General features: G+C 39.3%; 2 protein-coding genes and 2 pseudogenes across 2 annotated transcripts; all 4 read right to left on the minus strand.

Moving 5' to 3' along the window:
* Window positions 1-12,406: 12,406 nt before the first annotated feature.
* LOC138085604 (olfactory receptor 7A17-like) lies at window positions 12,407-13,384 on the minus strand. Its single transcript, XM_068980075.1, has one exon. It carries the CDS (start codon window positions 13,373-13,375, stop codon window positions 12,407-12,409), a length of 969 nt encoding a protein of 322 aa, XP_068836176.1. The 5' UTR covers window positions 13,376-13,384.
* A 14,872-nt stretch (window positions 13,385-28,256) lies between these two features.
* Window positions 28,257-28,969, minus strand: LOC138085605 (olfactory receptor 7A17-like; annotated as a pseudogene).
* Window positions 28,970-42,277: 13,308 nt separating this feature from the next.
* Window positions 42,278-43,246, minus strand: LOC138085607 (olfactory receptor 7A17-like; annotated as a pseudogene).
* Window positions 43,247-49,350: 6,104 nt separating this feature from the next.
* LOC138085953 (olfactory receptor 7A5-like) lies at window positions 49,351-54,061 on the minus strand. Its single transcript, XM_068980609.1, has 2 exons — window positions 53,160-54,061; window positions 49,351-49,384 (listed from the first exon to the last, which is right to left on the minus strand). The coding sequence occupies exons 1-2, from the start codon at window positions 54,059-54,061 to the stop codon at window positions 49,351-49,353; spliced, it is 936 nt and encodes a 311-aa protein (XP_068836710.1).
* Between the last annotated feature and the right edge of the window lie 18,028 nt (window positions 54,062-72,089).

Genomic DNA, 72,089 nt, shown 5'->3' on the forward strand with positions numbered 1-72,089 from the left:
AATATTTTACTCACTGCAGAAGCCCTAATAAATTCTGTATTCAATTCTATAAGGGCTCTTGAATGACATCAAATAATATATATCAGAAAAAGACTCTGAGTAGACAAGATAAAGATCTCAAAAAGATGTCTACATCCTAATCTTAAGAACTTTTGAATATGTTAGCTGACATAAAGGGGGATAAAGCTAGAAGATAAAATAAATTTGCTAAACATTGTCCTTAAGATGAGAAGATTACCATGGATTATCCAGGTTGGTATAAATAATGGCAGTGGTCCCCTAAATGTGGTGGAGAGAGAAGTATTGGAGTCAGAGAGATGCTACTGCCTTTAAGATGAGGAATGACCATGAGACAAGCCATACAGGTAACCCCCAGGAAGTGATCTAGGAAGGCAATGCATTTCTTCCCTGGAGTGTCCTGATGGATCACTTTTACAGCCATCTTATATTTAGCCCAAAGAGATGACTTTTGACTTCTGATCTCTACATTAGTTTTTTTAAGCCACTAATATGCATGCTCAGTGCTCAGTTGTGTCCCACACTTTGTGACCCTATGGACTGCTGGGCTCCTCTGTCCATGGGATTTTCCAGGCAAGAATACTGGGGTGGACCTGGGCTTTTGTTTGCTGGAAGATTTCTGATTACAGTTTCAGTGTCTGTGCTTGTGATGGGTCTGTTAAGATTTTTTATTTTTTCCTGGTTCAGTTTTGGAAAGTTGTACTTTTCTAAGAATTTGTCCATTTCTTCCATGTTGTCCATTTTGTTGGCATATAATTGCTGATAGTAGTCTCTTATGATCCTTTGTATTTCTGTGTTGTCTGTTGTGATCTCTCCATTTTCATTTCTAATTTTATTGATTTGATTTTTCTCTCTTTGTTTCTTAATTAGTCTGGCTAATGGTTTGTCAATTTTATTTATCCTTTCAAAGAACCAGCTTTTGGCTTTGTTGATTTTTGCTATGGTCTCTTTTGTTTCTTTTGCATTTATTTCTGCCCTACTTTTTAAGATTTCTTTCCTTCTACTAACTCTGGGGCTCTCCATTTCTTCCTTTTCTAGTTGTTTTAGGTGTAGAGTTAGGTTATTTATTTGACTTTTTTCTTGTTTCTTGAGGTATGCCTGTATTGCTATGAACTTTCCCCTTAGCACTGCTTTTATAGTGTCCCACAGGTTTTGGGTTGTTGTGTTTTCATTCTCATTTGTTTCTATGCATATTTTGATTTCTTTTTTGATTTCTTCTGTGATTTGTTGGTTATTCAGAAGCGTGTTGTTCAGCCTCCATATGTTGGAATTTTTAATAGTTTTTCTCCTGTAATTGAGATCTAATCTTAATGCATTATGGTCAGAAAAGATGCTTGGAGTGATTTTGATTTTTTAAAATTTATCAAGGTTAGATTTATGCCCCAGGATGTGATCTATCCTGGAGAAGGTTCTGTGAGCACTTGAGAAAAAGGTGAAATTCATTGTTTTGGGGTGAAATGTCCTATAGATATCAATTAGGTCTAACTGGTCTATTGTATCATTTAAAGTGCATTTCTTTGTTAATTTTCTGTTTAGTTGATCTGTCCATAGGTGTGAGTGGGGTATTAAAGTCTCCCGCTATTATTGTGTTATTGTTAATTTCCCCTTTCATACTTGTTAGCATTTATCTTACATATTGTGGTGCTTCTATACTGGGTGCATATATATTTATAATTGTTATATCTTCTTCTTGGATTAGCTGAATTCTACAAAAATTTCGAGAAGAGCTAACACCTATCCTACTCAAACTCGTCCAGAAAATTGCAGAGGAAGGTAAACTTCCAAACTCATTCTATGAGGCCACCATCACCATAATACCAAAACCTGACAAAGATGCCACAAAAAACGAAAACTATAGGCCAATATCACTGATGAACATAGATGCAAAAATCCTCAACAAAATTCCAGCAATCAGAATCCAACAACACATTAAAAAGATCATACACCATGACCAAGTGGGCTTTATCCCAGGGATGCAAGGATTCTTCAATATCCGCAAATCAATCAATGTAATTCACCACATTAACACATTGAAAAATAAAAGCCATATGATGATCTCAATAGATGCAGAGAAGACCTTTGACAAAATTCAACATCCATTTATGATAAAAACTCTCCAGAAAGCAGGAATAGAAGGAACATACCTCAACATAATAAAAGCTATATACGACAAACCCACAGCAAACATTATCCTCAATGGTGAAAAATTGAAAGCATTTCCCCTAAAGTCAGGAACAAGACAAGGGTGCCCACTTTCACCACTACTTTTCAACATAGTTCTGGAAGTTTAGGCCACAGCAATCAGAGCAGAAAAAGAAATAAAAGGAATCCAAATAGGAAAAGAAAAACTAAAACTCTCACTGTTTGCAGATGACATGATCCTCTACAGGGAAAAACCCTAAAGACTTCACCAGAAAATTACTAGAGCTAATCATTGAATATAGTAAAGTTGCAGGATATAAAATCAACACACAGAAATCCCTTGCATTCCTATACACTAATAATGAGAAAGTAGAAAAAGAAATTAACGAAACAATTCCATTCACCATTGCAACGAAAAGAATAAAATACTTAGGAATATTTCTACCTAAAGAAACTAAAGACCTATATATAGAAAACTATAAAACACTGGTGAAAGAAATCAAAGAGGACACTAACAGATGGAGAAATATATCATGTTCATGGATCGGAAGAATCAATACAGTGAAAATGAGTATACTACCCAAAGCAATATACAGATTTAATGCAATCCCTATCAAGCTACCAGCGATATTTTTCACAGAACTAGAACAAATAATTTCACAATTTGTATGGAAATGCAAAAAACCTCGAATAACCAAAGCAATCTTGAGATAGAAGAATGGAACTGGAGGAATCAACTTGCCTGACTTCAGGCTCTACTACAAAGCCACAGTCATCAAGACAGTATGGTATTGGCACAAAGACAGAAATATAGATCAATGGAACAAAATAGAAAGCCCAGAGGTAAATCCACACACATATGGACACCTTATCTTTGACAAAGGAGGCAAGAATATACAATGGAGTAAAGATAATCTCTTTAACAAGTGGTGCTGGGAAAACTGGTTAACCACTTGTAAAAGAATGAAACTAGATCACTTTCTAACACCACACACAAAAATAAAGTCAAAATGGATTAAAGATCTAAACATTAGACCAGAAACTATAAAACTCCTAGAGGAGAACATAGGCAAAACGCTCTCCGACATAAATCACAGCAGGATCCTCTATGATCCACCCCCCAGAATTCTGGAAATAAAAGCCAAAATAAACAAATGTGATCTAATTAAAATTAAAAGCTTCTGCACAACAAAGGAAAATATAAGCAAGGTGAAAAGACAGCCTTCAGGATGGGAGAAAATAAGAGCAAATGAAGCAACTGACAAACAACTAATCTCAAAAATATACAAGCAACTTATGCAGCTCAATTCCAGAAAAATAAACGACCCAATCAAAAAATGGGCCAAAGAACTAAACACACATTTCTCCAAAGAAGACATACAGATGGCTAACAAACACATGAAAAGATGCTCAACATCACTCATTATTAGAGAAATGCAAATCAAAACCACAATGAGGTACCACTTCACACGAGTCCGAATGGCTGCGATCCAAAAATCTGCAAACAATAAATGCTGGAGAGGGTGTGGAGAAAAGGGAACCCTCCTACACTGTTGGTGGGAATGCAAACTAGTACAGCCACTATGGAGAACAGTGTGGAGATTCCTTTAAAAAGTGCAAATTGAACTGCCTTATGACCCAGCAATCCTACTGCTGGGCATACACACTGAGGAAACCAGAATTGAAAGAGACACATGTACCCCAATGTTCATCACAGCACTGTTTGTAATAGCCAGGACATGGAAACAACCTAGATGTCCATCAGCAGATGAATGGATAAGAAAGCTGTGGTACATATACACAATGGAGTATTACTCAGCCGCTAAAAAGAATACATTTGAATCAGTTCTAATGAGGTGGATGAAACTGGAGCCTATTATACAGAGTGAAGTAAGCCAGAAAGAAAAACACCAATACAGTATATTAACACATATATATGGAATTTACAAAGATGGCAATGATGACCCTGTATGCAAGACAGCAAAAGAGACACAGATGTGTAGAGCGGACTTTTGGACTCAGAGGGAGAGGGAGAGGGTGGGATGATTTGGGAGAATGGCATTGAAACATGTATACTATCATGTAAGAAACGAAATGCCAGTCTATGTCCGATGCAGGATACAGCATGCTTGGGGCTGGTGCATGGGGATGACCCAGAGAGATGTTGTGGGGAGGGAGGTGGGAGGGGGGTTCATGTTTTGGAATGCATGTACACCCGTGGTGGATTCATGTCAATGTACGGCAAAACCAATACAGTATTGTAAAGTAAAATAAAGTAAAAAAAAAAAAAAAAAAAAGAATACTGGGGTGGGTTGCCATTTCCTACTCCATGTAGGAAATGTTTACTCCAATTGTAAACAAGTTGGGCATCTTCCCAACATAGAGATTGAATATTTGTCTCCTATGTTGGCAAGAAGACTCTTTACCCCTGTGCCACCTGGAAAGCCACAAGCCACTAATATAGTAATTTGTTAATGCAGCATAGGAATGTAATGCCCACATTTCATCCAATAAAATATGGTTCACAAGAACTGATTTTAACTTTCTCAATATAGTCATTTAATTTCCCCTGGATTCAGTTCAGTTCAGTTGCTCAGTCATGCCCGACTCTTTGAGACCCCATGGATCGCAGCACGCCAGGCCTCCCTGTCCATCACCAACTCCTGGAGTTTGCTCAGACTCATGTCCATTGAGTCGGTGATGCCATCCAAACATCTCATCCTCTGTCATCCCCTTCTCGTCCTACTTTCTATCTTTCCCAGCATCAGGGTCTTTTCAAATGAGTCAGCTCTTCACATCAGGTGGCCAAAGTATTGGAGTTTCAGCTTCAACATCAGTCCTTCCAATGAATATTCAGAACTGATCTCCTTTAGGATGGACTGGTTGGATCTCCTTGCAGTCCAAGGGACTCTCAAGAGTCTTCTCCAACACCACAGTTCAAAAGCATCAATTCTTTGGCATTCAGCTTTCTTTATAGTCCAACTCTCACATCCATACATGACCACTCGCAAAACCACAGCCTTGACTAGATGGACTTTTGTTGGCAAAGTAATGTTTCTGTTTTTGAATATGCTGTCTAGGTTGGTCATAACTTTTCTTCCAAGAAATAAGCGTCTTTTAATTTCATGGCTGCAATCACCATATGAAGTGATTTTGGAGCCCCCCCACCAAAATAAAGTCTGCCACTATTTCCACTGTTTCTCCACCCATTTACCATGAAGTGATGGGACCAGATGCCATGATCTTCGTTTTCTGAGTGTTGAGCTTTAAGCCAATTTTTTCACTCTCCTCTTTCACTTTCATCAAGAGGCTTTTTAGTTCCTTTTCACTTTCTGCCATAAGGGTGGTGTCATCTGCATATCTGAGGTTATTGATATTTCTCCTGGCAATCTTGATTCCAGCTTGTGCTTCATCCAGCCCAGTATTTCTCATGATGTACTCTGCATATAAGTTAAATAAGCAGGGTGACAATATACAGCCTTGACATACTCCTTTTCCTATTTGGAACCATTCTGTTGTTCCATGTCCAATTCTAACTGTTGCCTCCTGACCTGCATATACGTTTCTCAAGAGGCAGGTCAGGTGGTCCGGTATTTCCATCTCTTTAAGAATTTTCCACAGTCTGTGGTGATCCACACAGCCAAAGGCTTTGGCATAGTCAATAAAGCAAAATATTTTATTTATTTGATGTTTTCTGGAACTCTCTTGCATTTTCAATGATCCAACAGATTTTGGCAATTTTATCTCTGGTTACTTTGCCTTTTCTAAATTCAGCTTGAACATCTGGCAATTCACAGTTCACGTATTGTTGAAGCCTGGCTTGGAGAATTTTGAGCATTACTCTACTAGTGTGTGAGATGAGTGCAATTATGTGGTAGTTTGAGCATTCTTTGGCATTGCCTCTCTTTGGGATTGAAATGAAAACTGACCTTTTCCAGTCCCGTGGCCATGGCTGAGTTTTCCAAATTTGCTGCCATATTGAGTGCAGCACTTTCACAGCATCATCTTTTAGGATTTGAAATAGCTCTACTGGAATTCTATCACCTCCAGCAGCTGTGTTTATTGTTGAAACCTCACATTAGTAGAAGAAGAAAATTAGTCAGTTTGGAGATGTTTTCCCCATTATCTAATGCAATGAATTCCCCATTCCATAAATATAGAATATAGGTGTGGTTCTGACTTTGAGGCATTAAGATAGAAATATTAATTTCTATTCAAAGTAATATGACACATTCATGACTTTTATGTCTTTTTGTATTAAGTTCTACAATCCTTGAATTTCATTGTAATTCAAACATTCAATATTTTCATTTACTTACCCTCCAAATTTCTGTAGTGGTTTCTTTAACATAATAGGTAGAATTATAAATGAAGCTGTTTGTATTTACATATATGTGTATGAGTGTGTTTATTTGAGAGAAATATGTAAACAAGCAATGCACAGACATAAATATTCCTTGCCCTTGACTGTGTTCTTTGGACTGCACAAGTACTTTTACAGATTTCATTTTTTCTCTCAACATCTCTCAGAAGTTATGTTTGTTATTCCATATTATCTCCATAATTAAGGAGAAAAAGGCCAGGGGGATTAAATTTTTAGTAAGTACATAACACAGCAGTGAAAACTTAATTATATAAAACTTATTATATACCTTCTTTAACTGTGTATATAGAAGCAGGTAGTCGGTGATGCCATCCAGCCATCTCACCCTCGGTCGTCCCCTTCTCCTCCTGCCCCCAATCCCTCCCAAAATCAGAGTCTTTTCCAGTGAGTCAACTCTTCGCACGAGGTGGCCAAAGTACTGGAGCTTCAGCTTTAGCATCATTCCTTCCAAAGAAATCCCAGAGCTGATCTCCTTAAGAATGGACTGGTTGGATCTCCTTGCAGTCCAAGGGACTCTCAAGAGTCTTCTCCAACACCACAGTTCAAAAGCATCAATTCTTTGGTGCTCAGCCTTCTTCACAGTCCAACTCTCACATCCATACATGACCACACTAAAAACCATAGCCTTGACTAGATGGACCTTAGTTGGCAAAGTAATGTCTGTGCTTTTGAATATAGTATCTAGGTTGGTCATAACTTTTCTTCCAAGGAGTAAGCGTCTTTTAATTTCATGGCTGCAGTCACCATCTGCAGTGATTTTGGAGCCCCCCAAAATAAAGTCTGACACTGTTTCCACTGTTTCCCCATCTATTTTTCATGAAGTGATGGGACCGGATGCCATGATCTTCGTTTTCTGAATGTTGAGCTTTAAGCCAACTTTTTCACTCTCCTCTTTCACTTTCATCAAGAAGTAGGTAGTATATAGTCTTAATTAGCAAATGACATTTAAATTTCTTCAATTTGTACACATTAAGTGAGTACAGAATATGGCATGTAGTTATACTTTAATAAATTTATCATGATTAAAGATTTCTAGTATGCATTCCAGGGTCAAGTCTGGAGCATAGTCACGTTTGACAGAGACAAGAGACATCTTTTCTAACTGGAAAAAAGAAAGTTTCATATGTGGATATTAAAGTAGTGAATTAAGTTAAGGCAGTTCATGTTTTATCTCTTGGATTTAAAAACTTTCTTTTTCTTTTATTTATTAAAAAAATTTTATTGGAGTATAGTTGATTTATAATGTTATGTTAGTGTCTACTCTAAAGCAAACATGTTTCCCCTCCTTTTTGGATTTCCTTCTCATTTAGGTCACCACAAAGCATTGAGTAGAGTTCTCTGTACTATACAGTAGATCCTTATTAATTATCTATTTTATGGATAGTATGTATGTCAATCCCAGTCTCCCAATTTATCCCTCTCATTCATTTCCCCCTTGGTAACCATAGGTTTGTTCTGTGACTCTATTTGTGTTTTGCAAATAGATTCATTTGTCCCCCCCCTTTTTTTTTGTTAGCATTCCACATATACATGATATTGACAATCTCTAGTTCATCCATGTCACTGCAAATGGCATTTTATGGCTGAGTAATATTCCATTGTATACATGTACCACATCTTCTTTATCCATTCTTCCTTTGATGGACATTTAGGTTGCTGCCATGTCCTAGTTATTGTAAATAGTGCTGCAATGAGCACTGGGATGCATGCATATTTTCAAATGATATATATATATATATTAAAAAAATGAATGGATACAAATTTCAATACAGTAGGTTAACATAATACATGAGCTCAACCTGGTTACATATCATTTCATCATCTATAAATGTTTCAGGGAGGTGTTTTTATTTTTTATTAATTATTTATTTACTTATCCATTTTCAAGTATTTAGGTAAAAACTTTATTGTTATTATTATTATTTTTAATTAGAATATGGTTGCTTCCCAGTGTTGTGCTAGTTTCTGCTGTAGAACAGAGTAAATCAGCTGTATGTAGACATATATTCCCTCCCTCTTGGACCTCCTTCCCATTCCACCCCCTAGGTCATCATGGAGCACCAAGCTGAGCCCCATGTTATACAGCAGGTTCCTGTTAGCTATCTATGTCACACATGGTAGTGTGTATAGGCAATCCCAATTCACCCCACACTCCCTCCCCTGCCCTGCATTCACATGTTTGTTCTCTATGTCTGCATCTCTATTCCTGCACAGCAAATAGGTTCATCTGTACCATTTTCCTAGATTCCACAAACATGCATTAATGTAACACTCGTTTTTCTCTTTCTGACTTAATTCACTCTGTCTGAAGCATTTTTAAAGACAGTGTGAGAAGAAACTCACAGGATGTGTGATCAGCTTGTGCAAAATTATCATGATTGGTTGTTGGTGAGGTAACAGGGTGATCTTTTTGGGAACCTCAGTCATCAATCTTTTGGTTCCAACAGATCTGAAGTCTATGTGCTGAAGTCTATGTGGTCAGCATGTAGTTAATATTTTCCCACCGAGTGGGAATTTCAGTGTCTGCAAAACAACGCAAGGATATCATTTAGTATATGAGCTATAGACCTAGAGGAGGAACTAAATGTCCTTGACTTTGTCTTATGGTTAAACTGTAATTTTTTCCGTTTGACTGTTCTCTGTTTCTAAATGTTCTCACTTCTCTGATTAAATTTGCTGCTTGGAACTTGGGGAAAATCTAAGAAACTAAAGGTTTTCTATGAACAAGACGTATGGACACACGGTGTGTGTGTCTGCCCCTGGGAAACCCCACAAGGTTCCATTCAGTTTCACAATAACTGAAACAATAATTGCTTGGGAAATCCTATACATGGGCTTCTCTGATGGCACAGTGGTAAAGATTCTGCTTGCCAACGCAGGAGACCTGGGTTCGATTCCTGGGTAGGGAAAATCCCCTGGAGAAGGAAATGGCTATCCACCCCAGTATTCTGGCCTGGGAAATCCCATGGACAGAGGAGCCTGGCAGGCTACAGTCCGTGAGGTCACAAAGAGTCAGACATGACTTAGTGACTGAGATGAGCATACATGAAACAATATTCAAATCAGACAGAACTGAGGGCATTTGTAGTAATCTGATTCTGTTTGTTCCAGACATTATTTCTCCTGGAATTTGAAGATAACATTCATGATTCTCTGTTGTTCAAGTTTACTTCATACAAATATACAAAAAAGTGACTCCATTGGTGTCCCTTTGAGGTCACATGGAGGAGATGGAAGGGCATGGATGTTTGCACAACATCTTTGCTCATGAATCACATACCTGAACAGGAATCCAAGCTTTCTAATGAGTCATGCTTTGATTATGAAGATGATACACAGTGAATGATATTGATATTGATCATTATGATCCTGTTAACGGTTGTGACAATTTTAAAGAGTGGGCACATTTCATTTAGAGAAATAGAAGAAATCATATTTTGTGGAAGCAATTTCAATTTTTAAACAGAGACAATAAAATGATTTAACAGAAAACCAAAATATGATTCCAGTCCTTCAGCTCAATGAGTAGACCTTACAAATGATACTGATAGTGCATATTTCAATTAATCAATGAACTGTCTGAAAAAATATTTGCATAGTAATAAATGTAGTAAATGGACCATAAGGAAGGGCTGAGCACCAAAGAACTGATGCTTTTGAAATGTGATGCTGGAGAAGACTCTTTACAGTCCCTTGGACTGCAAGGAGATCAAACCAGTCAATCATAAAGGAGATCAGTCCTGAATATTCATTGGAGGGACTGATGCTGAGGCTGAAGCTCCAATACTTTGGCCACCTGATGCAAAGAACTGACTCATTGGAAGAGACCTTGATGCTGGGAAAGATTGAAGTCAGGAGGAGAAGGGGATGACAGAGGATAAGATGGTGGGATGACATCATCAACTCAATGGACATGAGTTTGTGCAAGCTACAGCAGATGGTGAAGGACAGGGAAACCTGGCATGCTGCAGTCCATGGGGTTGCAAAGAGTTGGACACAACCAAGCGACTGAACAACAACAACAACAAAATGAATGACTTAGTATTTTGCTTCATTTTATTTAAAGTCAAATCTATTCTAAGGTCATATTATATCAATCTATTTTTCATACTTGTCTTTCTGTATAGATTCTACTTGGAGACACGTATTTTAGTATCACTTTTGTCAATGAGTATGATAGATGCAGTGTGATTCTACTCAGCCTGCGATGGCTTGAAGTGGGTCTTGGGCTCTTAGGCAGGGATCAAGCCCAGGTTGCAGTGGTGAGAGCAATGAATCCTAGCCACTAGACCAGTAGTTGAGACAAGGGCCCTGGCCCTTCAGTTATGCAGTAAAAAAAATTTTAAAAAGAAAATTAAGAGGGGGAAAAAAGCACTTTTTAAGGAGGAAAAGTATTTTTTAAGAATATTTTTATTTATTAAGAGAGAGAAAAAGAGAGTACAATACCTGTGGATAGACACATGTTTAGACTCAGAGAGTCTCTGAGTTGCACCCTTGTGGTAATTTGAATGTCTTTTATGAAGCATTTCTTCCTGGTTTTCTTTGGCCAATCATTTTGATTTACCTGGTTCACAGTCCATATATGGTATATCCCAGAATCTTCCCATGTGTGCACATGCATTTCTTAGCCAAGATGGATTCTACCAAAGAGGCCTGTGGGTAGACATCACTCCCCTTTGACCTCCAAGGAGCCTTTCTACACGTGTGTGATTGGGGACATCTCTTCACTTCAGGAATCAGAAATATGTGGTCTGAACAAGGTCCAGCCTCCTCTCTTGTTTTCTGTTATTCTCGCCTTAGAGTTTTGGTGTACAGGGGATTAATCTCCAATTGCTTTACCCTGGGTGGGGGATGGACATTTACCTCCTGCCTCAAGTGGACACAAGCTATGTAGTAGAATAAGATCCTAATGAATAGAAAAGTAACCTTCATCAGTGATACAAATCCATGTGTTAAGGTTTGGATAATCAAGAAGACCAATTAAGGCAGTGATGTGCAAAGAATGCTGTTAACAAAAGTGAAAAAGAGTGGTCTCAGATTTTCCTCTGTTATAAATTTATAAATAGCTGTTTATAGAGAAGTTTTCTGGTTCATAGGATTTTTACAGCTCATGTCTACTCTTTTAGACAAACCATAAGCAAAAATACTCGGTATGATATATTTCATTTGAGAAGAAATTATTCTTAAGAAATCCCTTGCAGTAAATGGGAATTTTCAAATATTTCACCTCCAAGGTTGGGAATACAATTGAGTACAAAAATAAAAAAGGGAAAACTCTTGGATATCAGAGATACCATAAATATTAAAAGTGAGCCGATTATACAGAGTGAAGTAAGCCAGAAAGAAAAACACCAATACAGTATACTAACACATATATATGGAATTTAGAAAGATGGCAATGATGACCCTGTATGTAAGACAGCAAAAAAGACACAGATGTGTATAGTGGACTTTTGGACTCAGAGGGAGGGGAGAGGGTGGGATGATTTGGGAGAATGGCATTGAAACATGTATACTATCATGTAAGAATCGAATTGCCAGTCTATGTCCGATGCAGGATACAGCATGCTTGGGGCTGGTGCACGGGGATGACCCAGAGAGATGTTATGGGGTGGGAGGTGGGAGGGGGGTTCATGTTTGGGAACACATGTACACCCGTGGTGGATTCATGTCAATGTACAGCAAAACCAATACAATATTGTAAAGTAAAATAAAGTAAAAATAAAAATTAAAAAAAGTGAGTTAAATAAATTGTATAGAGAAGTTGAAATATAAACTCCAATAAAAACAGAAGAGGCATGTTCTACTTTCATAATCTGATCAAAGACTGGCAATATTTGGCTCAGGTTTTGAGCTCTGCTATCACAGGCACTTCTCAAGCCCTAGGACAATAGACACTTTCATATTTTCCTTTCCAAAGAGCATTTTCAGACCCCTCTTTAAGTCTTTATTTCTCAGACTATAGATGAAGGGGTTCAGCATAGGTGTGACCACAGTGTACATCACTGAGGCTGTTACACTTGAGTGTGAGCTGTGGGTAGCAGCAGAGCTAAGGTACACTCCTAAACCTGTACAATAAAATAAGGAGACAACTGAGAGGTGAGATGCACAGATGGAAAATGCTTTATACTTCCCCTGAGCTGATGAGATTTCATGTATGCAGAACACTATCTTAGAATATGAATAAATGATACCAAAGAGGGAACCACCAGCCAGGAACACAGCTACAAAATACATGACCATGTTATTGAGAAAAGTGTCAGAATTGGCAAGTTGGATCATTTGATTGAGTTCACAGAAAAAGTGAGGGATTTCTAAGATTGTACAGAAAGACAGCTGCAGCACCATTAAACTTTCTAACAAGGAATGCAGGAGACTGATGACCCAGGACATCAGCACCAGCAGTGCACAAAGCCGGGGGTTCATGATGACTGTGTAGAGCAGGGGGTGACAGATGGCCACGAAGCGGTCATAGGCCATCACAGTCAGGAGGAAGATGTCCAATCCTATAAAGAGTGTGAAAAAATGCATCTGGAAGATGCAGGCTTCATAGGTGATAACTTGGCTCTGGGTGTGGATGTTCCATAGCATCTTTGGGATGGTGGTGGAGGTGAAACCGATATCTACAAAGGATAAGTTGGAGAGGAAGAAGTACATGGGGGTGTGGAGGTGGGAGTCAGAGATGGTGGCCAGGATGATGAGCAGGTTTCCAAAGACCGTGATCAGGTACATAGAGAGAAAAAGCCAAAATATGAGAGGCTGCAGTTCTGGTTCCTCTGAAAATCCCAGGAGAAGAAATTCTGAAACTTTTGTTTGATTCCCTTGTGCCATGTGGTGGAGGTGACTAACAGAAAAGGGGAAAATAGCACGACTAATTTTCACACACATGTACATTAGTCACATTGCAAGTGCTTCCATTTCAAGTTTCCCATTAGGAAATTAATTTCAATATTTGTTCATGGATTTGGTCCACTTTAGAGAAACTCCTGTGTCGTCTCTAAGCAAACTTGTGCTTTTCTTTTTTTTTCAAAGATGTCACACATTCGCAGTTTTAGTGAGAAATTCTTTCATGCATTTGAAAAATATAAATTGGTTTGGGACAATGTCCCAGGTAATATCTGTGGAGGGAGTGTAGGGTGTCAAAAAACAGAAGCTCGCAAAAGCCTGTTATGGAGGCCATATGTAAGCAAATGAAAATCATATAGCTTGCCAGATGGTGAGAAGTGTTATAAAGAAAACAAAAGCATGTATAAGGGAGAGAGTTTAAAGGGAGTGCTACATTTTAATGCATGTTTAAGCAAGACCTGAAAAAAAGGCGATATTTGAACAGAGACATCAAGGAAGAAAGAGACAGTGGATGAGCATACCTGGCAAGTGTGTGCCTGGCAAGGGGAAATCAAAGTGAAGGCCGAGGAGGGTGCTTATTTAAGATGTTCCAGTCTAAAAAGAAGCCAGGGGGTGAGAGGGATGAGCAGGAGGAAGAGTGAGGAGAGACGGTGTCAGAAAATATTGAGGAGCAATGTGGTCTCCCTGCTGCTGCTGAAACTTCAAGTCTCAAGGGGTCCTTTGTTTCTTCAGCACTTTATGAAATTAAATATTAAAAACACCTATACAAAAGACAGTTGAAGGAAAAATCAAAACTAAAATTCTAAAAGAGAGGGTGTGGAGAAAAGGGAACCCTCCTACACTGTTGGTGGGAATGCAAACTAGTACAGCCACTATGGAGAACAGTGTGGAGATTCCTTTAAAAAGTGCAAATTGAACTGCCTTATGACCCAGCAATCCCACTGCTGGGCATACACACTGAGTAAACCAGAATTGAAAGAGACACATGTACCCCAATGTTCATCGCAGCACTGTTTATAATATCCAGGACATGGAAACAACCTAGATGTCCATCAGCAGATGAATGGATAAGAAAGCTGTGGTACATATACACAATGGAGTATTACTCAGCCGTTAAAAAGAATTCATTTGAATCAGTTCTGATGAGATGGATGAAACTGGAGCCGATTATACAGAGTGAAGTAAGCCAGAAAGAAAAACACCAATACAGTATACTAACACATATATATGGAATTTAGAAAGATGGCAATGACGACCCTGTATGCAAGATAGCAAAAAAGACACAGCTGTGTATAACGGACTTTTGGACTCAGAGGGAGAGGGAGAGGGTGGGATGATTTTGGAGAATGGCATTCTATCATGTATACTATCATGTAAGAATTGAATCGCCAGTCTATGTCTGACGCAGGATACAGCATGCTTGGGGTTGGTGCATGGGGATGACCCACTGAGATGTTATGGGGAGGGAGGTGGGAGGAGGGTTCATGTTTGGGAACACATGTAAGAATTAAAGATTTTAAAATTTAAAAAAAAAGAAAAGAAAATATAATACAGTACTTATAACTTAATAATGACTTCAATTTTGGATTACAAAGATATGGTAATAAAATAATTTAACAGTTTTTTAAATATGAGATGGGAGCACTATCTGTGTATAATTTCCTTTTAGATAGACATATATGTATTCAATTCTGCATATGGAAGAAAATTGGCAAAGGTAAAGAGGAACCCCAACATGATGCAACTTTTAGAGATAGTTCTAAATTTAAAAGATTGAAATAAGAATAAGGAATAAAGATGAGGAGAGTAGTTGAAAGCATGCATAAAGTGTGGCTTATTAGCATCGAGTATGAAGAGGAACATTCATTTTCATTTTTGATTAAGGTAAAGATTTGCAAGTGAAGAATATTTAGGTCAACACTAATTGCTTCAGTTAAAAAAAAATCAATAATGGAGAGAACATAAAATTGACACAGATTTTACCACAGAAGTGTACAAACTTTCACATTTTCTGCAAGAATAATTGTATTTGCACATAAAGTATCTAAATGGGCTTCCCAGATGGTGCTACAGGTAAAGTCCCTGCCAGCAGATGCAGGAGACCTAAGAGACTTGGGTTTGATCCCTGAGTGGGGAAGCTCCCCTGGAGGAGGGCATGGCAACCCACTCCAGTATCCTTTCCTGGAGAATCCCATGGACAGAAGAGCCTGGCCTGTCAGTCCATGGAGTTGCACAGAGTCAGACACTACTGAAGCAACTTAGCAGGCAGGCACATAAAATATCTAAATGGGAAACAGCAAATTGACAATAAAATTTCAATTCTTAGTTTGAAAGAATACACTTAAAAAAAAAAAAAAGAAACAAAAAACCAGGAATAAAAAACATGCTGGGTCACATGGCAGTTCTATGTTTAGTTTTGTTTTTTTTTTTTAAAGAAAACTCCATATTGTTTTCCTTGGTGGCCGCATCAATTTAGATTCCCACCAACAATGCAAGAGGGTTCCCATTCCTTCCCACCCTCTCCAGCATTTATGGTTTGTAGATTTTCAGTGAAGGCCAATTCCTCATTGTAGTTTTGATTTGCATTTCTCTAGTAATTAGTGATGGTGAGCATCTTTTCATAAGCTGCTCTGTGGTGACCTAAATGGGAAGGAAATCTAAAAAAGAGGGGATATATGTATGCATATAACTGATTTACTTTGCTGTACAGCAGAAACTAACACAACATTGTGAAACAAGTATATTTCAACGAAAATTAAAAATGAAACAAAAACAACTTCCCAAACATGCTGAAATTCACTATACAGAACAAAGGACCTGAACAGGCAACTTTCCTTTACTTTTCGTATGATCACATTTATATGAAATGTCCAGAATAAGCTAATCTATAGAGAAGGTAGATTAGTGGTTGCTGGGGGCCAGGAAGAAAAAGAGACAGAGGGTGTGAATCTAATGATGTGAGGTTCCTTTGGGAAGTGATAAAAATGTTGTAGAGTTAGACAGCAGTGATCAATATGCAACTTTGTAAATGTTAAAAGCCCCTTAAACATACACATTAAAATAGTGAGTTATGTAATGTCATATCTGACTCTTTGTGACCCCATGGACTGCCAGGTTCCTCTCTCCTTGGAATTCTTGGAATACTGGGTAGTCATTCCCTTCTCCAGGGGATCTCCAGGGGATCCCTGACTCAGGGATCAAACTCGGGTCTCCTGCATTGCAGGCAGATTCTTTACTATCTGAGTCACCAGGGAAGCTCCCATTATGTAAACTATGTTCCAGCAAAGCTGTTATTGAAAAAAAAAGAAGACAAAGTTTTAAAAATAATTTTTATCTGAAATTTACCCCCAATATTAACATTTTTGGTGGAGCAGATGAAGTAAAGTTGTGTTAAACTTCTTATATATTCATATTTCCCTATGATTTTGACATTTGGAAGAATATAGAAAGCTTTGGTAAAACATAATGACAAAAAGATTAAAGTAAAAAGAAAAAAAAGATAACAAGACAGTATAGAAAAGTTCTTCCAAAAGCATAACAAAAATTAAATTAAAAAAGGGCAAAACAAATATGCCAGGGATCTCAGTATATTAAAATCAGTTCAATTTCCTTACTAAAGACAAAAATTATCAAGTTGGGCCAAGTCAAAACCCAACTAACTATTGTTCATCATTAAAGAGGCCTAATATTCAAGTAGAAATGAAGTGAATTTAATGAAGAGCAGGGGATTTTATTTGCTTATTTTTTTAGTCACCAATATTTTATTTTTTCACTCAGGAATTCAATTCAGTTTTACTGGGGACACACTTTATACCTTAACAACACCTTGGTGCTCAGTTGTGTCTGACTCTTTGCGACCCCATGGATAGATAGTAGCCCACGAGGCTCCTCTGTCCATGAGATTTCCCAGGGAAGAGTACTGGAGTGCATTGCCATTTCCTTCTCCAGGGGATTTTCCCCACCCGCAAATTAAACCCACATCTCATTGCAAGTGGGTTCTTTACCACTAGTGCCACCTGGGAAGCCCCTAACAACATCTCAACATCTTGAAAGTGAATGTGAAAGTTAGTCACTCTGTCGTGTCCAACTCTTTGCAACCCCATGGACTGTAGCCTGCCAGGCTCCTCTGTCTGTGGAATTCTCCAGGCAAGTGTACTGAGTGGGTTGCCATCTCCTTCCCCAGGGGATCTTCCCGATCTAGGGATTGAGCCTGGGTCTCATGCATTGCAGGCAAATTCTTTACCATGTGAGCCACCAGGAAAGCCCTAACAACATCTTAACCACATATAACCTAATGTCTTTAGAGCCTTTTATCTTGCCCTGAATAAAGCTCAGTATTGCAAAAGAACACAGGGCACCCAAAGCCGGTGCTCTGGGACAACCCAGAGGGATAGAGTGGGGCCGAAGGTAGGGGCTGCTCAGGATGGGGTACAGATAAACACCTGTGGCTGATTCATGCTGATGTATGGCAAACTCCATCACAATATTGTAGAGCAGTTATCCACAAATTAAATTAATTTAAAAAAGTAAACACACACACACAGACACAAACACCTGTTTTTGGATGTGGACCATTTTGAAAGTCATTTATTGAATTTGTTACAGTATTGCTTCTGTTTTATGTTTTGCGTTTTTGGCCACAAGGCATGTGGGATCCTAGCTCCCTGATCAGGGATCAAACTCACACCCAGGCATTGGAAGGCAAAGTCTTAACCAGAGGACTGCCAGAAGTCTCAAAGAAGCACTCTTAAATAGGGTTATATGCTGGGGTGAAAAATGCTGCCTTCTCATCTCCACCTCCCTTCCAAAGATGTCTACTTCCTAATCCATGGATTGAACAGGCAATTTTATTTTATTTTTTAAAACCTTTTTATTTTGTATTGGAGTATAGCTGATTAACAAATTTGTGATAGTTTCAGGTGGACAGTGAAGGGACTCAACCATATATATGTATACCTGTGTCCATTCTCCCCCAAAATCCCTTACCATCCAGGCTGCCATATAACATTGAGCAGATTTCCCTGAACAGGCAATTTTAAATACAGAAAGTAATGGGCTAACTGATCTGCAAATATATTCAGCCTTACAATGAGTAGTGAATTCATTGCAAATTAAGATCTAGCTTACCCATTTATTGGAGAAGGAAATGGCAACCCACTCCAGTATTCTTGCCTGGAGAATCCCATGGACGGAGGAGCTTGGTGGGCTACAGTCCACGGGTCGCAAAGAGTTGGACACGACTGAGCGATTTCACTTTTCACTTTACCCATTTATGGGCTTCTCTAGGGGTTCAGATGGTAAAGAATCTGCCTGAAATGTAGGAGACCCAGGTTTGATCCCAGAGTTGGGTAGATCCCCTGAAGAAGAGAATGGCAACCCACTCCAGTATTCTTGCCTGGAGAATCCCATGGACGGAGGAGCTTGGTGGGCTACAGTCCATGGGTCGCAAAGAGTTGGACACGACTGAGTGATTTCACTTTTCACTTTACCCATTTATGGGCTTCTCTAGGGGTTCAGATGGTAAAGAATCTGCCTGAAATGTAGGAGACCCAGGTTTGATCCCAGAGTTGGGTAGATCCCCTGAAGAAGAGAATGGCAACCCACTCCAGTATTCTTGCCTGGGGAATCCCACAGACAGAGGAGCCTGGCGGACCCCAGTCCATGGGGTCACAGAGTTGGACATGACTGATCGACTAACACTTTCACTTTTGGACTATCCAATTATGAGCTTTCCAGGTGGTACTAGTGGTAAAGACTCTGCCTACCAACGTAGGAGATGCAAGAGACAAGTTTGATCCCTGAGTCTGGAAGATCCCCTTTAGGAAGGAATGGCGATCTACTCCAATATTCTTGCTGGGCCACAAGTGTTGCATGTGACTAAGCACTACCCATTTACACGTAATAAATTAAAAAAAATGGAATATTAAGAGGGAGGAGATACTATGAAATTTGTGTCTCATGAACTGCTATTGCAGGGAAATGTTTGCCAGCATTCCTTGGTCTGGATCTTACTCATCATAGTCAAATATGCCCCTTCTTAAAAAATACCCTACATCACTTTACATTCCTCCACAACTAATACCTTATATCTTTATTCCAGTTAATCACAAAGTTCCTTGGATTTCGGTTCTATTTTTACTGGAAGCACCTTATACCTCTTATTCCTTCTCCAAACTGAGTCATTTAACAGTCAACATTGACCCTTGCATTACTGAGTTCAATATTCACTACTATTTTGGGCATCACAAATTAAAATGTTAAACACAAATTAAAATGTTAATCAATCAGGCAAACAAACAACTTCAGTGGTCTTGGCCCTGGGCTAGTCTGGGCTGGCTCTCAGGTGAACTCCGGTAAATGTTCTTGGCTGCTGTTATGTTTGATCTCCTGCAGGCTTTACTGGACTCTTGCACTCACCTGGGTGGGGTCTCTGAGAGGAGGGTTGCATATAGACCTCCAAATTCCTCTTGGATGGTTCATGCTTCCAGACAAGACAGTGGGATGGAGTCAAGCATTGGCTCCCTGGGCAGAGTTATGAGTCCAAGAGTTACAATCACATCCTCTCCATCCAAAGGACGCACAGGCTGAGGGATGCAGCAGGGGAGATATTTACAGCTCCCTATGTTTCCTCATTAGCACATTTCCCTCCTGTTACACCAACCTCTAATAATTAATTTTCCTGTGGGACCCTGATCTGGTCTGGACAGATAAGAGACTTTTCCCACTCATTCTCTGTGTGGAGACAATGTTACAAGCCAGTTGAATTCAGTGATTATTTCTCCTTTTCCATGATCTTTCCTGTCTTTTTTAGGGGAATAAACCTTAAATAGCAGCACCTTATCTCAACTCTCAGTTCAAGTTTTCTCCAGAGTCTCAGAGAGGATACTGTCTTGATTAGGTTCCTAATCAAAGCATTGGTAGGTCACAGCTCCTCATATCTCTTGAAAACTTACTCTTCCCAACTTCAATAAGTTGGATAACTTTGTTATTTTAATATAAAACCTTGGGCAGAACTTCCCTGATGGTCCCGTGGTTAAGAATCTGCATAACTACTGAGCCCATGTGCCGCAACTACGGAAGCCTGCTCACTCTAGAGCCCATGCTCTGCAACAAGAGAAGCCATTGTGATGAGAAGGCTTCTCACTGCAACTAGAGGAAAAACAACAACAACAACAACAACTTGGGCAGTATGCTGCTTGGATTCACTACAGTTTTGCCAAAATAATTAGGAGCTTCATACACACAGCATAAGTTAGGGGCTATCGCAATTAGTCTTTCATTAGAAATTGTTTGTTAAGCATGAAACATGCAGATCTTAGCACTTTATAGGAATGATATGCTTTCATTTTTAGAAACAAACATTCTATAAGATAGTACTTTACAAACTCCGTTTTCCATTGCAGAAATAGGTTTCCTGTGGATAAGTGATTTGCCAGTTATAATCCAGGTAAAGGTATGTGGTTTTTATTGGAATTCTGCCAGCTCATCCCTACCTTGCAAACTCTGGGCCAGTGGTTGTCAACCAGAGATACCTTTGCTCGGCATGATATTTGGTCATGTTGAAGGGATATTGCTAAACATCTATGATGCCCAGGACAGGTGCATGTGCGCTGTCATTTCAGTCCTGTCCAACTCTTTGCAACCCTATGGGCCATAGCCCGCAAGCCTCCTCTGTCCATAGGACTCATCAGGCAAGAATACTGCAGTGGGTTGCCATGCCCTTCTCCAGCCCAGGGCAGTACCCAACTCAAATAATGATCCTGTGACAAAAAGTCAACAGTGAGAAAGTGAATCAACCTGTTCTAGACCAGCACTTTCTCCACTTCACTGTGCATACCAGTCACCCAGATGCTGGTTCAAATGGAGTTTCTGATTCAGCTCATCCTGCCTGGTGAGTCAAGAGACTCTGCATTTCTAACAAGATCCTGGATGACGTTGATGAAGCTGGTACTGGACTGTGGCCACTTCATGAGTAAGTCAGCCTGTTTTAGAGTCTTGTACATAGTTTTCTCTACTTCATATTACCTTTTGCATGACATTTTGAAGAAAAGTGTATGCATTCATTCCAGAGGCTTGAAAAATTTTGTATACAATCCTACTTTTTATTTTGTACTGGTATATGGCCAGTTAACAAACAATGTTGTGATAGTTTCAGGTGAACAACAAAGGGACTCAGCCATGCATATACATGTATCCATTCTCCTCCAAAACCCCCTCCCATCCAGGCTGCCACATAACACTGAGCAGAGTTCCCTGAGCTATACAGTAGGTCCTTGTTGGTTATTCATTTTAAATATGACAGTGTGTACAAGTCCATCCCAAACTCCCTAACTATGCCTTCCCCCCAACATCCTTCCCCCACATAAAGACATGTATTTTATAATCTATTTCTGTCAGTGACTGTGATAGGTATTGTGGGCATAGATATGGAGAAGAGAATAGGATTCTAATGAGGAAAATAACATTCAATGCCATATTATAAAACACTATATGTTGAATTCCAGAATACCAGGAAGAGTAGTTAAGGCAGTGATATACAAAGGAATGAAGTTCACACAAGTGAAATCTGTGGTCAGAAATTTTCCTTCTTTTAAGCATATGAGTAGCTATGGGTGCCTAAAGTAGTTTCTTTTTTTCCACAGCACCAGTAAAACTTATGACTATTCTTTTAGTAAAAGAAAAGAGAAAAATACTTGGTACTATATATTTTATTTGGGGCTTCCTTTGTGGCTCAGCTGGTAAAAAACCTGCCTGTAATGCAGGAGACCCAGGTTTGATCTCTGGGTTGGCAAGATCCCCTGGAGAAGGGAAAGGCTACCCACTCCAGTATTCTGGTCTGGAGAATTCTATGAACTGTCCATGGGGTCACAAAGGGTCAGACACGACTGAGAGACTTTCACTATGTATTTTATTTGAGACTAAATTGTTCTTAAGGAATCCATCTAGTCATATGAAAAAATGGTAATTCCCTAATTGTTTGGAATCAAGTTTGAGAATACATTTAAGGGAGTGGGAAGACCATAAAATGGGAAAACTCTTGAATATGAGATAGATCACGAGACTTAATCAAGTGAGTTACATAAACTGTACAGAAGAGTTGAAGTCAAAGAAATGAAAATGCAAGAAAAGAAATAGAAGGAGCAAGTTGTACTTCCTCAATTTGATTAATCTGAAAAAAAGATTCACAATTTCTGACTCTGGGTCTCTGAATCCTTCAATCTTATGTTCTTCCTCAGCTGAAGGGGGCTTCACAGGTGGTCCTGGTGGTAAAGAATCTGTCTGCCAATGCAGGAGATGCAAAAGACATGGGTTCGATCCCTGGGCCAGGAAGATTCCCTGGAGAAGGAAATGGCAATCCTCTCCAGTATTCTTGCCTGAGAGATCCCCTGGAGAGAGGAGCCTGGCTGGCAACAGTCCAGGGGTTTGTGAAGAGTCAGACATGACTGAGCAACTAAACACAGCACAGCACATGGGTATTAAATCATAACACTGAATACATTTACCCCACTTTATATACCAAATAATTTTACTTGCCAAATAATTTTAGTAAGCTACAAAAATGTGCTACTTATAAAATACTTTATAAATAAAATACTTATAAAATATGTTATAAGTCTAAAGAAAATGTTTGTGAGTAAGGAGTATGTGTATTAAGTGTGTGTGTACATTTGTACATCTTCAAATAAACACTCTTACACCCTCATTTGGGCTTCCTTGGTGGCTCAAGTGGTAAAGAACCTGCTTGCCAATGTAGGAGACAAAAGAGACTCGGGTTCAATCCCTGGCTTAAGATACCCTGGAGAAGGAAATGACAACCCACTCCAGTATTTCTTGCCTAGAAAATTTCATGAATGGAGAGGCCTGGCAGGCTAAGTCCACGGAGTTGCAAAGAGTTGGGCATGGCCAAACGCACACATGCTTGCACTCATACGTATGTACAATCACATGTTCATTTGTAGTCCCATTTATAATATTGAAAAGAAGCTTGAGAGGAAGTTGGAAAGAATAGAAACAAAAAAGTGAACGTATGAATTTTCATGGGATTGAAAGAGTGTATACATTTGAAAATATTTAAATTATAATGGGTGATCCTAATTTTAATAGACTTACTTTATCACATTAATTCCTTAATGGCCTCAAAATAAAACACATATTCCCAATTTTTCAGTGAGAAATTTGTTGTTCCAGTTAACAGGGCAGGATATCTCCAATTTGACTCTCATTTTGTTCTTCTACTTAACATAGGGTTTCAATACAAAATGCCATTGCCCAAGGGAATCTAAATCAGTGAATTGAGAGACTTAAACTTAGTTCTCTCAAACTATGTTGTATATGTGTGTTTGATTCCTATTGCTGCTGTAACAAACTACCACTTGAGTGGCTTCTAAAAAAGAAACAAATTTATATCTTAAATTATGGAGGGTGGAATCCTGAAAAGGGTCTCACTGGACTAAAATCAAGATATCTGTAAACCTATGATCCTACATGATGCTTCGTTGGAGAATGCACTTCCATTAAAAAAAAATTAAATTTGTTTATTTTAATTGGTGGGCATTGGGTCCCATCACTTCATGGGAAATAGATGGGGAAACAGGGGAAACAGTGTCAGACTTTATTTTTTTGGGCTCCAGAATCACTGCAGATGGTGACTGCAGCCATGAAATTAAAAGACGCTTACTCCTTGGAAGAAAAGTTATGACCAACCTAGATAGCATATTCAAAAGCAGAGACATTACTTTGCCGACTAAGGTCTGTCTAGTCAAGGCTATGGTTTTTCCTGTGGTCATGTATGGATGTGAGAGTTGGACTGTGAAGAAGGCTGAGTGCTGAAGAATTGATGCTTTTGAACTGTGGTGTTGGAGAAGACTCTTGAGAGGCCCTTGGACTGCAAGGAGATCCAACCAGTCCATTCTGAAGGAGATCAGCCCTGGGATTTCTTTGGCAGGAATGATGCTAAAGTTGAAACTCCAGTACTTTGGCCACCTCATGGGAAGAGTTGACTCATTGGAAAAACTCTGATGCTGGGAGGGATTGGGGGCAGGAAGAGAAGGGGACGACTGAGGATGAGATGGCTGGATGGCATCACGGACTCGATGGACGTGAGTTTGAGTGAACTCTGGGAGATGGTGATGGACAGGGAGGCCTGGCGTGCTGCGATTCATGGGGTTGCAAAGAGTCGGACATGACTGAGCGACTGAACTGAACTGAACTGAATTTCTTTACAATATTGTATTGGTTTTGCCATGCATCAACATGAATCTGCCACGGCTATACACGTGTTCCCCATCCTGAACCCCCCTCCCACGTCCCTCCCCGTACCATCCCTCTGAGTCGTCCTGGTGCACCAGCCCCGAGCATCCTGTATCCTGCATCGAACCTGGACTGGTGATTTGTTTCTTATATGATATTATACATATTTCAAAGCCATTCTCCCAAATCATCCCACCCTCTCCCTCTCCCACAGAGTCCAAAAGACTGTTCTATACATCTGTATCTCTTTTGCTGTCTCACATACAGGGTTATCGTTACCATCTTTCTAAATTCTGTATATATGCGTTAGTATACTGTATTGGTGTTTTTCTTTCTGACTGACTTCACTCTGTATAATCGGCTCCAGTTTCATCCATCTTATTAGAACTGATTCAAATGTAATCTTTTTAATGGCTGCGTAATACTCCATTATGTATATGTACCACTTATTTCTTATCCATTCGTCTGCTGATGGACATCTAGGTTGTTTCCATGTCCTGGCTATTATAAACAGTGCTGTGATGAACTCTTTCAGTTCTGGTTTCCTCGGTGTGTATGCCCAGCAGTGGGATTGCTGGGTCATAATGCAGTTCTATTTCCAGTTTTTTAAGGAATCTCCACACTGTTCTCCATAGTGGCTGTACTAGTTTGCATTCCCACCAACAGTGTAAGAGGGTTCTCTTTTCTCTACACCCTCTCCAGCATTTATTGCTTGTAGACTTTTGGATGGCAGCCATTCTGACTGGCATGAAATGGTTCCTCATTGTGGCTTTGATTTGCATTTCTCTGATAATGAGTGATGTTGAGTATCTTTTCATGTGTTTGTTAGCCATCTGTATGTCTTCTTTGGAGAAATGTGTGTTCAGTTCTTTGGTCCATTTTTTGATTGGGTCACTTATTTTTCTGGAATTGAGCTACAGGAGTTGCTTGTATATTTTTGAGATTAGTTGTTTGTCAGTTGCTTCATTTGCTATTATTTTCTCCCATTCTGAAGGGTGTCTTTTCATCTTGCTTATAGTTTCCTTTGTTGTGCAAAAGCTTTTAAATTTAATTAGGTCTCATTTGTTTATTTTTGCTTTTATTTCCAATATTCTGGGAGGTGGGTCATAGAGGATCCTGCTGTGATGTATGTTGGAGAAAGTTTTGCCTATGTTCTCCTCTAGGAGTTGTATAGTTTCTGGTCTTACGTTTAGATCTTTAGTCTATTTTGAGTTTATTTTTGTCTATGGTGTTAGAAAGTGTTCTAGTTTCATTCTTTTACAAGTGGTTGACCAATTTTCCCAGCACCAGTTGTTAAAGAGATTGTATTTTCTCCATTGTATATTCTTGCCTCCTTTGTCAAAGATAAGGTGTCCATAGGTGCATGGATTTATCTCTGGGCTTTCTATTTTGTTCCATTGATCTATATGTCTGTCTTTGGGCCAGTACCATACTGTCTTGATGACTGTGGCTTTGTAGTAGAGCCCGAAGTCAGGCAGGTTGATTCCTCCAATTTCAGTCTTCTTTCTCAAGATTGCTTTGGCTATTCGAGGTTTTTTGTATTTCCATACAAATTGTGAAATTATTTGTTCTAGCTCTGTGAAAAATACTGTTGGTAGTTTTATAGGGATTGCATTGAATCTATAGGTTGCTTTGGGTAGTATACTCATTGTCACTATATTGATTCTTCCAATCCATGAACATGGTATATTTCTCCATCTATTAGTGTCCTCTTTGATTTCTTTCACCAGTGTTTTATAGTTTTCTATATATAGGTCTTTAGTTTCTTTAGGTAGATATATTCCTAAGTATTTTATTCTTTTTGTTGCAATGGTGAATGGATTTGTTTCCTTAATCAGAGCAGAAAAAGAAATGTAAGGAATCCAAATTGGAAAAGAAGAAGTAAAACTCTCACTGTTTGCAGATGACATGATCCTCTATGTAGAAAACCCTAAAGACTCCACCAGAAAATTACTAGAGCTAATCAATGAATATAGTAAAGTTGCAGGATGTAAAATCAACACACAGAAATCCATTGCATTCCTATACACTAATAATGAGAAAATAGAAAAAGAAATTAAGGAAATATTTCCTTTTCTCTTACAGATTTTAAAGGACACATTCATTCTTTTGCTTAGAACATGTCTACATCCCCAAACCAGCTGCAAAGCATTTTGAAATGTCTCTCTCACTCCAACTTTCTTCCAATTGTGTCCATATAAGCAATTATAGCTAATTGAAACAATCATCAAATCAGAGAGAGGTGATGATAATTGTGGTAATCTGATTCTACTTTTTGTAATCATTTGTTCTGATATTTGAAGATACTATTCATGATTACTCTGTTGTTCAAGTTTATAAAATATAACTGTATGAACAAGTGACACTACTTCTGTCCCTTAGAGGTCACATGGAGAAGCTGGGAGATTGTGGATGTTTGCACAACACCTGTGACCGCAAGAGACATGAGACACAGGTTTGATCCCTGGGTCAGGAAGATTCCCTGGAGGAGGGCATGGCAACCCACTCCAGTATTCTTGCCTGGAGAATCCCATGGACAGAGGAGCCTGACGGGCTACAGTCCATAGGGTTGCAAAGAATTGGACATGACTAAAGCAGCTGAGCATGCACACAGACGGACTGTAGCCTGCCAGGCTCCTCTGTCCAAGGCATGAATACTGGAGTTGGTTGCCATGCCCTGCTCCAGGGGACTCTTGCTTTGGGTACAAGTTAATCGCTAGAGGGATAGTGCCTATGGCTTGAAGTATACATAATAGCCCATCTCCTGGAACCCTGCTGCCATGTCTGTGCGTGCATGCTTAGTCACTTCAGTTGTGTCTGATTCTTTGCAACTCTATGGACTGTAGCCCACCAGGCTCCTCTGTCCATGGGATTCTCCAGTTAAGAAGTGGGCTGCCATGCTCTCCTTCAGGAGATCTTCCTGGCCCAGAGATAGAACCCCCATGTCTGAATCTAAACTAAATTATCTTTGCTTACTTCATAAAAAACATCCTGATAATGTCCACCTGTAAATGGCTTCAGGAAAGAAGAAATCACTACTTCCCATCCAGACCCTGGCTGGAACTAGGAGACAGTTGCAACATCATATTCCCTTTTACTTTATCTACCCTTTACTGCTCTGCTCTATAAAAGAAACAAGCATTCAAACACAGAAAGATGGTTCTTTGGGACACTTGCTCAACATTTTCTTGGTCTGCAGGCTTTCCAAAGGGTCTCTATTGCTTGCCCCAACAACAAGTAATGGCTTGGAATCAGCAACAACAAAAACAACAACAGCAAGTACTCCATATGGTCTATTTTATTTGAGAAGAAATTATCCTTGAAGGGATCCATGTGGTCCCTTGGGATAGTGAGAATTTCCAAATATTTCACAAACAAGTTTTGGAATACAATGATGAGAGTTGAAAAATGAAAAAGGGAAAAGTCCTGGTTATGAGAGATATTACAAAACATAAAATAGAGTTACATAAATTGTATAGAGAATTTGAAATCAAAATAGAAATCCATCCCCCTCGCCCCCCCAAAAAAATGGAAGAGGCATGTTCTATGCTCACAGTCTCATCAAAAAGTGGCAACATTTGGCTCTTATGCTGAGCTCTGCTACCCAGGGTGCTTCTTAAGTCCTAGGATAAATAGGCCCTTTTAGAGTCACCTTTCCAAAGAGTATTTTCAGACCTCTCTTTAAGTCTTTATTTCTCAGACTATAGATGAAGGGGTTCATCATGGGTGTGACCACAATGTACATCACTGAGGTTGTTACACTTGAGTGTGAGCTGTGGGTAACAGCGGAGCTAAGACACACTCCTAAACCTGTACAATAAAATAAGGAGACAACTGAGAGGTGTGACACACAGGCGGGGAATGCTCTATACTTCCCCTGAGCTGATGAGATTTCATGTATGCAGAACACTATCTTAGAATATGAATAAATGATACCAAAGTGGGAACCACCAGCCAGGAACACAGCTACAAAATACATCACCATGTTATGGAAAAAAGTGTCAGAATCGGCAAGTTGGATCCTTTGCTTGAGTTCACAGAAAAAATGAGAAATTTCTAAGACTGTACAGACAGTTGCCACATCATTAAACTTTCTAACAAGGAATGCAGGACACTGATCATCCAGCACACCAGCACCAATAGCCCACAGAGCCGGGGGTTCATGATGACTGTGTAGAGCAGGGGGTGACACATGGCCACATACTGATCATAGGCCCTCACGGTCAGGAGGAAATTGTCCAATGCTGCAAACAGAATGAAAAAGTACACCTGGGTGATGAAGACTTCAAATGTTATGACTTTGCTCTGGGTCTGGATGTTCCACAGCATCTTTGGTGAAGAGGAAAAGTTAAAATTTTACATAACCTCCTGCTCCTTCTGCCCCTGTAATTCAGCTTGCTCCTTGCAAAGTCTGGATCACATGGGTCATGTAGTCTCAGAATGTGGGGACTCACAATATTAGGAACTGGAGCTTATCTCACTCACCCTTGACCTGCTCTTTGCAACTGCCAAGCCCCTGCAAATCTGCTTAATCATGCCTGTTCATCTATAAAAACTCTGTAACCCCTTTGTTCGGGGCTCAGGGCTTGGAGTGTTAACTCCTCTGGGCCCACCAGTATAATAAAGCTGAGTTCTGGAGTACTGGTTTCTGCAAAACCAGTAACTGGTTTCTGGAGGCCTCACCGAAATTCCAACCACACAGGCCTCTTAAGCTGCGACACTGGTGGTTCAGCTGGGTTGAAGCAAAGGAACCCTGAGACAAACGAGGAGGCGTGCCACCTGATGGTATTCCAGGTTCTCTTTTGGACCAGTGTTCTGATTCTCCAGATGGCCGAGACCCAACTGGACTCACTGGAGGGACCAACTCGCTAGAATGGCCACAGGATCAGTTAAAGCCCTGGGCCAGTCCCCAGTCAGGTCCTACTCCAACGGGGAGACCGATCACCTCCTTGGAGTTCCCAGGAAGGGAGCAACAGTTAAGGAAACCTGGGGACTTGGGAGAAGTGAGGCATTGTGATAGCCTTTGAATGATTGTGAATGTGAGATTGCTGATTGAACAGAGTGAGAAAAATTTTTCTTTTTGGGAACTGCAAAACCAATTATTTTTGCATATACAATTAAAAACAACTAGCTTGTTAAAGGAGAAGGCAATGGCAACCCACTCCAGTACTCTTGCCTGGCAAATCTCATGGATGGAAGAGCCTGGTAGGCTGCAGTCCATGGGTCTGCTAGGAGTCAGACACGACTGGGTGACTTCACTTTCACTTTTCACTTTTATGCACTGGAGAAGGAAATGGCAACCCACTCCAGTGTTCTTGCCTGGAGAATCCCAGGGACGGCAGAGCCTGGTGGGCTGCTGTCTATGGGGTCACACAGAGTCGGACATGACTGAAGCAACTTAGCAGCAGCAGAAGCAGCTTGTTAAAAGGCCTACCTAGGAGAAAGCTTGAAGTCAACCCTTTCCACGTCTTTGAAATACACAGTCAACTTTGCCTGAGACCTCAGCCTTGGGCAAATTAGAACTTCAAGCAAAGAAAAAGAAAAAAGGGGTGAAAGAGATATTTTAAATCTCAAACAGAAAACTATAAGATCTCTGTCAATCTGTCTGTCTGGATTTACGTATGTCTCAGTGTATGCCTTTTGTTTTTTTCTGATAATATTGTTGAAGTTGTAAATGAGTTCCAATTTAATTGGCCTAAAAGAAAAGTAAGCGCTTACAAGTCAAACAATTCTAAATACAGGAAAAATTAAAATAAATAAATTTCAGATTCATGTAAACTGGGAAATATTCAATATTAAATATCTAGTATTAATGCTTGTTTGCTAAACTAATAAGGAAGTAGGCATGATTTTAATAAAAAAGGTATAAAAAATAAAATTACATTTTATGAAGGGAAAAAAAGTAGGTCTGACTTACAGGTGGCTGCTACAAAAAGTGATTAGAAGGTTTGTGGAAACTGCCCTGAAAAAAAAAATTGTGCATGGTTAGGACTGACCAAGTTTAAAATAAATTTAAAGTTGGAGAAGACTCTTGAGAGTCCCTTGGACTGCAAGGAGATCCAACCAGTCCATTCTGAAGGAGATCAACCCTGGGATTTCTTTGGAAGGAATGATGCTAAAACTGAAGCTCCAGTACTTTGGCCACCTCATGTGAAGAGTTGACTCATTGGGAAAAACTCTGATGCTGGGAGGGATTGGGGGCAGGAAGAGAAGGGGACGACTGAGGATGAGATGGCTGGATGGCATCACGGACTTGATGGATGTGAGTTTGAGTGAACTCTGGGAGTTGGTGATGGACAGGGAGGCCTGGTGTGCTGCCATTCATGGGGTCGCAAAGAGTCGGACACGACTGAGCGACTGAACCGAACTAAACTGAAATGAGCTTAAAGTAAACTGGCGCAAAACTTGAATCCAGCCTTTCTCTCTGTTAAGAGGGCATACTTTCTTCAGATGTTGAACTGCTTTTAATAATAGGTTTAAGTTCCTTTACCTCTTAATTGATCTGTTCTCTCTATATATTTTTCCTCTACTGTTTATTATTATTATTAATATATATATATATTTACTTTATAATACTGTATTAGTTTTGCCATACATTGACATGAATCCGCCACAGGTGTGTACATATCTTTTATTAAATTTGGCTAAGTAAATAACTATTATTTCACAGTAACTTACCTATCTGATTGTTATAAATCCTTTTGATATTTATCAACAAAATTTCCTAAATAATTTGACTTCTAGCTAACTTTGGGATGCTTCAGAGGGCCCCTGAGACAGGTAACTTAATAGTTACCTGGGTTCATTGGATATGTTAGAATTACATGGGAAGTACTGTTAAAGGGGTGATAAATCTTTTCAGGTTACACTGTATGGTTGATGTTACTAAATAGATATCTTAAAACTGTATGAAATTCATATAGATCTGATATGCCCTGATAAAATATGGTCAATTATAATTCTAATTATCATATTAAAGTGTTATGACCAGGTTTCTTTGTCAACTGCAATAGAATCAGATTTCAAACATGCCTTCTATGGTTTTACTCTCATACCTTTAGAAGAATACTGCTAATTCTTCAAGATTTATGGAAAAAACTTTCTAAGATTAAAGAGATAAACAAATTATGTTATTAATAGTAAGCTGGTACAAGACTAGAATTTGGTCTTCTCTATGTTTAGAAGGCAAAGTTTTCTTAGAATGCAGCTTTTGATAACAGATTATAAATTTTTTAAAGTGATTTATAGTTGTTTTTAAAATCTTTTGTTACTTTGGTAAAGTAAATAAACATTATTTAAGATTATGGTACATGTAGACTAAGCTCATTTTGCTTCTACAAAACATAACCCCTCATGATTAGACTTTTGCTATCCTGATATTCTTATTCTAATGACAATAGTCTGCTCCTAAATCTGGAAATTAAAAATGGATAAACAACAGCTGAAAATCAAAGATCCATTTCTCCAAAAAAGACATACAGATGGCTAACAAACACATGAAAAGATGCTCAACATCACTCATTATCAGAGAAATGCAAATCAAGACCACAATGAGGTACCGTTTCACACCAGTCAGAATGGCTGTGATCTAAAAGTCTACCAGCAATAAATGCTGGAGAGGGTTTGAGACAGGGAACCCTCTTACACTGTTGGTGGGAATGCAAACTAGTACAGCCACTATGGGGAACAGTATGGAGATTCCTTGTAAAACTGGAAATAGAACTACCTTATGACCCAGCAATCCCACTGCTGGGCATACACACCGAGGAAACCAGAACTGAAAGAGACACATGTACCCCAATGTTCCTCGCAGCACTGTTTATAATAGCCAGGACATGGAAGCAACCTAGATGTCCATCAGCAGATGAATGGATAAGAAAGCTGTGGTACATATACACAATGGAGTATTACTCAGCCATTAAAAAGAATACATTTGAATCAGTTCTAACGAGACGCATGAAACTGGAGCCGATTATACAGAGTGAAGTAAGCCAGAAAGAAAAACACCAATACAATATACTAACGCATATATATGGAATTTAGAAAGATGGTAATGATAACCCTGTATGCGAGACAGCAAAAGAGACACAGATGTGTAGAACAGACTTTTGGACTCAGAGGGAGAGGGAGAGGGTGGGATGATTTGGGAGAATGGCACTGAAACATGTATACTATCATGTAAGAAATGAATCGCCAGTCTATGTTCGATACAGGATACAGGATGCTTGGGGCTGGTGCACGGGGATGATCCAGAAAGATGATATGCGGTCGGAGGTGGGAGGTGGGAGGGGGGTTCAGAATTGGGAACTCATGTACACCCGTGGCAGATTCATGTCAATGTATGGCAAAACCAATACAGTATTGTAAAGGAAAATAAAGTAAAAATAAAAATATAAAAAAAAAAGAAAAAGAAAAAGACATGTGTACCTCAATGTTCATCACAGCACTGTTTATAATAGCCAGGACATGGAAGCAACCTAGATGTCCATCAGCAGATGGATGGATAAGAAAGCTGTGGTACATATACACAATGGAGTATTACTCAGCCATTAAAAAGAATACATTTGAATCCGTTCTAATGAGGTGGATGAAACTGGAGCCTATTAAACAGACTGAAGTAAGCCAGAAAGGAAAACACCAATACAGTATACTAATGCATATGGAAGAACTGTGCAAAAAAGATCTTCACAACCCGGATAATCATGATGATGTGATCACTAATCTAGAGCCAGACATCTTGGAATGTGAAGTCAAGCAGGCCTTAGAAAGCATCATTACGAACAAAGCTAGTGGAGGTGATAGAATTCCAGTTGAGCTGTTTCAAATCCTGAAAGATGATGCTGTGAAAGTGCTACACTCAATATGCCAGCAAGTTTGGAAAACTCAGCATGGCCACAGGACTGGTAAAGGTCAGTTTTCATTCCAATCCCAAAGAAAGGCAATGCCAAAGAATGCTCAAACTACCACACAATTGCACTCATCTCACATGCTAGTAAAGTCATGCTCAAAATTCTCCAAGCCAGGCTTCAGCAATACGTGAACCATGAACTCCCTGATGTTCAAGCTGGTTTTAGAAAAGGCAGAGGAACCAGAGATCAAATTGACAACATCTGCTGGATCAACAAAAAAGCAAGAGAGTTCCAGAAAACCATCTATTTCTGCTTTATTGACTATGCCAAAGCCTTTGACTGTGTGGATCACAATCAACTGTGGAAAATTCTGAAAGAGATGGGAATACCAGACCACCTAACCTGCCTCTTGAGAAATCTGTATGCAGGTCAGGAAGCAACAGTTACAACTGGACATGGAACAACAGGCTGGTCCCAAATAGGAAAAGGAGTACATCAAGGCTGTATATTGTCACCCGGCTTATTTAACTTCTATGCAGAGTACATCATGAGAAACGCTGGACTGGAAGAAACACAAGCTGGAATCAAGATTGCTGAGAGAAATATCAATAACCTCAGATATGCAGATGACACCACCTTTATGGCAGAAAGTGAAGAGGAACTAAAAAGCCTCTTGATGAAAGTGAAAGAGGAGAGTGAAAATGTTGGCTTAAAGCTCAACATTCAGAAAATGATCATGGCATCTGGTCCCATCGCTTCATGGGAAATAGATGGGAAAACAGTGGAAAAAGTGTCAGACTTTACTTTGGGGGGTTCCAAAATCACTGCAGATGACTGCAGCCATGAAATTAAAAGACGCTTACTCCTTGGAAGAAAAGTTATGACCAACCTAGATAGCATATTCAAAAGCAGAGCCATTACTTTTCCAACAAAGGTCCATCTAGTCAAGGCTATGGTTTTTCCAGTAGTCATGTATGGATGTGAGAGTTGGACTGTGAAGAAGGCTGAGTGCCGAAGAATTGATGCTTAAGAACTGTGGTGTTGGAGAAGACTCTTGAGAGTCCCTTGGACTGCAAGGAGATCCAACCAGTCCATTTGAAGGAGATCAGCCCTGGGATTTCTTTGGAAGGAATGATGCTAAAGCTGAAACTCCAATACTTTGGCCACCTCATGTGAAAAGTTGACTGATTGGAAAAGACTCTGATGCTGGGAGGGATTAGGGGCAGGAGGAGAAGGGGACGACAGAGGATGAGATGGCTGGATGGCATCATGGACTCGATGGACGTGAGTCTGAGTGAACTCCGGGAGTTGGTGATGGACAGGGAGTCCTGCCGTCCTGCGATTCATGGGGTCACAAAGAGTCGGACACAACTGAGCGACTGAACTGAACTTAGAAAGATGGTGATGATAACCCTGTATGCGAGACAGCAAAAGAGACACAGATATATAGAACAGTCTTTTGGACTCTGTGGAAAAGGGAGATGGTGGGATGATTTGGGAGAATGTCATTGAAACATGTATAATATCATATATGAAATGAATTGCCAGTCCAGGTTTGATGCATGATACTGGATGCTTGGGGCTGGTGCACCGGGACGACCCAGAGGGATGGTAGGGGGAGGGAGGAGGGAGGTGGGATTCAGGATGGGGAACACGTGTATACCTGTGGCGGATTCATGTTGATGTAAGGCAAAACCAATACAATATTGTAAAGTAATTAACCTCCAATTAAAATAAATAAATTCATATTAAAACAACAACAACAACAACAACAACAACAAAAGAACTGCTTGATCAGGAATACACATGCCTACTAGAAAGTGATCTAGGAACGTTTTCTTCCCTGGAGCATCCAGGTGGATCCCAGTTCTCACAGACACCTTGTATTCAGCCCATTGAAGTGAAACTAGAGTTCTGATTCTTAGGACTTTAATTTTTAAGGCACTATGTGCAATAATTTGTTACACAGCAGTAGGAATGAAATGCGTCATTTAGCCAATAAAATACGGTTCACAGGAACTGAGTTTAAGCTTCTCAATTCAGTCATTTCGTTTCCTCTGGATTAAGGTATTTTGTATGAGTGACCCACTCTAATAGGAGATAAAAATGAAAGTCAGTTTGGATATGTTTGCCCTATTAGTTGGTGCATTGAGTTCCCATTCCATAAATATAAGTGTGGGTCTCATTGTGAGGACTGAATTAAGATGTCATTTTTATCAAAAGTAAGATCACACTGTTTTTGTTTAGTCACTAAGTTGTGTTTGACTCTTTGCAATCCAACAGACTTTAGCCTGTCAGGCTCCTCTGTCCATGGGATTTCCCAGGCAAGAATATTGGAGTGGTTTGCCAATTCTTTGTCCAGGGGATCTTCCCAACCCAGGGATTGAACCTGTGTCTCCTGCATTGGCAGGAGGATTCTTTGCCACTGAGCCACAAGGGAAGCCCATTTTAACTTAAAGTATTTTGCCTAAACTTTTATATTCCTTGAATTTCATGTTAATTCAGACAGTCATTATTTTTATTTCTTTAATTTAAAAATTTTGTTTCTTAATTTTTTTTTTTTGCCATACATTCACATGAATCAGCCATGGGTGTACATGTGTTCCCCATTCTGACCCTCCCTTCCACCTGCCTCCCCATCCCATCTCTCAGGGTCATCCCAGTGCACCAGTGCAGAGCACCCTGCCTCATGCATTCAACCCAGACTGGTGATCTATTTCACGTACATTAATATACATGTTTCAATGCTATTCTCTCAAATCATCCCACCCTCGCCTTCTCCCAGAGTCAACAGTCTGTTCTTTACATCTGTGTCTCTTTTGCTGTCTCACATATAGGGTCATCATTACTATCTTCCTAAATTCCATATGTATGCGTTAATATACTGTATTGGTGTTTTTCTTTCTGACTTATTTTGCTCTGTATAATAAGCTCCAGTTTCATCTACCTCATTAGAACTGATTCAAATCCATTCTTTTTAATACCTGAGTAATGTTCCATTGTGTATACATACCACAGCCTTCTTATCCATTCTTCTGCTGATGGACATCTAGGTTGCTTCCATGTCCTGGCTATTATAAACAGTGCTGTGATGAACATTGGGGTACACGTGTCTCTTTTAGTTCTGGTTTCCTCGGTGTGTATGCCCAGCAGTGGGATTGCTGGGTCATAAGGCAGTTCTATTTCCAGCTTTTTAAGGAATCTCCACACTGTTCTGCTTAGTAGCTGTACTAGTTTGCATTCCTACCAACAGTGTAAGAGGGTTCTTTTTCTCCTCACCTTCTCCAGCATTTATTATTTGTAGACTTTTTGATAGCAGCCATTCTGACCAGCATACCTTATTGTGGTTTTGATTTGCATTTCTCTGATAACAAGTGATGTTGAGCATCTTTTCATGTGTCTATTAGCCATCTGTAAGTCTTCTTTGGAGAAATGTGTGTTTAGTTCTTTGGACCATTTTTTGATTGGGTTGCTTTTTTTTACTGAAATTGAGCTGTAGGAGTTGCTTGTATATTTTTGAGATTAATTCTTTGTCAGTTGCTTCATTTGCTATTATTTTCTCCCATCCTGAAGGCTGTCTTTTCACCTTGCTTATAGTTTCCTTTGTTGTGCAAAAGCTTTTAAGTTTAATTAGGTCTCATTTGTTTATTTTTGCTTTTATTTTCATTGCTCTGGGAGGTGGGTCCTGGAAGATACTACTGTGATTTATGTCAGAGAGTGTTTTGCCTATGTTTTCCTCTAGGTGTTGTATAGTTTCTGGTCTTACGTTTAGATCTTTAATCCATTTTGAATTTATTTTTGTGTATGGTGTTAGAAAGTGTTCTAGTTTCTTTCTTTTACAAGTGGTTGACCAGTTTCCCCAGCACCACTTGTTAAAGAGACTGTCTTTTCTCCATTGTATATTCTTGCCCCCTTTGTCAAAGATAAGGTGTCCATAGGTGCATGGATTTATCTCTGAGCTTTCTATTTTGTTCCATTGATCTTTGTTTCTTTCTTTGTACCAGTGCCATATTGTCTTTTTTTTATGTGAAATATGGTTTTATTTTATTTTTTCTTTTATTTATTTATTTATATTATTATATATATATTTTACTTTACAATATTGTATTGGTTTTGCCACATACTGGAAATAAAAGCAAAAATAAGCAAATGGGGCATAAGGAAAATTAAAAGCTTCTGCACAACAGAGTGCCATACTGTCTTGATGACTGTTGCTGTGTAGTATAGCCTGAAGTCAGGCAGGTTGATTCCTCCAGTTCCATTCTTGTTTCTCAAGATTGCTTTGGCTATTCGAGGTTTTTTGTAACTCCATACAAATTGTGAAATTATTTGTTCTAGTTATTTCTTTATATTCCAACTTTTTTAAAAAGTTTCTTTCAACATAGCAAATTGGATTATAAATGTTTCAGTGTGTATGTGCTTATATGTATATTAATGTGTTTATTTGAGAGAAGATTATATACAATTAATGCACACACATGTGCTTCTTACATATGAATTTCTTAAAGCTATACAGCTACTTTTATAGATTTCCTATTTTCTCACAGCATTCCTCAGAAGTTATGTTTATTATTCCACATTACCTTTAGAAGTAAGGAAACAGAGGCCAGGGGAATTCCATTTATAAAAAGTGCATAACAAAGCAGTAAAACTTATTGTGCACCTTCTCAAGATACATAGAAATGGAACTAGGTTGTATATACTTTTATTATTTTTTTTTAAATTAAAAAATTTTTTTTAATATTCAGGAACAAAATCTTTGTTTTCTGAGAAGTGGTTGTAGCTCTGGAAAGTTCATAAAGCTTGCGTATGTGGGAACAATGCAGAAGCTAGCCTATGATTTGGGGGCTTGGCTTGTGAAGAATCAGACCTAACAAGAAGAGTCCAACTTAAGGGTCAGAGTGGAACTGGCAGCAAGATCCGCTCAGCAGCCAAACTCTGGGCTGCTGACCGCAGGCTCTCTCTCTCTCTTTTTTTAATATACTTTTAATTTTAATGATTTTTAACTGGGTTCAATTTATTGTATGTAACTATGCTTTAATCAGTTTATCAGTATTTAAAAATTCCAGTATGCATGTCATGGTAGTATCTGGAGCAAAAGTAACTGAATCACATCTAACAGGAGTGGGAAGTTTTGCTTCTAAATGGGATAAAACAAAGCTTCTTATGTGGATATTAAAGTAGTTAAGGACTTCCTAGATGAATCAGTGGTAAAGAATCTGCCTGACAATGCAGGAAATGCAGGAGACACAGGTTCCATCCCTGGGTCAGGAAGATCCCCTGGAGAAAGAAATGGCAATTCACTCTAGTATTCTTTGCTTGGGAAATCCCACAGACAGAGGAGCCTGGTGGGCTTCAGTCCATGGGGTCACAAAAGAGTTGGCCATGACTGAGCTACTGGGCACACACATATGTAAGGTAGTTAAATTATATTAAGACAAGTCACATTTAATAAACTCATTTTCCCCGTAAAAACTGGGACATTAACCTACATATATCAAAGGAGTTTTAGACTGAAGAGGAGTACAGCCTCACACATCATGGATGAGTCTTAGAATCACAACGTAGAGTTTCATGTCTGACTACAGACCCATGGAGAGGAAGCAGGGGACAGAGGATGAGATGGTTGGATGGCATCATTGACTCAGTGGGCATGAGTTAGCACAAACTCCAGGAGATAGTGAAGGACAGGGAAGCCTGGCATGGTGCAATTCATAGGGCCACAGAGAGTCAGATATGACTTAGGGCCCAAAGAGCAACAGACTCATGAAAAGCCCTGCAGAGATCAGAACAAGTAAGTCCCCATCCTATAATGTTATTAGATAATAGATATGTTCTATTAATCAGTTCTATTTAGGCAAGTTTGTATGTAGCAGTTGTTACTGAACCAAACTTGAGTATGCTCCCCCGAGTGCAGTAAAGCCAATCTACTGACACCAGGCTGTGGTGCAGCAAAGCACAGGGTTTATTGCAGGGTCTCAAACAAGGAGAATGAGCAACTCATGCTCCAAAGACCCCAAATCTCTGATACATTTCGGGGAAGAGGTTTTAAAGACAGTGTGAGAGACTGGGTCAAAGTTGTGAGATCAGATTGTGTGCAATTATTCTGATTGATTGGTGGTAAGTTAACAGAATAATGTTTTTGAAATCACAGTCATCAATCTTCTTGTTCCAATTGGTCTGGGGTCTAGGTGCTTGTGGTCAGCATGCAGTTAAGATTTTCCACCTGATTGGTTGGAGTTTTAGACTCTTCAAGATGACTCAAGCATGTGGTGCAAGAATTATCTACAGGCAAGGGTGGGAAGATTTGAAAGAATAGCATGAAACATTTACATTGCCATATGTAAAACAGATGACCAGTGCAAGTTCGATGAATGAAGCAGGACACTCAAAGCCAGTGTTCTGTGACAACCTAGAGGGATAGGATGGGGAGGGAGGTGGGTTCAGGTTGGAGGGGACACATGTATATCTGTGGCTAATTCACATTGATGTTTAGCAAAAACCATCATAATATTGCAAAGTAACTATCCTCCAATTAAATAAATCAATTAAAGAAAAAGAATAGCTGGAAAAATACCTTAATGTTAAAAAAGGGGAATTATCTATAGCCCTTGAAGAGGCACAAAGGTCCTTAACTTTGTTTTGTGCATGGTAAGTCATTTCAATCATGTCTGAAGCTTTGTGATCCTACAGACCATAGCCTGCCAGGCTCCTCTGCCCATGGGATTCTCCAGGCAAGAATACTGGAGTGGGTTGTCATGCCTTCCTTCCCAATCCAAGGACTGAATCTTCATCTCCTGAATTGGCAGGCGAATTCTTTACTACTAGTGCCACCTGGGAAGCCCTGATTTTGTTTTATGGCTAGGCTATTGCTATTTTGTGTTTTGTTTTGTTTAGTCACTAAGTTGTGTCTGATTTTTTGCGACTCCATGGATAGTAACCTGCCAGGCTCCTATGTCCATGGGATTTCCCAGGCAAAAATACTGGAGTGGGTTGCCATTTTCTTCTCCAGGGGGTCTTCCCGATCCAGGGATCAAACCTGTATCTCTTGCATTGGTAGGCAGATATTTACTGTTGAGCCATCAGGGAAGCTCAAAGATCCTTGACTTTGTTTTGTCTTACTTGACAGTTTTCCTTTGTTCTGCATTTTCACACTTTTCTGATTAAATCTGCTCTTTGGATCTCAGGGAAAGCCTAGTAGGCTTAAAAATTCTCAGCACACATGATGAAGGAGACACAAGAGGGTCTGTCTCTGGGAAGACCCCACAAGATCCTGCTCCGTTTCACAGCTAACTGATATGATAATAAAACTGAATGGAACTGAAGGTAATTGTTAATAGTCTCATTCTGCTTGTTCAAAACATTTGCTTTGAAATTTAAAGATAACTGTCATGACTACTCTGTTGCTCAACTTTATTTTATATGAAATACAAAACAAAAATATGTCAAAAATAAATTTAAAAAGTGGAAAACTGACTCCCTTTGAGGTCATGTAGAGAGGCTGGAAAGATATGCATATTTGCACAACAGGAATCCAAGCTTTCCAGTGAGTCATCCTTTAATTATGAGAGTGATATATAATGGATGATGTTAATACTGCTCATTTTCTGCTCTTTTAGCAGAGAAATTTAGTGAGAACATTTTGAAGAGTGGAAGTTACTTCATTCTGAGGAATGGAAGGAATCATATGTTGTGGAGGCAGTGGAAGTTTCAAACAGAAATTTCAAACAAGAAAATAATTTAATAAAAACCAAAATGTGCCTCCAGTCCTTCAGCTCAATGAATATACCTTATAAATGAATACGGATGGTCCATATGTTGATGAGTATGTGAACTGTCTGAAAAATACATCTTTTTCATAGACAGTATTTTGTTTCATCATACTTAGGTTTAAGGCTTAGTCACTTCAGTTGTGTCCTACTCTTTGTGACCCAATGGACCATAACCACCAGGCTTCTCTGTCCATGGGATTCTCCAGGCAAGAATACTGGCATGTGTGCCATTTACTTCCCCAGGGAATCTTCTTGACCCAGGAACTGAACCCATATCTCCTGTGTCTCTTTATAACTAGCATCACCTGGGAAGCCCACTCTAGGGCCATAATTAGCCATATTATATCTATCTATTTACTCATAGGTGACTTCAGAGTAGATTCCACTTGGACATGTATTTTATTGTCAGATATTGCTAGTGACTATGGTAGACAGAGTAGACTCAAGGCTGTACAGAAAGTAAGAGCCCAGTGAGTAGAAAATACCCTTGATCAGTGATAACAACCAGTCTGTTAAATTTGGATTATCAAAAAGAGCAATTAATGTAGTGATATGTAAAGAATGATTTTTTTGCAAAAGTTAGAAATGATGGTCTCAGATTTTCATCGGTTGTAAACTTATAAATAGTTTTGATTGCCAAGAAGTTTTCTCCCCACTTATGGGAATGGTGCAGCTCATGATTATTTCTTTTAATCAAACAAAATAAAAAATACTCAATATGACATATTTTATTTTAGAGGAAATAATCCTTAAGAGATCCATGTAGACTCTTGAGGTAAATGGGTATTTTCAAATATTTCACATCCAAGATTGGAAATGCAATTGTGAGAGTATGAAAATGAAAAAAGGAAAAATCATGCATATCAGAGATATTACAAAACATACAAGTGTATGGCACACATTGTATGAAGTTAAAATCAAAGTAGAAATTCCAAGGAAAATAAGAGAGGCAATGTTCTACTTTCAAAATATGATCAAAGACTGGCAATGTTTGACACAGGCTTTGAGCTCTGCTATCATGGGCACTTCTTAAGCTCAAAAGCAAAATGACATTTTAGAGCTACCTCTTCAAAGAGTATTTTCAGACCCCTCTTTAAATCTTTATTTCTCAGACTATAGATGAAGGGGTTCAACATGGATGTGACCACGGTGTACATCACCGAGGCTGTTGCACTTGAGTGTAAGCTGTGGGTACCAGCAGGGCTAAGGTACACTCCTAAACCTGTACAATAAAATAAGGAGACAACAGAGAGGTGAGATGCACAGGTGGAAAATGCGTTATACTTGCCCTGAGCTGATGAGATTCTACATATGGAGGAAAGTATCTTATAATATGAGTAAAGGATACCAGAGAGGGGACCACCAGCCAATAGGACAGCTGCAAAATATATCAGTATGTTATTGAGAAAGGGGTCAGAACTAGTAAGTTGTGTCATCTGATTGAGTTCACAGAAAAAGTGGGGGATTTCTAAGACTGTACAGAAGGACAGTCTCAACACCATTAAGCTTTCTAACAAGGAATGCAGGGCACTGATGATCCAGGACACCAGCACCAGCAGTCCATAGAGCTAGGGGTTCATGATGGCCTTGTAGTGCAGGGGGTGGCAGATGGCCACAAAGCAGTCATAGGCCATCACGGTCAGCAGTACAATGTCCAGCACTACAAAGAGTGTGAAAAAATACACCTGGGTGATGCAGCCTTCAAATGTTATGACTTTGCTTTGGGTCTGGATGTTCCACAGCATATTTGGGATGGTGGTGGAGGTGAAGATGATGTCTACAAAAGACAGGTTGGAGAGGAAGAAGTACATGGGGGTGTGGAGGTGGGAGTCTGAGCTGATGGCCAGGATGATGAGCAAGTTTCCAAACACAGTGATCAGGTACATGGAGAGGAAAAGTCCAAATATGAGAGACTGAAGCTCTGGTTCCTCTGAAAATCCCAGAAGGTGAAATTCTGAAACCCTCGTTAGGTTCTTTGGTTCCATTTGGTGGTTAGACTACCAGGAAAGGGGAAAATTACATGACTATTTTCACACAAATGGGCATTACTCACATGATTGAGTTGCTATCTTTTATATTTTCCCATAAAGATATTAATGTCAATATTTTGTTCACAGATTTTGTGTACTCTAGGTAAGCTACCAACTTCAGTATTCTTGGGCTTCCCTTGTGGCTCAGCTTGTAAAGAATCTGCCTGCAATACGGGAGACCTGGGTTTGATCCCTGGGTTTGGAAGAACCCCTGGAGAAGGGAAAGGCTACCCACTCCAGTATTCTGGCCTGGAGAATTCCATGGACTGTATAGTCCATGGGATCTCAAAGAGTTGGACACGACTGAGAGACTTTAACACTTCACTGGGTAAACTCCTGTGTCATCTCCAATTAGCAGACTTGTCTAAGAGTCAATGTTTTCCCCAAGATGTCACATATTCAGAGTTTTAGTGAGAAATTATTTCATACATCTGAAAAATATAAGTTGAATAGTGACAATGTCCCAAGTACTGTCTATACAGGGAATGTAGTTTGCTGAAAACAAAAGCTCCTAAGATCCCATTTTGCAGACAGAATATAAGCCAACAAAAACTATATAGCATATCAGATGGTGACAGGTGTTATGTAGAAAAAGGAAGGAGGTATGATGTAGAGAGTCGAAAGGGAGTGTGATTTTTCATGTCTGTTTAGGCAAGACCTGTGAACAAGGTGCTATTTGAACAGAGACCTCAAGGATGACAGAACTAGGGCCATGAGCATACCTGGGGCAGTGCTAATTTGAAGGCCCTGAAGAAGGTGCTTGTTTAAAATGTTCCAGTCCAAAAAAGAAAGCCAGGCTGGTGAGGGACATGAGCGGGAGGGAGAGGGAGGAGAAATGGTGTCAGAAGATGTTGAGGAACAAGGTATTCTCTCTCTTGCCACTGAAACATCAAGTCACAAAGGAGTTCTTCATCCATGTTATGTATCTTCTATGTTTTAAGGAATTCACTGCTAGAAAAAGCCATATGAGAGACAATTGAAGGAAAATGCAAAACCAAATTCCAAATGAAAAGTTTATAATCATTTTGTTCAGTTGCTACCGAGAGGGTAACAAGGCAGGAAGGCTAGGGGTCTCCAAATGGAAGAAATAGGCTGCAAGTGCCAGCCATTTTTTAATCTCTCTCTTAAGTGGCAGGAGGAAACAAACTACAAGAGTCAGACCTTCTCCCCCTTCTCTACACAAAATTAAAAGGCAGTCTCTTTTAAAATTTTGTGTTGCCATGACAACACCTGATTCCGCCTGAACTTAACTTTTTTCAAACCTTGAGCTAACCAATGCGTTTTTCTTTGGAAATGTTCTCTTAAGCTATGTTAATGAGACTATGTATTTGCTTGGGAATCTGCCTCTCTTCAAGATTCATGTCAACTGTTTTATGGCCTGGGATAACTCACCTTGTGAAGATGTTATCTCAAAATGCATATTGTGGGTGAGGGGCCTGGTGCCACTTTCTGAGTTTTGAGACATTTCCTCTTAGCAGCCTGTTAATAGGCATATAACTTCTTGCTAAAAACTAGCAAGGGGGCACTCTTTCTGCCTGCTTCTGATGTCTATGTCAGAAGCTTTCTCTATCTCTTTTACACTTCAATAAAACTTTATTACACAAAAGCTCTGAGTGATCAAGACTTTTCACTGGCCCTGGATCAAATTCCTCTCCTCCTGAGATCAAGAATCCCAGCGTCTTTCATAACTCAGCAATAACCTTTCACTACATCGTGTCCCATTTTTTGCAACCCCATGAACTGCAGCACAGCAGGATTCCCTGTCTTTCACTATCTCAGGGAATTTGCTCAGACTTACATCAATTGAGTTGATGATGCCATCTAACCATCTTGCCCTCTGAGTCATAATATTTTAATAATATCACTAATTCAATTTTTTATTGTGAAAGACATTGAAAGAAATAAGATGACAGCAAGTTTTATAGTATGAGACAGAAACACTATTCAAGTCATAATTTTCTCTTATATGGAAATACATGGATTCCAATATGCATATGGAAGATAACGGTGATACTTATTCAAATGTAAAGAAAAGAGCCTATCAATGCAATTTTTAGTGATAGATTTAGAACAAAAAGACAATAACGGATGCAGAAAATAGTTGGAAATATGCAAAAGTGTATCTTATTTGCACTAAATATGAAGAAGAACATCCATTTTCATTTCTGTTTAAGGCAAGGATTTTCAAGTGAAGCACATTGAAGTGGTCATTAAATTTGTTAAATTAAAAAAACAGAACAATGGAGAGTACTTAAGATGCCTGGCTCAGATTTTTCACATAAAAATTTTAAATTCTCACATATTCTGCACAAATAGTTGTATACATATGTGACATATTTAAGTGGTAACAGCAATCTTAATGATAAAAATCCAGTTTCTAGTTTGAAAGCATATAATAAATAAACAGGAGCAAAAACATGCTGAACTTCCTATAGGAAAGCAAAGGACTTGAACAGGTCAATTTTAAAATGAGGAAATAATGGGCTAGTGAATTTATTTAATTTAATCTTATTTAATCTTTAACATTTATTTAATCTTATAGGCAATGAACAATTGCAGAGTAAACTCGTTGGCATACTCATTTTCACATAATAAAATTTTTTAAATTTTAATATTAAAAGGCTGGAAATACCATGAAATGCATGTCCCTTGAACTGTTGTTGCAAGAAATTGTTTGCCAGTATTCCTTATTCTGGATCTTACTCATTATACTGAAGTATACTTCTTCTTTGAAAAATATCCTACTTCACTGTACATCCCCCATAGCTAGTAACATATATCTGTATTTCAGTTAATTACAAAGGTCCTTGTACTTATGCCCCACTTTTGCTGAAAGCACTTTGTACCTCTCGTTCCCTATTCTTATTGGGCTTCCATGTCCATCATTTAATGGTCAGTGTTGACCCCTGGACTGTTGAGTTCAGTATTCACTTCTATGCATAGTGTAATCCATTAATTTATCAGTCAAAATAACAAACAACTGCAGTGATCATGACTCTGTGTTTACTCTACATTGGTGCTCAGGTGAATTCAGGTCAATATTAGTGGCTGTCATTCTATCTGACTGTCTCTTGTAGTATCTACTGGGCTCTTGAACTCACCTGGGTGGAGTTTCTGACAGCAAGATCTCAACATACATGGCCCAACTCATCTTGATGGAGACAGAGACTCTGTGTACAGACTAGATTGTGGGGTCAGGTATCGGTCCCCCAACTAGAGTTCTGACTCTGCAAGCACCAACCATGCCCCAACTTAGTCCAAGGTTGCACAGGCAGAGGGACTACAGCACAGGAAATATTTATGGCTCCTTATGTCTGCTAGTTAGCATGTTTCCCTTTTGTAACTACTACTTTTAATAATTGATTTCCCTGTGGGAGAGTGGTCTGGTCAGATAGAAAAAGTTTCCTGCTCATACTCTGTATCTGGGATACAATGTTACAAGCCAGATGAATTCAGTATTCAGTGTTTATTACTTCTTTAATAAATTCATCAGTCTTCCAGAGGAATAAGCCTTAAGGTCTCAACACCTCACCCCGTCTCTGAGTTCAAATTTTCTCCAGAGTCTAAGCTTGAGGATTCTGTCTTGATTAGATCCCTAATCAAGGCACTGACTTCACTCCTGGTGAGCCACAGCCCTTCATATCTAGAGAAAATTAGCATTCTCATCTTCAAAAATGGGATAAACTTATTCCTTAATATAAAACCTTGGAGAGTGTTGCGCTTGGATTTACGACAGTTTTGCCAAAACAGTTAGGAGCTTCATACTTACAGCACCAGCTAAGAGTTGCCAGGAAGCCCCTCATTAGAAAATGTTTGTTATAAGAGTTGTATGGATTTTAGTACTATATAGGGACTGAATAATTTAATATTAAAAATACTCCATTCTATGTAGTTAGTTTAGTCACCCAGTCATGTCTGACTCCTTGTGACCCCATGGACTGCAGCATGCCAGGCTTTCCTGTCCATCACCAGCTCCTAGAGCTTGCTCAAACTCATGTCCATTGAGTCAGTGATGCCATCTAACCATCTCATCCTCTCTTGTCCCCATCTCCTGCCTTCAGTCTTTCCCAGCATCAGGGTCTTTCCCAATGAATCAGTTCTTTGAATCAGGTGGCCAAAGTATTGGAGCTTCAGCTTCAGCATCAGTTCTTCCAATGAATATAGGACTGATTTCCTTTAGGATGGACTGGTTGGATCTCCTTGCAGTCCAAGGGACTCTCAAGAGTCTTCTCCAACACCACAGTTTAAAAGTTGGATGGCATCACCGACTAGATGGAGGTGAGTTTGAGCAAGCTCTGGGAGCTGGTGAAAGACAGGGAAGCCTGGTGTGCTGCAGTCCATGGGGTCACAGAGTCGGACATGACTGAGTGACTGAATTGAACAGAACAGAACTGAACCAAACAATTCTACGCATATATTTAATCTTATAGGTAATGAAATAATTGAAGGTTAAGCTCTTTGGCATACAATTTTGATGTAATAAAATTTTTTATTTAAATATTAAGAGGGAAGAGACACTGAAATGTATGCCTCATCAAGGGCTGTTGCAGGGAAGTGTTTGCCAGCATTCTAGGTCTGGATCTCATTCATCATAGTCAAATATGCTTCTCCTTAGAAAAACATCCTACATCACTGTACATCCCCCACCAGCTATTTCCCTATATCTCTACTTTTCCTGCCCATACTCTGTGTCTAGGATACAGAGTATATAGGTTTACATTTCCTGCACACCGGATTGTCTTCACCTGAACTTTTGAATGAGAAGTGTATATGAATTAATTTCATATGCATAATCAATTCTATTTTTTTAATGCAAGGACCCATGAATCACATCAAATAATATACTTCTGAAAAGGTTTGAATTGATATATTCAAAGAAGATATATATATATGTATATAATCAAGACATATTGAAAGGTATTCAACAAATTAAAAGGTATTATTGTTGTTTAGTTGCTAAGTCATTTCTGACACTTTGCAACCCCATGGATTTTCCAGGCAATAGTACTGGATTGCCATTTCCTTCTCCAGGTGATCTTCCCAACCCAAGGTCAAACCTGGGTCTCCCGCATTGTAGACAGACGCTTTACCATCTGAGCCACCAGGGAAGTCTGTAAATCAATTATATCACAGTAAATATTCTTAAAAAGTAGATGTATAAAAAAAAAACCGTGATAAAATTCAACATCTATCCATGGTAACAATCCTCATCAAAGTGGGTATCAGTTCAGTTCAGTTGCTCAATCGTGTCCGACTCTTTGCGACCCCATGAATTGCAGCATGCCAGGCCTCCCTGTCCAACACCAACTACTGGAGTTCACCCAAACCCATGTCCATTGAGTCAGTGATGCCATCCAACCGTTTCATCCTCTATCTTCCCCTTCTCCTCCTGTCCTCAATCTTTCCCAGCATCAGGGTCTTTTCAAATGAGTCAGCTCTATGCATCAGATGGCCAAAGTATTGGAGTTTCAGCTTCAACATCAGTCCTACCAATGAACACCCAAGACTGATCTCCTTTAGGATGGGCTGGTTGGATGTCCTTGCAGTCCAAGGGACTCTCAAGAGTCTTCTCCAACACCACAGTTCAAAAGCATCAATTCTCCGGCACTCAGCTTTCCTTATAGTCCAACTCTCACATCCGTATATGATCACTGGAAATATCATAGCCTTGACTAGATGGACCTTTGTTGACAAAGTATTGTCTCTGCTTTTCAATATGCTATCTAGGTTGGTCATAACTTTCCTTCCAAGGAGTAAGCGTCTTTTAATTTCATGGCTGCAATCACCATCTGTAGTGATTTTGGAGCCCAGAAAAATAAAGTCAGACATTGTTTCCCCATCTATTCCCATGAAGTGATGGGACCAGATGCCATGATCTTTGTTTTTTGAATGTTGAGCTTTAAGCCAACTTTTTCACTCTCCTCTTTCTCTTTCATCAAGAGGCTCTTTAGTTCTTCTTCACTTTCTGCCATAAGAGTGGTGTTATCTGCATATCTGAAGTGGGTATAGAGGGAACATATCTCAACAAAATGGCATTTATGACCTAAACACAGCCAACCTCATATTCTACAGTGAAAAGCTAAGAGTCTTTCCTCTAAATTCAGGAACAAGACAAGGATGCCCACTCTCTCTACTTCTAGTATCCACTCCTAATACTTCAAAATACTTATGACATTTTCCACAGAAATATAATAAATATTCTTAAAATTCAAGGCTTCCCTGGTGACTCAGATGGTAAAGAATTGGCCTGCAATGCAGGAGACCCAGGTTTGATACCTTGGTCGGGAAGATCCTCTGGAGAAGGAAATGGCAACCCACTCCAGTATTCTTGCCTGGAGAACCCCATGGACAGAGAAGCCTTGGTGGGTTACAGTCCATGGGGTCACAAAGAGTTGGACACAACTGAGGGACTAAAACACATACATGGCTAAAATTCATATGGAACCACAAAATAATCTGAGTAGTCAAAGCAATCGCAAAACAAAGCCAACCAACCAACCAACCAACCAAAAAAAATCTTCATGACAATGAAATTGGGTTTATCATTCTCCTAAACTTCAGACTATACTGCAAAGCTACAGTCATCAAAATGGCATGGTACAGTCGCATACAATTAATGCAACAGAACAGAGAGCTGAGAAATAAACCACACACTTATGGTCAATTAACCTATGACAAAGTAGGTAAGGATATTAAAAAAGAGTCTTTCATCAAGTGGTTCTGGGAAAATTGGACAGCTACATGTAAAGAATTAGATTAAAATATTTCTCACACCATATACAAAAATAACACAAATGGATTAAAGACTTAAAGGTAAGACTGGAAACCATAAAAATCATAGAAGAAAGCATAGGTAGAACAGTCTTTGACCTAAATCATAGTACTATTGTTTTGGATCTGTCTCCTAAAGCAAAGGAAATAAAAGCAAAAAATAAACAAAAGTGACCTAATTAGACTTGAAAGCTTTTGCAAAGCACAGAAAGCCATTCACCATGAGGAGACAACTTACTGGAGAGCTTATTGATACAACAACCAAAGTAAACAAATCTGAATTGCAAACATCTGCTGTTTCTTATTTCTGGCATTTGCACCAATATTTAAGACAGCATTCATGATCATTCTGTTTTTCAAGTTTACTTCAAAAAACTGTATTAAAATGTGATTTTATTGAGGTTACTTTTCAGGAAACCAGGGGAGATTGGAATAAAATAAGTTCTTGGGGAGAAAAATTGGTGAGTCTGAATTACAGGCTAGACAGGAATTCAACCTCTCTTGTCAGTTGCCCTTTGATCATAATCATTGAAGAGATTCTGATCATAATGAGGACTTATAATGGATGATATTCAAATGTACATTCATTGATTCTTTTTTTTTTATTATGGCTAACTTTAGAAAAGAGTGAAGTGTTTAATTTAGAGCTATGGAAAGATTCATGAGTGGGCAGCACTGGAAATTTTCAAGGGGAAACAGGAATATAACACAGTAAGTTTCCTAGATATGAATGAGTTCCTTTCCAAGAGTGTGTTCATAAGTCCAGTTTGTTCAGAAATCGAACACAATTAGCGTACCCAATGAACACAATCAGTTACATAGTACTATACTATAATCAGTTTCCCTGGAGAAATGGCAACCCGCTCTAGTATTTTTTGCCTGAGAAATCACATGGACAGAAGAGCCTGGTAGGCTACAGCTGATGGAGTCACAAAGAGTCAAACACAACTGAGTGACTAAACCACGACCATCACTATAATAGGTTCATACTACTTTTTGCACAAATAACACATGAAAAACAAGTACAAAACATAAAGGAAACTGTCTTAATCTTACTGTATAGTGCCTTGAGAAGTACAGTAGTAGAGTACAGCAGCTGGCATATAGGCTTTGGCGTTGAGTGCACAGACAAGAAGAATTATTAGTTGGAGGAGGGAGAGAAGATGGGAGATGGTAGAGCTGAAGGATCATTAGCAGTAGGAGATGGAAGCTTAAATTTCACTCATACCTGATGCTGATGGCACAGGTTCTGATTCCTTGCTGATTCATTTGATCTACCCTCTTGAAAAAACTTCCCTTGTAGTTCCAAGGCTATTCTGGTAGCTCAGTTGGTAAAGAATCCACCTGCAATGCAGGAGACCCTGGTTCAATTCCTGGGTTGGCAAGTTCCCCAGAAGAAGGGATAGGTTACCCACTCCAGTATTCTCTGCCTTCTCTGGTGGCTCAGATGGTAAAAAATCTACCTGCAATGCAGGAAACCTGGGTTTGATCCCTGGCTTGGGAAGAGCCTCTGGAGAAGGGCATGACAACCCACTCCAGTATTCTTGCTTGGAGAATTCCATGGACAGAGGAGCCTGGTGACTGTAGTCCTTGGGGTTGCAAAGAGTTGGACATGGCTGAGCAACTGAGCACTTGAAAAAACAATCTGCTGATGTCTTGGTGTAGCTTTTTCTCCCATCAGAGATGACACAGCAGCACTGGATTGCATTCTGAATGGCTGCTGCAACCTTCGTGTGCCATTCTACATTTAGGTTCTGCACCTCAAAAACTAATTTGTTCTTGTTGTTCAGTCACTCAGTCACGTCTGACTCTGTGAGACTCCCTGGAGGGTCCATGGAATTCCCCAGGCCAGAATACTGGAGTTAGTAGCCTTTCCTTTCTCCAGGGGGGTCTTCCGAACTCAGGAATTGAACCCAGGTCTCCTGCATTGCAGGTGGATTCTTTACCATCTGAGCCACAAGAAAAGCTCAGTTTCTGCTGTATGACAAAGTAAATTAGCTACATGTATACATGTAGCAACTTCACTTTCACTTCTCACTTTCGTGCATTGGAGAAGGAAATGGCAACCCACTCCAATGTTCTTGCCTGGAGAATCCCAGGGACGGGGGACCCTGGTGGGCTCCCATCTATGGGGTCGCACAGAGTCAGACACGACTGAAGTGACTTAGCAGCAGCATAGATATATTCCCTTCCTCTTGGACAGGCTTTCCTGTCCATCATCATCTCCCAGAGTTTACTCAGACTCATGTCCATATGCAAGTTGGTGATGTCATCCAACCGTCTCATCCTGTCGCCCCTTCTCCTGCCCTCTATTTTTCCTAGCATCGGAGTCTTTTCCAATGAGTTAACTCTTTGCATCAAGTGCCCTCTCAAATAAAGAAAATCCCCTTGCTGTTTTCTGTGTCTTGGTTCTCTCTGGTTCTTCAGTTACATCTTCTTCCTCTTGTCTTAGTCATTTCTCTGGTCCTCCAATTCCTTCAATTCCTCGCTCCAATCTCTTAGTTATTTTCAGTTTGTTTCCATCATTTTTACTTGGTGCTTCTTGGCAGCACCAACAACATCACCACTGCTTTTATGCTTGCTTCTGGACATCCTGGGATTGAAATAAAGAGAGTTACTGTACCCTATACAACACTGTACTGTAAAGTACACAAAAGCACAACCACTTGTAGAGGATGCACACATGTGACAACATATGCAAGACACTTTATATTTTATTTGAGAACAAATTGTTCTTAAAAAACACATCTCTTCATAGGATAATGGGAATTTCCCAACTGTCCAGATCCAAGGTTGAGAATAAATCTGAGAAAGTGGGAAAATGATAAAACAGAAAAACTCTTGTATATGAAAGAGAGAGTAAGCACACACTTCAATAAAGTGAGTGACATAAACTGTATGGACATGTTGAAATAAAAGAAATGAAAATTCCAGGAAATAAATAGAAGGAGTAAGTTCTACTTTCACAGCCAGATCAAAGAATCTGATCAAAGATTTGCAATATAGAGCACTGAATCTCTGAATCCTTCAATTATGTGCCTTTCTTTATCTCAGGACAAGTGTCCTTTTTATAGCTGCCATTCTGAAAAATGTCTTCAGAGCCCTCTTTATGTCTCTATTCCTTAGACTATAAATGAAAGGATTCAGCATGGGTGTGACCACAGTGTACATCATTGATGCTGTTGCACTTGACTGGGAGCTGTGGGTAGCAGCAGAGCTAACATACACTCCTAGGCTTGTACAATAAAATAAGGAGACAACAGAGAGGTGAGACACACAGGTGGAAAGTGCTTTATACTTTCCCTGAGCAGATGAGATTCTGTGGATGGAAGATGCTATCTTAATGTAAGAGTAAAATACTCCAGTGAGAGGACCACCAGCTAGCAGCACAGCTGTGATGTATATCACCAAGTCATTGGGAAAGCTGTCAGAACAGGCAAGTTGGACCATCTGATTGAGTTCACAGAAATAGTGAGGGATTTCCAACTCTCCACAGAAGGACAGTCTCAACACCATTAAGGTTTGTAATAATGAATGCAGGACACTGATGGCCCAGCTAACTAGAACCAAAATTCTACAGACTTTTGGATTCATGATGACCATGTAGTACAGGGGGTGGCAGATGGCCACAAAGCGGTCATAGGCCATTACCGTCAGGAGGAAGTCATCTAACCCTGCAAACAGCATTAAAAAATACACATGAATGATGCAGGCTTCATAGGTTATAACTTGGCTTTGTATGTAGATGTTCCATAGCATTTGGGGGATGGTGGTGGAGGTGAAGCAGATGTCTACAAAAGAAAGGTTGGAGAGGAAGAAGTACATGGGGGTGTGGAGGTGGGAGTCTGAGCTGATCGCCAAGATGATGAGCAGGTTTCCAAACACAGTGATCAGGTACATGGAGAGAAAAAGCCCAGATATGAGGGGTTGTAGTTCTGGTTCCTCTGAGAATCCCAGGAGAAGAAATTCTGAAGGTCTTGTTAAGTTCCTTTGGGCCATGCTTTGGAGGTGACTACAAATAAAGGGCAAAATGACATGTTTAGCTTGCATCCTCACATTACTGAAATGCTACCCTTTATATTTTGTGGTTAAAAATTAATTTCAGTATTTTGTTCTTGGATTTGGCAGAGTATACAGTCCTGAAAAACCAATTCTCCTAAAATCCAGTCATGGAGAAAGAATATAGGAAATAAAAAACTACAGCATGTCAGATGGTGACAGAGACTATGAAAAAAATGAAAGCAAGTGTAAGGGGAAAGAGTAAAGAGGGGGTGCTACTTTTTATAGGTGTTCAGGCAAGGCATGCAGACAGGGTGACTTTGAACAGAGACCTCAATGAAGAAAGAGCAGGAGCCTTGAATATATCAAGTGTGTGCTTGGTAGGGAGAACAGCCAGTGCAAAGGCCCTGGTTGGTGCTTGTTTAAGATGTTCTAGTTTAAAGAAAGGAAGCCAGTGTGGGGAGGGTAATGGACAAGAGGTAGAGTGAGGACTGGTGGTGTCAGAGGATGTTGAGGACCAAGGTGGCTTCCTGATGCTGCTGAAATTATAAGTATTGGGAACCTTTCATCCATACTATGTTCCTCTAGCACTTTCTGAAATTGTTGCAAGACTGCCCTGTATGTTTAAATAAATCCTTCTGTTGACTAAGTTATGGCCTCTGTACTAGTCACCTTGGAATATATCAGTTCAGCACCCCCGATCTCAAGACTTCTCACACTCCACAAGGCACCAAGTCTCTCTCACATACACACAGTAGACCCTGGCTTCCTAAGCTATATTACTTCCATGTATTTTTCACCTCTAACAACCCTGATTGACTTATTGATACAACTCAAGTCAAACAGATCAAATTATTTATAACTGGCATCTAGCAATAATCTCAGACACCAATAAACTTGAGTTTTATTTTGGTATGGTCATTTTCTTCCTTGTATTAAGCATACATTATTTGCTCTTTTCAGTGAGCAAAGATGCCTGTATATATATCTATATATCTATAATCCTCCTCTAATCCAAAACACAAATTGTACAGTAGAACAGAAAAATGAACAAAGGGAAAAACCCCATACTTTATTTTTTATTTATTTTTTCACATTTTATAAAAAGATGTATATAAGGTACAATGAATATGAATTGAATGTTGGCCATTTTTAGTCTCTTGCAACAAATATTGTTTTTCCTGAGACTAATATTTATTTGAGCTACTGGTTTTATATGATATTCTCCTATTGGCAAACCTCTATCTCTGTTTTCACATGTGGCATCTTCTCTTTGTTCTTCTTGGGTTTTGATTGCCTTTCTGATAAGTCCTATGGGCATATTCTAGTCCTAATTCTGATCTTTACCCAACCATCAGTGACCTCTGCAGTCCACACACACACACAACCTTCAGACATGGAAATAATTCCAGTCTTTTTTTCTTTATCCATTTCCCTGTTGTTGGACATTCTTCCATGTCCTGGCTATTGTAAATAGTGCTGCAATGAACATTGGGGTGCATGTATGTTTTTGAATTATGGTTTTCTCTGGGTATATGCCCAGGAGTGAGATTGCTGGGTCACATGGAAAGCAGAAATAGAGATGCAGACATAGAGAACAAATCTATGGATCAGTTCAGTTCAGTTTAGTTCAGTCTCTCAGTCATGTCTGACTCTTTGCGACCCCATGAATTGCAGCACGCCAGGCCTCCTTGTTCATCACCAACTCCTGGAGTTCACCCAAACCCATGTCCATCAAGTCAGTGATGCCATCCAGCCATTTCATCCTCTGTCATCCCCTCCTCCTGCCCTCAATCCCTCACAGCATCAGAGTCTTTTCCAATGAGTCAACTCTTCACATGAAGTGGCCAAAGTATTGGAATTTCAGCTTTAGTGTCAGTCCTTCCAAAGAACACCCAGGACGTATCTCCTTTAGAATGGATTGGTTGGATATCCTTGCAGTCCAAGAGACTCTCAAGAGTCTTCTCCAACACACCAGTTCAAAAGCATCAATTCTTCGGCACTCAGCCTTCTTCACAGTCCAACTCTCACATCGATACATGACTACTGGAAAAACCATAGCCTTGACTAGACGGATCTTAGTCAGCAAAGTAATGTCTCTGCTTTTTGATATGCTATCTAGGTTGGTCATAACTTTCCTTCCAAGGAATAAGCGTCTTTTAATTTCATGGCTGCAGTCACCATCTGCAGTGATTTTGGAGCCCAAAGATACCAACGGGATAAGAGGAGGTGAGAGGAATTGGGAGGTTGAGACTGACACATGTACACTTTTGATACTATGTATAAAATAGATAACTAATGAAAACCTATTGTATAGCATAGGGAACTCTACTTCATGCCCTGTGGGGACTTGAGTGAAAAGAATTACAAAAGGGAGAGTATATATGTATATGTGTGATTGATTCATTTTGCTGTACAATAGAACAACATTGTAAAGCAACTATACTCCAATTAAAATTAATTAAAAAATAAAATGAAGGGAGAAAGCAGTATCCCAGTTGCAATTTCATGTTTATGGAGATTTGTGGCTTTCAGTGTGCTTAAGGAAGGTATAAGTGATCTTTGGTCAAATGGTAAAAAAGGATGTTTTCCTCATGATGGCTGAATGTGAGGTAACATTTAGATACAGATCTAATCACAAATACAGGAGACCTGGGTTCGATCTCTGGGTTGGGAAGAGCCCCTGGATAAGGGAATAGCAACCACTCCAGTATCCTTGCCTAGAGAATTCCATGGACAGAGGCGCCATGAGGTCACAAAGAGTTGGACATGACTGAGCAACTAACACACACAAAACACAATAATGACAAAATGTCAGAAAGAGCATTAAGGGATAATTATATGTAAAACTTGCTTGGAACTTCTAAAGGGTGATTTATTAGCACTAAACTAGTAGAATTTTCACTACTCATTTTGTTTAAAACAATGATTTGCAGGTGAAGGATAGTAATATGCTAGGCCAATTCTTTAGGGAAAAAATTAAAATTGAAGAGCAATGGAGAGAACACAATATGACTGATGGTAGATGTGACTACACAAAATTTACACACACTCACAGTCCCTCTCAAATACAATTATACTTACATAAAGAAACTAAAACAGCCAATTTGTGAAAAACTCCAATTCTTTGTTTGAGAGACTGCACTAAAACATAAGAATAAAAGCTCACAGATCCTATTACACAAAATTGGAAGACTCACGCTGATAAGAGATAAAGGGCTAGCAAATCCACATATATATTCATCTTCAGAGGTAATGGAATAGTTGGAAACTGAGTTCATTAGCACACCCCTTTGCACATCATAAAATTTTTTTTCATTTCTTTCACAGAAGAAAACTGCAAAGTTTATGTCTTTGGAAACTGCTGTTTCAAGGATGTATTTGCAGTCATTCCTTAGTATGGACCTACTTAGTATCAACACTTAAAACATGATCAAATATGTCCTGTCATAAAAATTAAAAGAAATGCCACATGTAAAATAAGATAGAGAAAGAGCCAGTGGGAATTTGCTGTATGATACAGGAAGCTCAAACCAGTATTCTGTGACAACCTAGAGGTGTGGGATGGGGGAGGTGGGAGGCAGGTTCAAGAAGAAGGAGACATATGTATACCTCTGACTGATTCATTTTGATGTATGGCTGAAACCAATACAATATTGTAAGGCAATTATCCTCCAATTAAAAACAGATTAAGAAGAAATGCCCTCACTATGTCTTATATCCATCCATTGCTAATACCCAATTTTTCTACTCCAGTAAATGAATAAGATGTTGGACATTTGTTTTACTTTTACTGGAAGCACTTTATGCTTCTCACCCCTCTTCTATTTGGGCTTACATTTATATCATTTAATTAGCATCACTGAATATTGCCATACTGAGTTGAACGTTCACTTCTCTTTCTAGCATCATAAAAATGAATTGATATTAAATCAAGCAAGCAACCAACCATAGTGATCTCTGGGCTCTGGGTTAGGCTGAAATGGTTCTCAGGTGACAGCTAGTGAACATTCTCTCTGACCTTTTCCTGCAGTGTCTTTTGGGTTCTTGAAATCTCTTGCATGGGAACTCTGAGAGGAAGGTCTTCCCGTGGAAATCTGAATCCCTTCCTGGATGGTTGATGATGGTTGATGATGGAGCTCTGTCCCCAGATGAGAGAGCATATATGATGATTCAAATATTGGTCCTTTAGTCAGAATTAGGACTCCAAAAGGAACAACCAGGTCTAGTCCGTGTCAAGGTTGTACAAGCTCAGAAATGCAGCAGAGGAGATATTTACTGCTTCCTCTGTCTGCTAAGTAGGTTCATTTCCCTCTTGTTACTAAGCCTTGTAGTAGTAACCCACCCTTGTTACTACGTGATTTCCCTGTGGACACTGGTCTGGACAAAAATAATTTTTGTCTTCTGATTCTCTAGTCCCAGGATACTAGCTATAAGTCAGGAGATTTCAATGTTTATTAATCATTCTCCATTAACTCTCTTCCTTTCCAGAGGTCTAAATTCACAGTATTGTATCTCAATCCTGAATTTAAGTTTTCTCCAACATCTGAGTCCAAGACAACTGTCTTGACTTGTTCCCTTGAATCATTAAAGCATTGACTTGTGATGGCTAACAGCCCATGAAACCCTTAGAAAATAGTTATTCCCTTCATTATAAGAGGGACAGTTCTGTTTCTCTAACGGAAAACATTCGGCAGCGCACCTTTTGTCTTCCTGACTTTCTTTTTTTTTTCAGCCATTCTCAGTCTGTCCCACTCTTTGTGACCCTATGGACAGCAGCCTGCCAGGCTCCTCTGTCTGTAAGATTTTGCTTGCAAGAATACTGGAGTGGGTTGCCTTTTCCTCCTCCAGAGAGTGTTCCCAACCCCGGGACTGAACCCAATCTCCTGCATTGCAGGAGGATTCTTTACCACTGCACTACCTGGGAAATCTCTGGCTTCCTGACACTTGCTAAAACCATTAGAAACTTCATATTATACCTGAATTTGAGAGCTGTCATTTTGCCCCTCATTATAAAGTATATGTAAGTTATGAGATATATTTAGATCTTTTCAAGCACCATGACCTACCTTAGCACATTATAGGGATGACTTAATTTAATTTGTAGAGAAGTTCCTTCTGTGAAGTAGCACTAGTATAACTTCATATTCTGTTTCAGGAATGGGGCTCAGAGGAATTTTATATTCTGCAGAAAATTACAAACTGATTTTTGGGTGGAATCTTGATTGGAATTCGTTCAAGATGTTTCTAGTTCTCAGGCCTTCATTTGTGGTTCTCATGTAGAGATGGTATTGCTCCTGGGGTTATTTGGCAATGTAAGGTGGGATGCTGTAAAACACTTACAATTAATAGGATAACACTCAACACCAATAATTATCCTGCAGCAAATGTTAATGTCTACAGGAGAGGAAACCCACTTATATCAACACTTCCCCAATTCCACTGTGGATACAAGTCACCAGGAATTGTAATTCAGGGCAAATTCTCATTGAGCAGGTCTCCAGTGGGTCTAAGGACTCTGCATTTCTAATGGCTGTGTAGGGTTATGAAGCTGCAGATTCTGCTCTTGAGGATCACTCTTTGAGTAACAAGTCTCTCGGCCTCTGCTAGAGTCAGGTATAGGAATGTTTACGTCTGTACCCAAAATCATTTTTTGTACATAATTTCTTGTTTTTATTTTTTTATACATATATCCCCTCCCTCTTTAGCCTCCCTCCAGTCCTCACCCTATCCCACCCCTTTAGGTCATTGCAGAGCATCGGGCTGGGCTCCCTGTGTTATAAAGCAGCTCCCACTAGCTAGCTATTTTACACATGGTAGTGTCAATGATATGTCATTGCTATCCTCTCAGTTTGTCCCACCCTCTCTAGCTGTGTCCACAAGTCCATCTTCTATATCTGTGTCTCTATTCCTGCCTCGCAAATAGGTTCATCAGTACCATTTTTCTAATTTCATATATATGTGTTAATATACAATATTTAGTAGAGAATAACAATGGAATGGGAAAAGACTAGAGATCTCTTCAAGAAAATTAGAGATACCAAGAGCAAAGATGGGCACAATAATGGACAGAAATGATATGGACCTAACAGAAGCAGAAGATATTAAGAAGAGGTGGCAACAAAACACAGAAGAACTATACAAAAAAGATCTTCATGACCAAGATAACCACGATGGTGTAATCCCTCACCTAGAGCCAGACATCCTGGAATGCAAAATCAAGTGGGCCTTAGGAAGCATCACTACAAACAAAGCTAGTGGAGGTGGTGGAATTCCAGTTTAGCTGTTTCAAATCCTGAAAGATGATGCTGTGAAAATGCTGCACTCAATATGCCACAAAATTTGGAAAACTCAGCAGTGGCCACAGGACTGGAAAAGGTCAGTTTTCATTTCAGTTACAAAGAAAGGCAATGCTAAAGAATGTTCAAACTACCACACAATTGTACTCATCTCACACACTAGCAAATTAATGCTCAAAATTCTCCAAGCCAGGCTTCAACAGTACATGAACCATGAACTTCCAGATGTTCAAGCTGGATTTAGAAAAGGCAGAGGAAGAATCAGAGATCAAATTGCCAACATCTGTTGGATCATTGAGAATACAAGAGAGTTCTAGAAAAACATCTATTTCTACTTTATTGACTATATCACCACAAACTGTGGAAAATTCTTAAAGAGATGGGAATAACAGACCACCTTACCTGTCTCCTGAGAGATTTGTATGCAGGTCAAGAAGCAACAGTTAGAACTGGATATGGAAAAACATACTGGTTCCAAATTGGGAAGGGAGTATATCAAGGCTGCATATTTAACTTATATGCAGAGTACATCATGTGAAATGCTGAGCTGGATGAAGCACAAGCTGGAATCAAGATAGCTGGAAGAGATATTAATAACCTCAGATATGCAGATGACACCACCTTTATGGCAGAAAGTGAAAAAGAACTAAGCCTTTTGATGAAAGTGAAAGAAAAGAGTGAGAAAGTTGGCTTAAAACTCAACATTCAGAAAACTAAGATCATGGCATCCGGTCCCATCACTTTATGGCAAATAGAAGGGGAAACGATGGAAGCAGTGAGAGACTTTATTTTCTTGGGATGCAAAATCACTGCAGATGGTGATTGCAGCCATGAAATTAAAAGACATTTGCTCCTTGGAAGGAAAGCTATGAGCAACCTAGACAGCATATTAAAAGCAGAGACATTACTTTGCCAACAAAGGTCCCTGAGGTCAAAGCTATGGTTTTTCCAGTAGCCATCTATGGATGTGAGAGTTGAACTATAAAGAAAGCTGAGCACCAAATAACTGATGCTTTTGAACTGTGGTGTTGGAGAAGACCCTTGAGAGCCCCTTGGACTGCAAGGGGATCCAACCAGTCAAACCTAAAGGAAATAAGTTCTGAATATTCATTGGAAGGACTGATGCTGAAGCTGAAACTCCAGTACTTGGCTACTTGATGCAAAGAACTGAGTCATTGGAAAAGACCCTGATGCTGGGAAAGATTGAAGGCAGGAGGAGAAGGGGACAACAGAGGATGAGATGGTTGGATGGCATCACTGACTCAATGGACATGAGTTTCAGCAAGCTCTGGGAGTTGGTGATGGACAGGGAAGCCTGGCATGCTGCAGTCCATGGGGTCACACAAATTCAGACATGACTGAGTGACTGAATTGAAATGAATATATCATATTTGTTTTTCTCTTTCAGACTCTGGTCTGTACAACAGGCTCTAGGTTCATCCACTTCAAATTGACTCAAATTTGTTCCTTTTTATGATGAAGTAATATTCCATTATATATGCATACCACAACTTCTTTATCCATTCATCTATTGATGGATATCTAGGTTGCTTCCATGTCTTGGCTATTGTAATTAGTGTTGCAATGAACATTGGGGTTTATGTGTCTTTATGAATTGTGGTTTTCTCATGGTATATGCCCAGTAGTGGGATTGCTGGGTCTTGTCTGTCTGTGTTAGTCATTCAATCATGCTTGACTCTTCTGACCCCATGGACTATATAGCCTGCCAGTCCCCTCTGTTGATGGAATTCTCCAAGGAAGAATATTGGAGTGGGTAGCCATTCCCTTCTTCAGGGGATCTTCCAGACCCAGGAATAAAACCTGGTTCTCCTGCCTTGCAGGCAGATTCTTTACCATCTGAGCCACCAGGGAAGCCCATTTTAAGGTCAATGATTAGCAGATCTTTTTTATCTACTAGCTTTATCCCCCTTTATATAAGCTGACATATTAAAATTGCCTGGGATTAGGATGTGCACATTATTTTGAGGCCTGTATTCTGCCAACTACAAAGTCTTTTCCTGACATATATTATTTACTATCATTCAAAAGCATTTATATAAAAGAATCAACCAGAGTTTATTACAGCCTGTGAAGTGGGTGAAAGAAACACTTTTCTTTCAAAATTGTGTTAAAAAAATTAGTTTTGTTACAGAACACATAAATATTCCTATACCTGACTCTAACACAGGCCCAGAACCTTGTTACTCAAAATATTACCCAGATATTAGGACCTGCAATTTTATACTGCCATGATATTGTTAGAAATGCAGAGTCCTCAGGCCCACTGGAGACCTGCTAAATGAGAATTTGCCCTGAATTACAGTTCCTGGTGACTTGTATGTACGGTGGAGTTGCAGAAGTGCTGGTGTATATGGCTTTTCACATCTTCAGTGTTAACTTTGGGACAGGATGCCTGTGCTCCCTGCTATCCTGTGTATTGTGGTGTTTTGCAGCATTTGACTTTTCATTGTCAAACAACCCCAGGAGAAAAACCATCTCTGATTGAGAACCACTAACCAAAGCCTGAGAACTGGAAGCATCCTGAAATAATTCCAATCAAGACTCCATCCCAAAATCAGTTTGCAATTTTCAGCAAAACATTAAATACATCCCAGACCCATTCCTGAAATGGAGGAGGGAGTTATAACAGCACTATCTCACAAAAGGAGCTTCTCTAAAATTTAACTTCCTATAATGTACTAAGGCAGGTTTCCTTGGTGGTACAGATAGTAAAGAATCCGCCTGCAGTGCAGGTGACACAGGTTTTATCCCTGGCTTGGGAAGATCTCCTAGAGAAGGAAATGACAACCCACTCCAGTATTCTTGCCTGGGAAATCTCATGGTCAGAGGAGACTCACGGGCTACAATCATGGGATTGCAGAGTCAGACGCAACTGAGTGACTAACACATACATACATACATACACTGTACTAAAGCAGATTAGGGTACTTAAAAAAATCTAAATATATCCCCAAATGTACAAACATTTATAATGAGAAGCAAAAGGACAGCTCTCAACTTCAGATATAAATGTGAAATGCCTAATGATTTTAGCAAAAGTGTCAGGAACTGGAAGAGTGCACTATCCAATATTTTACATTAAAGAAACAAAATTGTCCCTCATATAAAGACTGTGTCCGTGTGCCCAGTTGCTTAGTGGGTCTGACTCTTTGTGACCCCATGGACTATAGCCTATCAGGTTCCTCTGTCCATGGATTTTTTCAGGCAAGGATGCTGGAGTGGATTGCCATTTCCTACTCCACTGAATCTTCCCAACCCAGGGATCAAACCTGCCTCTCTTGTGTCTCCTGCGCTGGCAAGCAATTCTTTCACCACTGTGCCACCTGGGAAGCCTCCTTATAAATAGGGGAATACAATTTTCTATAGGTTTAACGGGGTATATAGCCATCACAAGTCAATTATTTAATGAGTCAATGGACCTATTCAAGATAGTTGCCTCAGTTTCACTGGAGGAAATTTAAATTCAGGGTTGAGTTAAGGTGCTGGCAGCTTAGACCTTTGGAAAACAAGAGTAAATATAGAAGGATTAACAAGCATTTGAATTCACCTGGCTTGTTAATGGTATGCTGGGCATAGAGAAGCACCAGGAAAAAAAAAAATCCTTTCTGTTGAGAATTTTGTTCAGAATTCCCTGTTGGAATTCATGTTCATTACAACATTAGGGAAATAAACCTAACAAACAAACAGAGAGAGCTGTAAATATCTCCTCTGTTGCATCCTTGAGTTTGTATCACTTGGGCATGGATGAGACATGGTTGTTGCATTTTGAGTCCAAAGTCCGACTGAGGGACCAGTGCTTGTCTCCCTCCTGCTGTCTTGTCTGGGGACAAAGCCTCAGTCTCCGACATCAAGCATTCATAAAAGGATTCAGCCTGTCACAGGAAGACCTTTTCGAAGTTCCCATGCAGGAGAGTCTGACAGCCCAAAAGACACTGCAGGTAAAGATTAGAGAGAAGGATATCCCAGGTATTTACCTGAGGTCATTTGAGTACCAGCTCAGCCCAGCCCAGAGCCCAGAGCCCAGAGCCCATTGTGGTTGGCTTGTTTGCTTAATTAAGTATCAATGTATTAATATTGTTATGATATGAAAAGGAGAAGTGAATATTGAACTCAGAAAGGCAGTGTTCAGTGATGCCAACCAAATGACAGAAATCAGTTCAGTCATTCAGGCTTCTCTATTTTTCAACAACTCCCGGAGCTTACTCAAACTCATGTCCATCTATCTAGTCGGTGATGTCATCCAACCATTTTGTCCTCTGTCATCCCCTTCTCCTCCTGCCTTCAATTTTTCCCAGCATCAGGGTCTTTTCCAGTGAGTCAGTTCTTCCCGTCAGGTGGCCCAAAGATTGGAGTTTCAGCTTCAGCATTGGTCCTTTCAATGAATATTCAGAACTGATTTCCTTTAGGATTGACTGGTTTGATCCCTTCGCAGTCCAAGGGACTCTCAAGAGTCAATGATAGGAATGGAAGCCCAATAAGAAGAGGGATGAAAAGCATAAAATGCTTCCTGTAAAAGTAGAACTTGTGCCCAAATATTTTGTTAATTAAATGGGGTACAGAAATAGTGTATTAGCTGCAGAGGGATATAACTTAAAGTGAAGATATTTTAAATTTTTTGATGGGTCTTATTTGATCATGTTTTAATATTGAGAGGAGAAAGATCCACACCAAAGGATGCTTTCAAATATACCTGTGCAACAATAGCACACATATTTCACAGTATCTGAGATATCTATTTCACAGATTCTTTGTGAAATAAATGAAAAAATTTTAGGATGAGAAAACAGGAGTCCTAATGATCTTACATTGCTATTATTTCATTTCCCAAGAGGCTAACTATGTATGTGGATATGTTAGTCATCAGCTTTCTCTCTCTCAAATGATCTATGTGAGTCCTTTCCTGCTTTATTAATTGGATTATTTTTAAAGTTTTAATAGTTATTTTTATTTTAAAATTTTAATTGAAGGCTAATTACTTTATAAATTATAGTGTTTTTTTGCCATACATTGACATGTATCAGCCATGGGTGTACATGTGTTCCCTATCCTGAACTCCCATCCCAGCTCCCTCCCCATCCCATCCCTCAGGTTCATCCCAGTGTACCAGCCCTGAGCACCCTGTTTCATGCATCGGACCAGGACTGGTGATCTGTTTCATATGTGATAATATACATGTTTCAATGCTATTCTCTCAAATCATCCCACCCTCGGCTTTTCCCACAGAGTCCAAAAGACTGTTCTATACATCTGTGTCTCTTTTGCTGTCTTACATATAGGGTTATCATTACTATCATTCTAAATTCCATATATATATGTGTTAATATACTGCAGTGGTATTTTTCTTTCTGAATTACTTCACTCTGTATAATAGGCTCCAGTTTCATCCACCTCATTAGAACTGATTCAAATGTATTCTTTTTAATGGCTGAGTAATACTCCATTGTGTATATGTACCACAGCTTTCTTATCCATTTGTCTGCTGATGGACATCTAGGTTGCTTCCATGTCCTGGCTATTATAAACAGTGCTGTGATGAACATTGGGGTACATGTGTCTCTTTCAATTCTGGTTTCCTTGGTGTGTATGCCCAGCAGTGGGATTGCTGGGTCATATGGCAGTTGTATTTCCAGTTTTTTAGGGAATCTCCACACTGTTCTCCATAGTGGCTGTACTAGTTTGCATTCCCACCAACAGTGTAAGAGGGTTCCCTTTTCTCCACACCCTCTCCAGCATTTATTGTTTGTAGACTTTTGGGTAGCAGCCATTCTGACAGGCATGAGATGGTACTTCATTGTGGTTTTGATTTGCATTTCTCTGATAATGAGTGATGTTGAGCATCTTTTCATGTGTTTGTTAGCCATGTGTATGTCTTCTTTGGAGAAATGTCTGTTTAGTTCTTTGGCCCATTTTTTGATTGGGTCATTCATTTTTCTGGAATTGAGCTGCAGGTGTTCCTTGTATATTTTTGAGATTAATTCTTTGTCAGTTGCTTTGTTTGCTGTTATTTTCTCCCATTCTAAAGGCTGTCTTTTCACCTTGCTTATAGTTTCCTTCATTGTGCAAAAATCTTTCAATTTTAATTAGGTTCCATTTGCTTATTTTTGCTTTTATTTCCATTACTCTGGGAGATGGGTCCTGGCGGGTCCTCCTGTGATTTACGTCAAAGAGTGTTTTGCCTATGTTTTCCTCTAGGAGTTTTATAGTTTCTGGCCTTACATTTAGATCTTTAATCCATTTTGAGTTTATTTTTGTGTATGGTGTTATAAAGTGTTCTAGTTTCATTCTTGACAAGTGGTTGACCAGTTTTCCCAGCACCACTTGTTAAAGAGATTGTCTTTACTCCATTGTATATTCTTGCCTCCTAGTCAGAGATAAGGTGTTCATAGGTACGTGGATTTATCTCTAGGCTTTCTATTTTGTTCCATTGATCTATATTTCTGTCTTTACACCAGTACCATACTGTCCTGATGACTGGCTTTGTAGTAGAGCCTGAAGTGAGGAAGGTTGATTCCTCCAATTCCATTCTTCTTTCTCAAGACTGCTTTGGCTATTCGAGGTTTTTTGTATTTCCATACAAATCATGAAATTATTTGTTCTAGATCTCTGAAAAATACCATTGGCAGCTTGATAGGGATTGCATTGAATCTATAGATTGCTGTGTGTAGTGTAATCATTTTCACTATATCAATTTTTCTGATCCATGAACATGGTATATTTCTCCATTTATTTGTGTCATCTTTGATTTCTTTCATCAGTGTTTTATAGTTTTCTATATATAGGTTTTTTTGTTTCTTTAGGTAGATATATTCAGTTCAGGAAGCAACAGTTATAACTAGACATGGAACAACAGACAGGTTCCAAATCGGGAAAGGAGTACGTCAAGGCTGTATATTGTCACCCTGCTTATTTAACTTCTATGCAGAGTACATCATGAGAAATGCTGGCCTGGAAGAAGCACAGGCTGGAATCAAGATTGCTAGGAGAAATATCAATAACCTCAGATATGCAGATGACACCACCCTTATGGCAGAAAGTGAAGAGGAACTAAAAAGCCTCTTCATGAAAGTGAAGGAGAAGAGTGAAAAAGTTGGCTTAAAGCTCAACATTCAGCAAACTAAGATCATGGCATCTGGTCCCATCACTTCATGGGAAATAGATGGAGAAACATTGGAAACAGTGTCAGACTTCATCTTTTTGGGCTCCAAAAACACTGGAGATGGTGACTGCAGCCACGAAATTAAAAGACGCTTACTCCTTGGAAGGGACGTTATGGCCAACCTAGATAGCATATTCAAAAGCAGAGACATTACTTTGCCAACAAAGGTCCGTCTAGTCAAGGCTATGGTTTTTCCAGTGGTCATGTATGGATGTGAGAGTTGGACTGTGAAGAAAGCTGAGTGCCGAAGAATTGATGCTGTTGAACTGTGGTGTTGGAGAAGACTCTTGAGAGTCCCTTGGACTGCAAGGAGATCCAACCAGTCCATTCTTAAGGAGATCAGTCCTGGGTGTTCATTGGGAGAACTGATGCTAAAGCTGAAATTCCAATACTTTGGCCACCTCATGTGAAGAGTTGACTCATTGGAAAAGACTCTGATGCTGGGAGGGATGGGGGCAGGAGGAGAAGGGGATGACAGAGGATGAGATGGCTGGATGGCATCATGGACTCACTGTACATGAGTTTGAGTGAACTCCAGGAGATGGTGATGGACAGGGAGGCCTGGTGTGCTGCGATTCATGGGGTTGCAAAGAGTCGGACACGACTGAGTGACGGAACTGAGCTGATTCCTTTGTATTTTATTCTTTTCATTGCAATGGTAAATGGAATTGTTTCCTTGATTTCTCTTTCTGGTTTGTCATTGTTAGTGTATAGGAATGCAAGGGATTTCTGTGTGTTAATTTTATATCCTGCAACTTTACTATATTAACTTATTATCTCTAGTCATTTTCTGGTGGAGTCGTTAGGGTTTTCTATGTAGAGGATCATGTCATTTGCAAACAGTGAGAGTTTTACATTTTCTCTTGAAATTTAGATTCCTTTTTTTTCTTTTTCTTCTCTGATTGCTGTGCCTAAAACTTCCAAAACTATGTTGTATAGTAGTGGTGAGAGTGAGCAGCCTTGTCTTTTTCCTGACTTTAGGGGAAACACTTTCAAATGTTCACCACTGAGGATAATGTTTTCTGTGGGTTTATTATATATAGCCTTTATTATGTTGAGCTATGTTCCTTCTATGCCTGATTTCTGGACTTTTTTTTTTTTAATCTTAAATGGATGTTGAATTTTGTCAAAGGCTTTCCCTGCATACATTGAGATAATCACATGGTTTTTATGTTTCAATATACTAATGTGGTGTATTACATTGATTGATTTGTGGGTATTAAACAATCCTTGTATGACTGGGATAAAGCCCGCTTGGTCATGATATATGATCTTTTTAATATGTTGTTGGATTCTGTTTGCTAGGATTTTGTGAAGAATTTTTGCATCTATATTCACCAGTGATATTGGCCTGAAGTTTTCTTTTTTTGTGGTATCTTTGTCAGGTTTTGATATTAGGGTGATGGTGGCTTCATAGAATGAGTTTGGAAGTTTACCTTCCTCTGCAATTTTCTGAAATACTTTGAGTAGGATAGGTGTTAGCTCTTCTCTAAGTTTTTGGTAGAATTCAGCTGTGAAGCCATTTGGTTTTGGGCTTTTTCTTTGCTGGAAGATTTCTGATTACAGTTTTGATTTTTGTGCTTGTGATGAGTCTGCTAAGATTTTCTATTTCTTCCTGGTTCAGTTTTGGAAAGTAGTACTTTTCTAAGAATTTGTCCATTTCTTCCAAGTTGTCCATTTTATTGGCATATAGTTGCTGACAGTAGTCTCTTATGATCCTTTCTGTTTCTGTGTTGTCTGTTGTGATTTCTCCATTTTCATTTCTAATTTTGTTGATTTGATTCTTCTCCCTTTTCTTCTTGATGAGTCTGGCTAATGTTTTGTCTATTTTATTTATCTTCTCAAAGAATCAGCTTTTAGCTTTGTTGATTATTGCTATGATCTTCTTTGTTTCTTTTTCATTTATTTCTGCCCTAATTTTTATGATTTCTTTCTTTCTACTAACCTTGGGGTTCTTCATTTCTTCCTTTTCTAGTTGCTTTAAGTATAGAGTTAGGTTATTTATTTGACTTTTCTTTTGTTTCTTGAGGTAAACTTGTATTGCTATGAACCTTCCCCTTAGCACTGCTTTTACTGAGTCCCATAAGTCTTGGGTTGTTGCGTTTTCATTTTCATTCATTTATATGCATATGTTGATTTATTTTTTGATTTCTTCTGTGATTTGTTGGTTATTCAGAAGTGTGTTGTTTAGCCTCCATATGCTTATGTTTTTAATAGTATTTTTTCCTGTAGTTGACATCTAATCTTACCACCTCATGATCAGAAAACGTGCTTGAAAATATTTCAATTTTTTGCAATTTACCAAGGCTAGATTTATGGCCCTAGAGAAGGCAATGGCACCCCACTCCAGTACTCTTGCCTGGAAAATCCCATGGACGGAGGAGCCTGGTAGGCTGTAGTCCATGGGGTCGCTAAGAGTCGAACACGACTGAGCGACTTCACTTTCACTTTTCATTTTCGTGCATTGGAGAAGGAAATGGCAAACCACTTCAGTATTCTTGCCTGGAGAATCCCAGGGATGGGGGATCCTGGTGGGTTGCCGTCTCTAGGGTCGCACAGGGTCGGACACGACTGAAACGACTTAGCAGCAGCAGCAGCAGATTTATGGCCGAGGATGTGATCTATCCTGGAGAAAGTTCTGTGTGCACTTGAGAAAAAGTTGAAATTCACTGTTTTGGGTTGAAATGTCCTGTAGATATCAATTAGGTCTAACTGGTCCATTGTATCATTTAAAGTTTGTGTTTCCTTGCTAATTTTCTGTTTAGGTTACCTATCCATAGGTATCAGTGGAGTATTAAAGTCTTCCACTATTATTTTGCTACTGTTAATTTCCCCTTTCATACTTGTTAGCATTTGCCTTATATATTGCGGTGCTCCTATGTTGGGTGCATATATATTTATAATTGTTACATCTTCTTCTTGGATTGATTCTTTGATCATTATGTAGTGGCCTTCTTTATCTCTTTTCACGGCCTTTATTTAAAAGTCTATTTTATCTGGTATGAGTATTGCTACTCCTGCTTCCTTTTGGTCTCCATTTATGTGAAATATCGTTTTCCAGCCCTTCACTTTCAGTCTGTATGTGTCCCTTATTTTGAGGTAGGTCTTTTGTAGAAAGGATATATAGGGGTCTTGCTTTTGTATGCATTCAGCCAGTCTTTGTGTTTTGGTTGGGGTATTCAACCTATTTACATTTAAGGTAATTATTGATAAGTATGATCCTGTTGCCATTCACTTTGTTGTTTTGGGTTCGAGTTTATCCACCTTTTCTATGTTTCTTGTCTAGAGAAGATCCCTTAGCATTTGTTGAAGAGCTGGTTTGGTAGTGCTGAGTTCTCTCAGCTATTGCTTGTCTGTAAAACTTTTGATTTCTCCTTCATATTTGAATGATATCCATCTGGGTACAGTAATCTGGGTTGTAGGTTTTTCTCTTTCATCGCTTAAAGTATGTCCTGCCATTCCCTTCTGGCTTGAAGAGTTTCTATTGAAAGATCAGCTGTTATCCTTATGGGAATCCCCCTGTGTTTATTTGTTGCTTTTCCCTTGCTGCTTTTAATATTTGTTCTTTGTGTTTGATTTTTGTTAATTTGATTAATATGTGTCTTGGGGCATTTTGCCTTGGGGTTATCCTGTTTGGGACTCTCTGGGATTCTTGGATTTGGGTGTTTATTTCCTTCCCCATTTTAGGGAAGTTTCCAATTATTATCTCCTCAAGTATTTTCTCATGGTCTTTCTTTTTGTCTTCTTCTTCTGGGACTCCTATGATTTGAATATTGGGGTGTTTGATATTGTCCCAGAGGTCTCTGAGATTGTCCTCATTTCTTTTAATTCTTTTTTTCTTTTTTCCTCTCTGCTTCATTTTTCCCACCATTCTATCTTCCACCTCACTTATCCTATCTTCTGCCTCAGCTGTTCTACTGTTGATTACCTCCAGAGTGTTTTTGTCTAAGTTATTGCATTGTTAATTACTGATTGACTCTTTTTTATTTTTTTCTAGGTCCTTGTTAATCATTTCTTGCATCTTCTCAATCCTTGTCTCCAGACAATTTATCTGTAACTCCATTTTGTTTTCAAGATTTTGGATCATTTTTACTATTATTATTCTGAATTCTTTTTCAGGTAGACTCCCTATCTCCTCCTCTTTTGTTTGGTTTAGTGGGCTTTTATCATGTTTCTTTACCTGATGAATATTTCTCTGCCTTTTCATCTTGTTTAGATTGCTGTGTTTGGGGTAGCTTTTCTGTATGCTAGAAGTTTGTGGTTCCTCTTTATTGTGGAGGTTCCTTGCTGTGGGTGGGGCTGGATAAGTGGCTTATTAGGGTTTCCTGTTTAGGGAAGCTTGTGTCAGTGTTCTGGTGCGTGGAGCTGGATCTCTTCTCTCTAGAGTGCTATGAAGTGTCCAGTAATGAGTTTTGAGATGTCTATGAGTTTGGTGTGACTTTGGGCAACCTGTATATTAATGCTTAGGTAGGTTTATGTTCCTGTGTTGCTGGAGAATTAGCGTGGTATGTCTTGCTCTGGAACTCGTTGACTCTTGGGTGGAGCTTGGTTT

This window comes from Capricornis sumatraensis, chromosome 9 (assembly GCF_032405125.1).
Source record: "Capricornis sumatraensis isolate serow.1 chromosome 9, serow.2, whole genome shotgun sequence".
Classification (NCBI taxonomy): Eukaryota; Metazoa; Chordata; class Mammalia; order Artiodactyla; family Bovidae; genus Capricornis; species Capricornis sumatraensis.

Excerpts from the sequence above, each read along its gene's own strand:
- LOC138085604 (XM_068980075.1), bottom strand. The coding sequence starts at position 13,375 with ATGGCACAAGGGAATCAAACAAAAGTTTCAGAATTTCTTCTCCTGGGA.
- LOC138085953 (XM_068980609.1), bottom strand. The coding sequence starts at position 54,061 with ATGGCCCAAAGGAACTTAACAAGACCTTCAGAATTTCTTCTCCTGGGA. Across the intron at positions 49,385-53,159 it reads AGAGACATAAAGAGGGCTCT|GGAAAGACTCTTAGCTTTTC; the intron begins GAAGACATTTTT and ends CCTGAATTTAGA.